General features: G+C 35.5%; 1 protein-coding gene across 1 annotated transcript; it reads right to left on the bottom strand.

Moving 5' to 3' along the window:
* Positions 1-36,533: 36,533 nt before the first annotated feature.
* On the bottom strand, positions 36,534-37,502 carry Cpxcr1 (CPX chromosome region candidate 1). The gene has a single exon (XM_052745833.1). The coding sequence runs from the start codon at positions 37,500-37,502 to the stop codon at positions 36,534-36,536; it is 969 nt and encodes a 322-aa protein (XP_052601793.1).
* Positions 37,503-72,089: the final 34,587 nt, after the last annotated feature.

Genomic DNA, 72,089 nt, shown 5'->3' with positions numbered 1-72,089 from the left:
CTTCCTAATAAATCTGGAAACAATGAAATTGGAGGAGGGACCATACTACATGAATTCAATACATACCACAAACCTGAGTCAACTAAATAATGTGATAGCTGGCATAAGCAGACTCATAGGCTAGTGAAACAGAACAGACAATCTAGAAATTCATAGGCAACTTAAATTTTAGAAATGAGCCAAGAAATCACAATGAGGAGAGGATAGTACATTCGATAACTTTTGTCATTGCTGTGCCCAAAAAATGAAAACAAGAAATTAATGAAGCCATAGTCTACTGTGACTCAAAGTCTGAGCATATAATTCATTATAATCAGTAAGTAGTTGTGAAAAATGAAAGTTTGTCTGTGGTAACAGGAGCGTGGGGCACAACCTGAAAGAGAGATGAGATCTGGTATTCAGCTGACTTGCTTCTTGCTTCCCCTTTTATTTATTTTTTAATTTCAGATCATAGGATGGTGCCAACTCTATTCAGAATGGATCTTCCATTTTCAGTTAAATAACTCTGAAAACATTCTTATAGCTATTCCCAGATAAATTCACATATTCACCACCATAGCTAATAACTTCTGAAATATAAAATTAAACTCAAAATGGGTAAGTTACTTCACTTAATATAGTATTTTTTCTCTCTCATTGATTTTACTGAAGATTTAATAATTTCATTTTTTTCTTATGGTTGAATAAAATTCCAAAGTGTATGTATACTATAACTTCATTATCATTTATTTGTTGATAGATATGTTGACTTATTTCTTCCTCTGTTTATTATGAAAAGAATTACAATAATCACATGTATGCGATGATCTCTTTAATAGGATGTAGTATTTTGGAGAAATATCTCTCAGAGTGTTATATCTGGGTCATATTGTAGTAGTTACGCACTTATACATGAGAGTATAAGTATAAAATTCCAGTGATGACACCCTTATGGATGTTTTATTTCATGATATGCCATAAATGGAGTTGTATCCCTAGACGGTTATACTGGTGCTTAAAAATTTACATAGGATCTCTTAAAACATTTCATTATGAATTTATGGTGATACTGGTATAAATCAATGTATTGCTGTACAAGTTATTAAAATGTTTAGACCATGTAATCGCATGAAGTTTATAAATTTGAAATATATTGATAGTAAATGACTATTTCACAGTTGGCTATATTTGCAACATAATAATCTGTCATTATTTTAATTAATTAACTTATTTATTTATTTGTGTGTGTGTATGGGAACATATTTTATAGAACATGTGGCAATCAGAGATGAATTTTGTGGAGTTGGTTCTCTACTTCCACCTCTGTGTAAATTCTTGAAATCTAAATCAGTTACCAGGCTTGCGCAGCAGATGCCTTTACCCACTTAGCCATTATAATCATCTTAGTTATTGTTATTTTAATCTAGTAGTATTCCTAGATGAAATAAGTCTTAGATTCAGTAAATCCTGATACTTATTGAAAAATGTTTACCATAAAACAATATACTATATTACCTTGGCTCCAGCCTTGTTATATTCTGTTAACTTGTTTCATTATTTTAAAAGATTCTCTTGCACTGGATTGAACCTCATTATTTTTGTTCATCAAGGCCCTAGAAGAGATGATATACAGGTAGATGATAGATGGCAGATGAATATAGAGACAATAGATAGACAGACAGACATACAGATAGGCTACAGTTAGAAATGATATGCTACATAAATTTGTATGTTTGTCCAACAAGAAAATTTCTCAACTTATTTTTCAGGATGCATTCTCATAATTCAGTGATACATAACCAAAAGACAAGAAAAATAACTGAGTAGTTAACAATAGGACATTGATCTGGGCAATGATTTTTATTTTATGTGACAGAAAAAATAGAGACAACAGAAACAAACAATAAACAAATACAACCATATTAAACTAATTTTTTTGGCAAAGGAACCAAAAACATTATGAAAAGACATCTAAATAATGAAATTAAACATTTTCTCATTTTCTAACCATATATTTAATAAAGGTTACTATCTATATTCTCAGTTTTCCATCACTTCAATAAAATATCAAATGTAATAAACTTATGAGGAAGAATAACTTATTTTGGATGATGGTTTCATAGTTTAAGTCCATGTCACTTTGTCACATTTCTTTGAGCCTACTGCAAGGCCAAGCATCATAGTGGGGAGTGCATGGTAGAGCAAGGCTAATCACACCATGATAGCCAAAAGGTAAAACAGACAGAGAAATAAATATTGACCAAAGCAGCAAAACCTTCTAGGCTGTGCCCTCAGTGGTCTACTTCTTTCTATTAGGCCCCACCTCCTACAAAATCCATCATCTTCCAATTAAATCATCAGTTGGAAAACAAGTTATATAAGCTTTTGGGATTTATTTATGATCTATATACCATAGCATGTCTTCCCTGTGTAACAAAGGCACAAGTCCATCACACAATACAAATTGAATTCAGTTCATTTCAAAGATTTCCAAGCATGTTAGCAATATTGCTCAGAGTTCCATGACTAAAAGTGTTCTCCAAGTTGTTTAATCATACATTTTTTTCTTAATGTCAACAAAAACAGGTATGAATTTACAAAGTATGGTGGCACAGGGCTAACTTTCTCATTTAAAAAACAGAAGATGGGAAGTAAACAGCAAGGAAACTTGGAAAAAATGAAGATTGAAGACTAGCAGGGCAGAAATTCAAATTACTCTATGTTAATCATCAAGGCTATGGTGTGAGTTCTAAAGTGCTTGTGAACTCCCCATGTATGATCAGCAGACACACAAGGCCATTCTTTGGCTGTCTCTGCTCACTTCTTGCTACTTCTTTTGGCTTAGAAATCATTTTTATCATTACCAAATTCTTGAGGTCACCCATAAATCTTCAGCCTAACTCTCACAACCTCATATATTTATACTTTCAGTGGATGCTTACAGAGACTTAGAATTTGCCATTTTCAAGATGACCTCTAGCCTTTCCTTTTAAATATCACTGGAAGTCTTTATGTCTGTATAATTCCTGCATTCTGTATGTTTAGAAACCCAACACTACATTGGTGATTTCACATCCTTGGACCATGACTGCAATGGTTTTTTCAATGACTGTTTGGATGTATTTCAGGAAGAGAATCCCAATGAAATAACTCCATAGATAGTTTTTAGGAAGTCAAGTAATTTAAGGCCTTCCCCTCAGACAAGATTATGCTTTCAAACAACTTTATGATTCAATATCCTTGAGTCTATGGCAGATGCCATCCATCTAGTTCCAAAAATGCCCTGAAATCATATTTGTTATTGTCCTGATGAATACTACTGGACTTCATTTTAACTGCTCCAATCACAACCTTCTTAGTTTCTATTTTAAATGTATTCTCTTTTCTGGAAAACTGTCAAATTTTTGTCTCCCTCTCCATCCTGTTTCTTGTTATTAATACGGTATATTGGACTAAAAACTAAAAAGAGCATACTGTGCTTTATTGATATTTCCTAGATAAAGTATTCTATCACTTTTCTTCTGAGCTTTCCACAGATCTTAAAGAATGGGAGCAATGAAGACAAATCCCTTGTCATAGTGTAACACACATTTCTACTAATAGTCTAAATACATCTAAAACCTCATGAGCACAGCCTTCTATGTCTATACTTATCCCAACACTTACCATCTGCTCTCCAATAAAAATCACTGTCTGCTATAATTTCAGGACTCCAGGATTATGCTTTCCTGCACCTCAGTCTTATCCAAATCCTTCCAATAAATCAACTAGAAATGCTTCTGAACCACATTATCAGTTGTAGTCACAGGTATGACTCCTATTTTGGTATCAGTTTTCTTAGCTTTCTATTTCTGGGGCTGCCTCAGTCATTGTTCTATTGCTGCAAAGAGACACCATGACCAGGGCAACTTTTATAGAAGAAAGCATTTCATTGGGGTTTGCTTATAGTTTCAGAGATTTAGTCCATTATCATCATGGCATGGGTCATGGTAGCAGATATGGTGTTGGAGAAATAGCTGAAAGTTCTTCAACCTGATCCAAAGGCAGCAGGCATAGAGAGCTACAATGTCTGGCATGGACTTTTGAAACCTTGGAGCACACCCTCACTGACACACTTCCTCCGAAAAGACCACATATACTTCCTAATCCTTCTAATCTTTTCAAAGAGTTCTACTCCCTGAAGACTATGTATTCAAATATGTGAGTCTATGGATGCCATTCTTATTTAAACAACCACAGGGACATTTTAAATAAAAAAAAACCATATTGTTCAAAGAATATAAGTGGCTCAAACAGCTTAACACTGAGTAAACAATCCCCATTCAATTAAAAATATTAAATGAGCCCAATCAAAAATTTCATCAGAAATAATATGCAAATGAGCACATAAGATATGGAAAATATTCAAAGCAAATAGAAAGAAAATGCAAATTAAAACATGGTGAAATGACTTCTCACTTCAGTTAGAATGGCTGTTATTAAAATAGACCTAAGGCAAAACATAAGAAACAATAGTGTAAATTTGCATTCTTGACTATTTTTGATAGTGCTATATATAGTAGCAAAGCTATGAAAAGAAACAGAGAATTTCCTCAAAAATTAGGTACAAAAGGGCTACATCATTGAGCAATCCTACTACTGTGCATCCAGAGGAAATAAATTTAATATGTCGGACAAATATCTTTGCCCCTATGATTATTATTGTATCCTTATCCACAATACTAAAGATATGGTGTTTACCTAAGTGTACATCAATGGATGACTCGCTAAAGAAATTGTGATTCATTTACAAAATGAAGTGTTAATTCATAAAAATGACGAATTTCTATTATTTGAAGTTTTAAAACTGGAGCCTTTTATTTTTATCTGTCTCCTTAGACAAGAATTAACAATTAACATTTACGTAAATATATGTTTAATCTACATAAATGCTGGATAACAGCCACAGTGCACTACGTTTGAAGCAGAGGCAAAATATACAGCCTGATTTAGCAATCTTTAAATGGATTTTTATGTTCCCATGGGGACTGTTAGTAAAACATTCCATTGCACAATTTAATAGACTTGACCAGATAACTTCAGGATATTATGATTAGAATACTTAAACTATTGTAGGCATATTATTATTCAACAATGTATTTAAAATGCTTTAAATTGTGTTTACAAATGATGTCAGAAATAATTAATGAAAATATCTCAACATATATCAATGAGTTCATTAAAAGAATTACTCTGAAGAATAACATTGTAAAGTAACTATATCAATTCATCATGTGTTCTTCAAAATGTTCATAATAATTCACTTCTTCACTGAATTTTATTTCTCTAATATACTTGGCAACTAGAATACCAAGAATACATCAGCTAATTTCTCTTATTAATGAGATCTGAAACTCACTTTAGTAGACAATATTTCGTGATTCTTTAATTAAAAGAAGTAAGACTTTCATGGCACAGTCACTGACCAGATGCTAAAACATTATATTCAAATTATAGCCAGGGATGTATGAATTTAGCTCATTGTCATTTTGACCTCTTTAAGGATATTTCATTCTTTTTTAAATTAGATATTATAATGCTCACAGAATAAGAAAAAGAAAAACTGCTTTGTGAACAGCCTAAGGATGCAATGCAGTAACATATTAGGGGATGAAGGCCTACTTGAATCTTCAATAATGATTCTTACTGTCACTAGCCAGTCATGAATGTATAGTGTGTGTGTGTGTGTGTGTGTGTGTGTGTGTGTGTGTGTGTGTGTGTATGTGTGTGTGTGTGTGTATGTGTATGTGTGTGTTTAGCAATGAACAATTGACAGCCATTTACTCTCATCACGTGACCAATTAGGAGTCTGTGCATTGACTACTGTTCACCGCATATACATCCTTCTCTGACAAAGGCTAAGAGCACTGCCAGTCAATAGATATAAAGACCAATCTTTCGGTAGTATTTTGGCATCGTGTCCATGTAAGAAAAAAAAAGATAAAAAGTGGGGGTGGTAGATTTTCCCTCATGGAATATGACATCCCTAGCCATAGATTTTAGAATTTTATTCAGTTTTGCTGTACAAAGCACAAATCCCTCCCATCAATTGGGCCTAAAATCAAAGCAGAAAGAAGTTATCCCTTTAACCATCATGCTACAATAGTTCCAGGGAACACATTTGTCTAGTAAGCTGGCTTTGCAGCTCATACAATTCACTGCTTGGTAAGACTGTTGATTATTTATTCCTTTCAACAGCCTGCATACTATTTTCTGGCATTATGAAAGCTGGGCAGCTAGGAAGAAGTTTTCAGGTTAGTTCTAGTTTGATTTTTCTATGTTCTACATTCAAATGCATTGTATCTTCATCAATTAGGTCTCATTATTTATTTCTTGAGAGTTACTGAAAAAAACAAAAGGCAAGAATCTTTACAGTTTATGGGGCCTAGAGGGCATACCTAACAGCTCCTAAGGAGCATCTCACATCTGGCTATGAGATTTTTATTTAATAATTATTTCTTATGTGAGCAGCAATATCTACTCAAGTATGGGGTTCCAGTATTCACACATTTAAAATGTGGTCATTGATCTTGAACAAATGACTCAATTCCTCTATCTGTCTTCAAATCCTGACATTCTGTCCTTTACTGAGGAGGCTTCCCATGATTTTATTTGAGTTTTCATGTTGTTTCTATAATTATTTGTTTGGTTTTTCATCCATATATCCATATTTCCATTCTATTCTCTTCATCCAATAATATTTTTATACCTTTTATTGACTTCCTTAGAAGTTTAGTTGTTTATTTTTCTCTTTTGTAACTCAGTTAGTTAATTCATATCTTCATTGAACTGTTGAACATATTTTTGATCATTATTTTGATTTTGATTTCTTTGTTTAGAATTTCCTTTAAGCCATTCTTATCAGGAGTAGCTATGAATCTAAAATTTTTTGGAGAAGACATGTTATCAAGTTTTTAAGTTATTTGCGGTTTTTCATGGAGAACTGTCCAGCAATGATTAAATTGCTGGTATAAGCTTTTTCTGTTTTTTTTTTAATTGATTCTTTGGGAATTCCACATCACGCACCCCAGTCCCACTCATCTCCCAATCCCTCCATATCCACTGCTCAACCTTGCAGTACCCGACAAAGAAAACTAAAAAAGAAATAATAAAAATAAGGATTTAAAAAGAAAATAAAAATAAATACAATAAAAATATAAGAATATCAGTATAATTAAAAAACAAATAATCCAAAAAAAAGCATTTCACTCCTCCATCTTAGCTGCTTCTCTATCACCCCTTCAATCAGCTTAGTGGCATTGGGAGATTCAGTGTATCATGCAGTATACCCTTTTGTTCAAACAGCTTTACTTGCAAATGTTCATCACTTAATATGTTGTTGGTCAGGATCAAGGTCTCTGGCTTCTGTTATACCATCAATACTGGACCCTCATGGAAACTCCTTTGCTAGGGATGTCATTCTGTATACTGTGAATATGTGTGTTGCTCTGATTGGTTGATGAATAAAATGCTGATTGGTTAGTAGCCAACTAGGAATTATAGGTGAGATAAGCAGACAAGGAGAATTCTGGGAAGATGAAGGCTGAGTCAGGAGTCACCAGCCAGACACAGAGGATGCAAGCTGAATAGGCAGAACTGAGAAAAGTTACCAAGTCACATGGCTAAATATAGACAAGAATTATGGGTTAATTTAAGTATAAGAGCTAGTCAGTAATAAGCGTGAGCTAATGGCCATACAGTTCGTAATTAATATAAGCCTCTGTGTATTTATTTGGGTCTGAGTGACTGTGGACCAGGCATGACAAAGGAAAACTTCCAACTATACCCCTTGGCTATCCTGTTGTTGCTGTATCATAGACAACATGTGCTATATGGTTCCAAAGACCAGTCCCTTAACACACTCCAGCAAGTCATATGTGGGGTCTATGTTGTGGTGTGCAATCTCAAAGCCTTGGATCTGTACATGGGCAGCTGCTGAGTTGGTCAGTCTGGGCAGCTGGGACCACTCCCCTTAGCTGAGGGTTGGGGTTGGGGCCAGCTATCTCAGACCCATGGTGCAGGGTGAGGTCAAATGGAGAAGAATTTCATCACAAAGGTGTAGAAAATATTATCAATGAAAAAAAAAATCCCAAATAGAAAGAGCTGCTCATTTTAATACAAGAGGCACACAGAAAACCAACTAAACAGAAAGAGAGAAGAATATTTTCATTATCACTTGACAGTTAAAAACTAAAATATACAAAACAAAGAGTATTGTAAGCTACAAGAGGGACAGTCCAAGTCACATATAGAGATGGCTTCACAAAATAACAGCTGATTTTTCAAAGGAAACATCAAAGAGAAAAGTTGTTTGGAACATGGCCTTCATATTGTGAAAGATTTTAACCACCAACCCTGAAAAAACTGCCTGTCATAATTAGAGGAAAAAGGAAAAAAATGATGATACAATCCAGCTTAAAAAATTTTTTGTCACTAAACCAGCTCTACAGTGAATATTGAAATGCTGAAGTCTGAAGTGAAAAATAAACACATGAGTTTAAAATAAAAAACTAAATTAATTTCTATTATTTACAATTTTATGAACAAGAACACCTTGTTAAATCAACACTCATATGTGAAAAAGAAAAGTAATAAAGAGTTTTGTGAAAGTTTCCAGGGAATTGAGATGTATATTAAAGAGGATAGCGGAACTGTTTATACAGACTTTCTTTTAGAAGGAAGACGTTCAATAAATCTATTGTTTAACATGCTGACAACTTTTTGTTTGTGTGTTTGTTTTTTAGATAAGGTCTCACTATTAACCTTGGCTTACCTAAATGTATATAGGCCAGGCTGGCTTTGAATTAATAAAGATCTCTTGTCTGTTCCTGAGGGCTGGGGTGAATACATTTTATAGTATATTGGATTGTTTAAACATTTTGAGAAACTGGATGTAATGTTAAAACAAAAATGATAATGGTGAAGTAATATACATGCTAATTATTGATATTCACTTATTCCACAATATTAGCATTTTATTTTATAATTCTTATTTGATTCTTCCTTATGCTATCTTTCCATTAAAGAACTCAAAATAAATAGTCATTTTATTGTAGTTTATGTATATAGGTATTTTGCCTGCATGTATATCTGTGCAATACATGTGTTCCTGGTGCCCTTGCAGGTCAGTAGAGGACCTCTGATCCTGTGGTACTGGAGTTACTGAGATTTGTGAGTCACCATGTGAATGCTGGGAATCAATCCTTTGGAAGAAAAGTCTCTGCTCTTAAAAGCTGAGCTGCAGCCCCAAATTCTTTAATACATACTTAATTTTTTCCACATATAAATCAATATATGGACCATAGTCATTTTTAATTCTATATTTGATACTATCTATATTGTATATTTTTATTTATTTGAAACTTAAAGACTTTCTTAATTATGATTTTTTTATGTATGTTTCAAATATCATTAGTTTCAGTAATGTATGCTGAGCTTTAACAATAAAAATTGAAATTATTTTTGGTAAGGTATTATTATGATTAAAATATTATTGCCAAGGTAATGATATAATTTACTCATAATGAATACCAGAGATATTTATTTTCAAAGTAAAAGCAGACATGTGTCACATTTTTCTTGAATATTATTATACCTCCTTTTTTGGAGATTTGATGGATCTTTGAGAGCAATTTACCTAGATTTTGTTTTTTCTTTCTTTGATTAGTTTGGTATATCATAATCTTCAAGTTTATATGGTGACAATTTGTGTTTAAGGAAAAGACAGTGGTGTAAGAGTGTTTAATTCTTTTTTACACTTCCATTAATGTTATGCCTTTGCCTAGAGTATCCTTCAATAATACATCATATTTAGGCTGTTGTTGGTTATTGAAAGTAATTCATTTTTTTTTTATTTCTAGGGCTTCAGAAATGGTCCAGTGAAGCTTAATAGAAAGTAGATTATTTTGCTAACCAAATGTGGTGAAAGTTATTTTTTACTGTGTTATTTATCACTTTCCTCAAATTCAAGGAGACAGAAGAATGGTTTAATCATCAAAATCAGGTTATTGATAAGTTAGAAAAATAATATCAATTGGATATAAAATATGTTCAACAATTTTATGTGTATAAGTTTGAGGTTTTATAAAATACAAACACACATGCATATATACATTATTTAAGTTTAAATCTCAAATTGAGAAAAACAGATTAAAAGTATTTAAACATCATTTGGAAGGAGGTATAATTCTACTCTAGTAAATACACTGCTCTAATTCTGTATGTTTGCTAATGTCTCCAACTGCTGGACATCTGCATATCAATTTATGGAGTGCAAGGAGATGTCTTGTTTTCAAATAAACATTAATTTCCTGATATTGTAGTGAAATTTATAAAATGACTAAGAATGAAATGTTGATTTAGAGAGAACATTATATAATTTCTAGTATTACTTGGTTATGATGCAGCAAACTGATATCATTTATATATTAGATAAGAAATTGTGAATTAGTGCTTTATACTAGAAAAATCACTTAAATTGTGGCTGGAATATGAATACTTTAAATGGGGTACCAAAATCATTAAACCAAGTCTCATTGGATTACATAAAAAAGAATTGACTTGCTAATGAAAATAATGATTTCTCAAAATTATCATAATGGGCTATTCAATTTCTTCAGTGAAAAAGATTTAGCAGAAGATAAAAGACTTAATGTGAACCTAAGATGTTTTTTTTTCTTCCTTACCAAGCAAGTTGCTTTGAAGTACTTATTTTGTAAGTACATATGTTATCTCTATGATTTTAGGTACATCACATAATTTCTCAGAGCCCTTGTCTTTATTTGTAAAATAAAGTAAATGATACTATCCCTCTAGGTTTGTTGAATGAATTAAATGAGACATTTAATATTAAATATGCTGTAAACTATAAATCAATAAAAACTATATTCAAATGAAATAATTTGACTAATTGAAAAAATCCTCAATTCTTTGGTTTTTATGTATCTTAGAAACAAATTACATACATAAAATAATTTAACTTAAGTGATTCCTGTGGTAGTTTGATTGTAATTGATCTTCATAAGCTCTTAGAGAGTGGCATTATTAGGAGGTTTGGCTTTGGTGAAGTAGGTGTGGTCTTGATGGAGGAAGTGTGTCTCTTGCAGGGGCTGGCTTTGAGGTCTCAAGAGTCATTCAGTGTGACAGTCAGGTCATGTCCTGTTGCCTTCTGATCAAGATGTAGTCAGCACCATGACTGCCTACATGTTGCCATGCTTCACTCTATGATGATAATGTATTGAACTTCTGAAAATGTAAGTGAACCACCCCAATTGAATGTTTTCTTTCACAAGAGTTGCCATGAGCCGGGCGGTGGTGGCATAGGCCTTTAATCTCAGCACTCGGGAGACAGAGGCAGGTGGATCTCTGTGAGTTCGAGGCCAGCCTGGGCTACAGAGTGAGTTCAAGGAAAGGCACAAAGCTACACAGAGAAACCCTGTCTCGAAAAACAAACAAACAAAAAAAGAAAAAAAAAGAGTTGCCATGGTTACTATATCTCTTCACAGCAATAGAAACCCTAGCTAAGACAATTCCTTTCTATTTGTGAATAGCTTTTTAATGAACATTTATTTACCTAGTTTCACACATATACACACGTACACATATACATGCACACACATACATATATCATAGAAATTGTTTGTATTTAAATAAAGGTCCAATAAATTGATTTTCTACTGTGACTTCCTACTTTAGCAAGACTTTACTTTTTTCTGAAACTAAATAATAATGCATGCATTATATATGCACAATGTGTCCTGCAGAATAAGGCTTTCTCTATAATGAATTTGCAGTGTTAGTATGCATGGGACCTAATTGCCCATTTTTTCACTCATTTCATCAAGCTGCTGGGAATTCCTGGAGGATATCTTACAACTATGTGGGTTGGTACCTCTATAATTATCTCCAAACTCAGCTAATTATCCCCCTGCTCCATTTCCCACAGTGACTATTATATCCACCTCCCTCAACTTCATAAGGTAAACCTTTCAATCATCACATACCAGGCTTCCTACCTTCATAGAAAATAGAAGCAATCAAGGAATTCCTCTGATTTCCTTTCCCCTTATCTTCAATATTATTTTCATCTACTTCCAAAATTAACTGTTTCCTTTCAGTTTCTCCCAATTAACTTGCTGGTTTCCCATACAGTTTATTCTTCCAGCAGTTATTGGAAAATATATACAGCATTTTACTCTTTTTGGTTTTGTAGCCATTTCTTTTGTTGATTGAAATGAACACTTGCATACACATATGGTAAACATGAAAGCCATCTTCAATTTTAGCACATAGAAAGCACCACCCTTAAAAATTGATGATTTCCTCTTCCATTACTTATGGTAAAGGGATGTGTTTTCATATTAAAAATTATATTTACAAGTGTCTTGCTCTTTTGGTTAACATCTTCACTGGAGCAATTTCCTGTTGTATAGTCGTCTACACTAGAATAATGCACTTTTTGCTTTCCATCAAATGATGTTTGCAGAGAATAATTTCTCCTGTATTTCCCATTATTTATTCTTTTAAAAACTATTTTGCCTAGCATCCTTCCCAGTAAAACTGTGGACTTCCAGGAGTGCTAATAGTTTTTCTTTGACTTTCCATAGGACATGAGAGACTTTCACCCACCACTTTGTTCACTCTCTCTCTGTGCCTCTCTCTCTGTGTGTCTCTCTCTCTGTGTCTCTGTCTCTGTCTCTGTCTCTCTCTCTCTCAACTTCCTGCTGCCTTCTGATCAAAACATAGCCAGCACCATGTCTGCCTGCATTTTTCCATGCTCCCCAACATGATGATAAACAAATTAATTTTTTAAATTAATTAATTAATTAAAAAAAGAAATTGTGAACAAGTGGGTCTTTTAAGTTGAATAAAGGAGATGACAGGATCTAATGGAACACTAATACCTCTCTCTCTTCCTCTCTCTTTTTTGTTTTTTGGTTATTGAGACACAGTTTCTCTGTGTAACTGCCTTGACTGTACTGGAACTCACTCTGTAGACCAGACTGGCCTTGAACTCATAGAGATCCACCTGTCTCTATCTCCCAAGTGCTGGGATAAAAGGCACATGCACCATCACCCAGCAGTCCTGTTATCTTTAAACAATTTCTTGCACTTTCAAACTTATTTTTCTTCTTCTTAGACCAATGTTTCCTCAGCATCAAAATAGAACCCATCATAAAAAGATTGCTAGTGCAAATCTAGGTCCTACTTAAATTACTGCTACAAATCTTCCTTTAACAAATGAGCATTAATTGTTTATTTCTACACTGAATGGAGCTAATGTAAGATGTTCAGCCTTGTATTAGAATGTCCATACTTGTGTTTATTTAGATCCTCTCATTCTATGAATTCTTGAACATATTTTTCTTTCTCAATTTAAAATGCTACTTTTTCACAATTTCTTTTGATTAATAAATTTATTTATTCATTTATTTGTCCCCCCCTCTTCTCCTCATAGTCCCTCTACCATATGCTCCCCTGTGGTGGTCTTTTGTGTATGCTCTAACAAATAAAGGTTGCCTGAAGATCAGAGAGCATAGCAAGCCATTAGTTAGCCATAGAGGCCAGGCGGTGGTGGCACACACCTTTAATCCCAGCACTTGGGATCTCATGCCTTTGCTCCCAGTGCTTGAGAGGCACACATGCCTTTAATAACAGCACCAGGGATGTTGAGAAAAGAAGTGATATGGTTTTGCAGAGAAAAGTAATTTAAGGTGGGAAGAGATAGGAGCTCAGTCCTTTAGGCTGAGGAACTGGTAAGGTGAGAGGTGACTATGGCTTTTTCTTTTGTCTCTCCAATCTTTCAGCATTTACCATGATATCCAGCTCTGGATTTTTATTAAGACCAATTAGGATTCCTGCTACATCTGGTATCCAACTTTTGGGGCACAAATTCACAAAAAAGCAGCTTGCCCGTGGCTTCTCAGTCATGGGCACAGGCAGGAGCTACACACAACCAGAGTCACTATCCTGATGGTTAAGGTTGTCCTTTCTTTTCACTAAGCCTCTTAGTGGGTCTGGGATTTTTTAGTTGCAGCCTATCTGCAGAAAACTCCTCAAGATTTGGGCTCAAAACACCAAAGGAGTAGGCCGCTTTTACATGTTCCCCCATGCAGAAGGCTGACTCTTTGGATTTTCCACTCCTGGTAGGTTGTGCACTCTCCTAGGACCCCCTCCTCCAGCTGCTATCATACTAGGTAGCTGCCTTGTGGAATCTGCTTCAGCTTCTATTGTTCTATGCCGAAGCAGTCAACCTCACATCTGAATCGTCATCATCGGCAGATTTAGTGAGAAAATTGGGAGTTCTTGAAGGGAGAAATTAGTTAAAAGATAGTTTTTTCCCACACTAAAAAATGAGAAACATTATAATGATGGAGAGAGAGTTCTCTGTGTGATTACATGAGACACGGTTTGAAAATGGAGCAATTAGATGAGAGGATAATTAATTCAGATGGGATTTATGTAATGTCAATTATAAATATTATGTGTTTGATCATTTAAAAGGTGGGTTAATATGATTGCCAAGATAAAAGATTTAAAAAAAAACTTGTTAAAACATATAGAGATATTCAGATCCAGACAGAGGAATTTAAAGGAGAACCAATCTCAGCATTGTGTTATAAGGTTACAGAGAAACAGCCTAAGACTTTCAAACAGCCAACCTTAATTTATCCTGTAACCCAACAGGAACTACCAAATGATACATATCCCCCAGACTGTGTAAGAGCTGAATGGACTCCTATGCAAATGTTAGATTTGAGGAGATTCAAGGAAGTGATAAGCTCATATGGTATGCATTCACCTTTTGTAAAGCATACAGTAAACTTGTGGTCAACTTCTGATAGATTTATCCCTCAAGACTGGAGAGACTTGGTTACAGCAGTGTTGGATGTTGGTACTCAATTACAGTAGAAGATCTGGTGGAAAGATGAGGCTAAGATCATTGAACAGTGAAGTAGGGCTAGAGGTATCAAAATCTCCAAAGACCAACTTCTTGGAGAGGAAGATTATACTAACATAGAAAGGCAATCTCTATATGATAACCATGTCCTAGCTTTACGCTGCATTGCAGCCTTTAATGCTTGGGACAGAATTGAAGAAGTATGAAAGAAAATTCAATCATTTACTAAAGTTATACAGGACCCAAAAGAAACCTTCACTAATTTCTCATGAAGATTGACTTCAGCAGTAAATAGAATGAAACCAAATTCAGAAGTTAAACAAATAATTTAATCTCTGACTTTTGAAGATTCTAGTGCACAATGCAATAGGGTAATTAAGCCATTAAAGGTAATTTCAGTACCCTTAGAGGAATGAATCTGAGATACGATCAATATTGAATCTCATAACCATGATGATGCTTGGATAGGAGAGGTGATTTCCAGAGGTTTGAAGAAGAATAGAAATTTCAAGTGTTTCAATTGCATCAAACAAGGTCAACTAAGAAAGGAATTGTAAACAGGGCATTCCTAGAAACAATGTTTTTTCTAAGAATAATCCTAACAGAATGTCCCTCCCTTCTGGAATATGGAGAAGGTATGACAAAGGCAGATATTGGACTAATGAATGTAGACCAACAAGGGACAGACAAGGTAACCCTTTTAGATCAGGAATCATCTTGAGGGTGCTCTCACAGGTCCCCATGTCAAATTTGATTCAGTTGTTTCCTGTCACAGTGTGGGAAAGTCTTTCCCAGAGCAACTAAATGACATAATGCGATCTCTGAGGGCTCCAAAAAGATGATGTGTTCCCATAACAATGGTTTCACATGGACTATGATAATGCCACTAAGCTGACAAACACCACCCCAAGATTGGGTTTGGACTACAAACTGCTTAGGACAATTTCAAGGTGGCTAGCTGAGATGATTCAGCCTCACAGACTATTTTAGCCAGGACTTGAGACAAGTCTTGCACTTTCACATTATGCAGAGACTAGAGAACAAATAATACAGCTACCTTGCCCAGGACTTGACAATTAACTGAAATTTTTCTTTTCAGGTTCCCCTAAAGATGTGGTCATCCCCAAACAACAGGAAGTAAACTTAAGAACACAATGTCCGCATTGCAAAGCGGTATGGTGTGTGGTTTTTGGTCTTTCAGGGGTTTATAGTTATTTGTCATTGTTTAGGGGGGGTTGTTTACAAGTTGTTATTGGTAATGGTCAGGAAAAAAGCTGAACAAAGGAGACTAGACTCAACATTCTTGTTTTGAAAAGAAAAAGAGGATATAGTTATAATAGGATTAAAGGGTATATTATTGAATATACTTTTAAAAAGCAACTACTTGTTTTAAATATTTTACATTGATATGCATCTTTGTATATTGATAAAAAGTTGAGATTATTTTGTTAGAACATACTGTACATACATTTCTAATCTTGTTCAAGGTATTGTACCTATACAGCTCATTTTAAAATAAAATGCTAATTTATAGTCCTTGAAAGTTACTACAAATTAATTGGGATATAAAGAAATGAAGGTTAGTAGTTAGTCATTACAATCAAACTTGTAGTCATGTTAGGTATGTGTTCAAGTCATGTTAGGTATATATTTCAAACAGAGATATATTTTAGATAGGCAGGTTGTCTTCAAATTCTTCAGAGATCTACAGAGTATGGCATTCATGATGTTTTAATAATATAGTTTCTTTTTTATGACAATGAGAAATGTCTGCTCCTGCCAGTACCAATCTACTTCAAAGAAGATGACGGGCATCCAAGAAACTCCATAAGGAGTTTACTTTCTTTATGACAGAAGTTATCCACTGGGCAAGAAGATAGCCTTGCCTCAACTGCTGGCAGTATGCTGTCCAAATGGCACAGGTAGGACACAAAAGAAAGGACTGCTGAACTTTGCCAAGACAAGGTAGGAAAGCCCTTCAGAAAGTCCTGCTTCATAGAACAGTGTGTCAGATATGCTAGGCAGGTAGACCAAAGATGGATGCCCCAAATTACAGAGGAAGCTTGGTTGACTCTCCAGGCAGCTAGCTGTTTCTGTCATGTCTCACAATTTTTTGAAATCACTTGCTTGCTCTTCCTGCTTACTCAGTTAATATTATTTCCTTCTTGGGTCTCTGGACTTTAAGACTAGATAGTTATAGTAACAAATTCAGAATAGAAACTCACTAAAGTGGCATAAATTTTGAGAGTCATCAACAGATAGTTTTCAGTTGATAATATAAGTTAGGATAGAAAGTGAATTAGGTACAACACTTAGATTCACCAAAATAGGATAAATAATGGAATGTTTTATCTGAATTTTTCAAGTGTCAATGGACTAAATTGATGCAATCATTGTCTGTATATATTGTATATAGCTATTGTACTTATTGTATATCATTTTTCTTATATTAATAGCTTTTTTAATTTTAGATAAAAAGCAGAAATGTGGTGATATTTTGTGTATACTCTAACAAATAGCTTGTGTGAAGATCAGAGGGCAAAGCCAGCCACTAGTTAGCCATAGAGGCCAGGCAGTGGTGGCACAAAACTTTAATCCTAAAACTTGGGATCTCATGCCTTTGCTCCCAGTACTTCGGAAGCAGACACACCTTAAATACCAACACTAGGGAGGTTGAGACAGGAAGTGATATGGCTGGGTAGAGAAAAGGAATATAAGGTTGAAGGAGATAGGAGCTCAGTCCTTTAGGCTGAGGAGTTGGTGAGGTGAGAAGTGTCTGTGGCTAGTTCTTTTGTCTCTTTGATTTTTCAGCATTTACCCTCATATAAGTCCAATTAGGATTTGTACTATACCCCTTCTGTTCTACTCCTCCTCCATTTGTGTTTAGGAAAGGGCATGTACCTCATGAGCATTAACAAAACATGGAATATCAAGTTTCAGTAAGACCAAATATCTCCCCATGTTTTAAGACTGGGCAAGGAGACCTAGTATGTGGAGTAGGATCCCAAAAGCCTGTAAAAGAGTAATTGCAGCTCCTGTTCCCACTGGTAGGAATCTCACAAGAGGACCAAGCTATACAACTGTATTACATATGCAAAGAGCCTAGGTCAATCCCATGCAGGCTCTCTGGTTGTTGGTTTAGTTTCTGTGAGCGCCTATGAGCCCAGGTTGGTTAACCATGTGCATTTTCTCATGATATCCTTGATCCCTCTGGCTACAATCCTTTCTACCAATTTTCTTCAGGATTCCCCTAACTATGCCTTATGTTTGGTTGTGAGTCTGCATCTATTTCCAGCAGTTGCTGGATGCTGCCTTTTTGGTGGCAATTTGGGCTAGGCACCAGTCTGGTCATAGGAGATAGCCAGTTCAGGTGATGTATACAGTATTGCTAAGAGTCTTAGCTGGGACAATCCTTATAGATTCCTGGAAGATTTCCTTATGCTATGTTTCTCCCTGACCCCACAATTCTCCACTTCCATTATACTCTTTTAATACTCTTCCCCTCTATCCCCCTCCCAACCCGATCCCTCATGTTCTCATCCCCACCCACCCTCAGTTTACTAATGAAATCTCTTCTATTTCCCTTTCTCAGGGAGATCTGAGTGTTCCCCCCCCCCCCCCCCCCCGTCATGAATCTTCTTTGTTACCTTGTCTCTCTGGGTCTATTTATTATACCCTAGTTATCCTTTATTTTACTGCTAATATCCTTTTGAGTGAGTACATACCATGCTTGTCTTTCACAGTCTAGGATACCTTTCTTGGGAAGATTTTTTTCTAATTCCATCCATTTACTTTTAAATTTCCTGGTGTCCTTGTTTTTAACAGATGTGTAATACCCCATTGTGTAAATGTACCATCATTTTTTTTTTATCCATTCCTGCATTGTGGAACACCTAGGTTGTTTCCAGATTCTGACTATTACAAATTTAGCTTCTATAAACATAGTTCAGCAAGTTTCTTGTGGTATGATTGATCATCCTTTGCCCAAGAGTGGTATAGCTGGGTATTGTGGTAGATGGAGTCCCAGTTTTCTGAGAAACTGTGACAGGGATGGTTGAATGGCTAAGAGTGTTGACTGCTCTTCTAGAAGGCCTGGGTTCAATTTATAATTTCTTTTTAAGGACTTTGGGTGGATTTTTCTTTTGGCTGCCAGTTAACAAAAAAAAATGACACAGACATTATTTATGAAAGCTTGGCTGTGTGTCTAACTGGCTCCTCTGACATAAATTGACCCATACCTTTTAAGCAACATTCTTTTACATAGCTCAGTTACCTTTATTTTGTGATGCTGATGCTGCTTCCTCTCTGTCTGTCTGATGACTCTGCATTTCTTCTTCCTAGAGCTCTCTCTGTCCCCAGAAATCCCACCTAACCTCTTTTCCTTCTCAGCTATTGGCTATTTGGCTCTATACTAAGCCATTTAGAAGGTACGTTGGCAAAGATGTATCTTCACAGTGTACAAAAAGCATTTTTTAACAATATTTTCCTTTTTGTCTAAATAAAAAGGAAAGGTTTTAACTCTAACATAATAAAATTATAAATAATAAAAATAATTATCACATAAGAGTTACATTTACAGTTTCCAGTCCATTTGTATTTGGCATATTTCATGAAAATATTGTATTATTTATTCAGTCTTGATGAGTCCAAATCTATGTACCTAATTTTTCTTCTATCATAATTAAGGAAAAGTATAACTATAATTATCTAGTGTTTAACTGCATCAAGACCCCAGAAGGATATAATACTACCTTAGTAAGTGGGAAGTTCAGTGCAAGCCACTTCCAAAACTAAAAGTAAGGACAGAAACAGCTGACAGCCTGGATGGTCACCCAATTTTCCTCTGCAACATTGGGGCATCCATATATACTAATCCTGATATTTTTTCCTTCAAAAAGAGATCTTTAAATCTAACTCCTTTGTTTAGCTTTTTTCTTGACTATTTACATGACCATTAACAACTTGTAATCAACCCCCCTCAATGATGACAAACATCTATAACTCATCGAATGACTAAAAGCCATTCATCACAACACTTGGGAATGTGGGCTTAATGTTCTCAAGACTGCTTCCTGTGGTGTTGGCGCACTGGCATCCTTAGGGGACCCTAGCAAAGTTGGAATAATAGTCAAGTCTTGGAAGAGTTAGCTGTATTATTTGTTGTCCAGTCTCTGTGCAATAGGAAAGTGCAGTGCTTATCTGAAATCCTGGCTGGAGTAATCACTGAGGCCGGAACATCTCAGCCAGTAATCTTGAAGTTGTTCTGGGGGAATAATTCTGAGGAAACTGCAACAAAGGCAGTCGGAGAGGCTGGATTAACTGGGCCAGCCATTTTCATTGATATCTGGTCTCCTTAATCTGAAAACACATAAACATTCAAAGGTAACATACATATCTGCATTAACAAATGTATGTAATGTATGGTGTGCAAAAGTCAGCTATAGATGAGTTTTTGTTTTATGTTTGAGTAAGTAAAAGGCATCTGTCAACTTTATATGTCCATTTGAACTGTATAGTCAAACTAATAGAAATCTCTATCCATGCTATATGAAAGGATGGCATATAATAATGTCATGAGGATAATGTAGGCAACAAGATTTATCATGTCTTATCTCATCTCGCAGCTGTTCCCATGTCAAGGGATCAGCTTACACATCACCTATTCTGTAGTCTTTTTTGGCTTCCTCTCCCAGGTCTGTAGCCAAGACACTCAGGAGGTCTTCCTTGGTCAAATCAGATTATTATTAATCTGGAAGGAATCCACAACCTTTTGTTTTTCTCTGGAAACAAAAGCATAACCTCTCCCCCGATGCAAGAGATTGTCTACTTCCATTTTGAAGTCAAGACATTTTTAAAGTATATAAGTTGGTTTAATTTAGTAAATTACATAATCCAATGTCTCTCAGCAGCTATTGTTTTTTGTAAGTTAGCATTTAAAAAAATCAAAGTTAACAAGACACCATATGGGATCCATACTCTCAGGGTATTTTCCATCCTTATATGGTTTAATTCTTTATCATTTTACTCTCTAAGATTTTATTATTTTTAAAATATTTTTTCTATGTCTGTCTATACCCATTTTTCCTTTAAACCTATACACATTGTTAAACATTCTGTAACATGTCTAGAGGTTTTTTTTTTCCATCTGAACTCGCTTTATTGCATATATGTATCCTTTTCTGTCTACATGAACAAAACCTTAAACCTGACATATGGTTTTGCTCATGGTACACTAGTGGCTTGAACATACAGGAACCTGCATTTTGCCTCAGTTTTGTATGTTTAGAATTTTTTAAAAGTTTTCTCAGGTCTTATGTTGATATGCCTGGTGGACATTGGGCATCATTTGTAGCAAGTCTTATTTGTCCTTCATGCCACCTCCCAAATAATCATATGGAGACTTCTTATTAATTATAAAAACTTGTACAATAGCTTAGGCTTATTTTTAACTAGATCTTATAACAAATTAACCCATATCTTTAAATCTACATTCTTTTATAGGGCTCAGTTACCTTTACTGTGTAATGGCCATGATGCTTCCTTTCTGTCTGTCTGGCAACTCCACCTTCCTTCTTCCCAGAGCTCTCTCTGTCCCCAGAAGTTTGGCCTAACCTCTCTTCCTGCCTAGTTACTGGCCATTCAGCTTTTTATTAAACTAATCAAAAGAAGCTTTGCTGAAGACACATCTTCACAGAGTACAAAAAGATTACTCTACAACAAAGGACAGCAAAACACTGCGAAATGACTTTAAAACAAACTTTATGAAGTTGATAGAGGTTCTTAAAGAGGAAACGAAAAAAAATCCTTAAATAAATTAAGAAAAACAAACAAACAAACAAATGGAATAAATCAATAAATCTCTTAACAAATGCCAAGACAGAAAAGAAAGAACAAACAAACATGTGAAGGAAACAGTTCAAGAACTTAAAATGGAAATAGAAACAATAAAGAAAACACAGACTGAGGGAATCCTGGAAATGGAAAATCTGGGTAAGTGAACAGGAACTACAGATGCAAACATCACCAACAGAATACAAGAGATGGAAGAGATAATCTCAGGCATATAAGATACTATAGAAGAAACATTCATCAGTCAAAAAAATGTTGTATCTAAAAAATTCCTAACAATATACATCCAAGACATCTGGAACATTATGAAAAGACCAAATGTAAGAATAATAGTAATAGAAGACAGAGAAGAATCCTAGGTCAAAGGCCCAGAAAATATATTCAACAAAATCATAGAAGAAAAATTTCCCAACCAAAAGAAGGATGTACCTATAAAGGCACAAGAAGCTTTTAAGAACCTCAAAGAGATTGGGCAAGAAAAAAAAAAAACAGTGCCATTGCCATATAATAATCAAAACACTAAATATACAGAATAAAGAAAGAATATTAAAAACTGCAAATAAATAAGACCTAGTAACATATAAAGGCAGACATATTAGAATCACACCCAACTTCTCATCAGAGACTCTAAATGCCAGAAAGGCCCTATCTTAATTAGGGTTTCTATTGCTGTGAGAGACACCAGGACCATGGAAACTCTTATAAAGGAAAACATTAATTGAACTAACAGCTTACAGTTCAGAGATTTTGTCCATTATCATCATGGCAGGAAGTATGAAGGCTGGGAGTAGGGTTGCCTGTAGGCAGTCATGGTGCTGGAGAACTCTACATCTTGATCCAAAGGCAATAGGAAGGGAACTGAGACACTGGGTATGGCTTGAGTATATAAGAGACCTCAAAGCCCACCTCCACAGGGACACACTGCCACTACTTTTGGGGGCCATTTCATTCCAAATTACCACATTCCACTCCCTGGCCCCCAAAGGCTTGTAGTCATATCATAATGCAAACAATGCATTCAGTCCAACTTCAAAAGTTTCCATAGTATTTCACAGTTCCAACAATGTTTAAAAGTTCAAAGTTCAAAGTCTCTTCTGAGATTCTTGCAATCTCTTAACTGTAGCCTGTGGTTGAAATATTGTGCACCCCAATAAACTTATATAGGGGTCAGAGAACAGAACAGCCACTATATCGGTCATTTGAGTTACAGATATTGTAATTGTTTACGATGGTTGGTTAAAGTTGTTAATTGAAAATGGTCGAAAGATTCCCAGAGAGGACTGCCCCAAGTCCCATGCCTGGGCACCAGCCATTCCGGGAAAGAACTGCCCAACTTGGCCCCAGGTTCTGGCCATCAGGCAGGATGCCCCCCACCCCCACCAGGAAGGTTTCCCTTCTCTAAGACCCCTGGCAGGCCCTGCAATCTCCATGCCCTGCCCCCACGCCCATCCGCCAAAGACCCCAGCCACTTCCTGACACTTACAGACCATCCCCCAGCTCCCATCCTGCCCAGACCTCCCATCTGGACAAGAGAGACCCCAGCCACTTCCTGAGACTTAGAGACCAGCCCCCACTCTCATCCGGCCCCGGAGCTCCCATCTGGACAAGAGAGCTTCCATTTGGACCAGAGAGAGGCCTCCTGAATCTGTCAGCTCTGTCTGGACCAAGAGCGCTGATAAGACCAAGAATGAATCCACAAGGAGATGGGCAGACGTCAAGGCAGAAGTACACACAGCAAAATGAAGAGCAATACAGCATTACCAGAACCTAGCCCTCCTCCAACAGCTAGAACTGAACATCACAAAATGGAAGAAGCAGAAGAAAGTAACCTTGTGAATAACATCATGAAAAGGCTAGAGCCTTATATAGAAGAAATCAACAATGAAATTGAGGAAAAGGCAAACAAAAATGGGAAGAATGCAATAAAAAACTAGAGGAAAGGTCAAATAAAGCAGAAGAAAACAATAAAGCCCTGAAAGAAAATCATGAAAAAGCAATGAAACAGATGAAGGAAACAGTCCAAGACCTGAAAAGGGAAATAGAAAAAATGAAGAAGACACAAACAGAGGGAATGCTGGAAATAGAAAATCTGAGTAAACGAACGGGAACTTCAGATGCAAGCATAACCAACAGAATGCAAGAGATGCCTGGAATGAAGCCTACTTGATCATGGTGGATAATTGTTTTGATGTGTTCTTGGAGTCTGTTTGCCAGGATTTTATTGAGTATTTGTGCATCAATGTTCATGAGGGAGATCGGACTGTAGCTCTCTTTCTTTGTTGTATCCTTGTTTGGTTTAGGAATCAGGGTAATTGTAGCCTCATAGAAGGAGTTTGGTAATGTTCCTTCTGTTTCTATTGTGTGGAACAATTTAGAGAGGATTGGTACTAACTCTTCTTTGAAGATCTGGTAGAATTCTGTGCTGAAACCATCTGGTCCTGGGCTTTTATTGGTTGGGAGACTTTTAATGACTGTTTCTATTTCCTTAGGGGTTATTGGACTATTTAAATAGTTTATCTGGTCTTGATTTAACTTAGGAATGTGGTATGTGGTATCTATCCAGAAAGTTATCCATTTCTTTTAGGTTTGATGGAAGAGAGAATCTCTGGCATTGAAGATACAGTAGGAGAAATAGATTCATCAATCAAAGAAAACACTAAAGCCAAAAAAGTCATGACCCAAAATGTCCAAGAAATTTGAGACACCATGAAAAGACCAAACCTATGAATAATAGGGATAGAAGAAGGAGAAGAATACCAACTCAAAGGCACAGAAAATATATTCAACAAGATCATAGAAGAAAAATTTGCCAACTTAAAGAAGGAAATGCCTATGAAGATACAAGAAGCCTATTGAATACCAAACAGACTAGACCCCCCAAAAAGTCCCCTCGTCACATAATAATTAAACAATGAAATATACAGAATAAAGAAAGAATATTAAAAGCAGCAAAGGAAAAAAGCCAAGTGACTTATATAGGCAAACCCATCAGAATAACACCCGATTTCTCAATGGGGACTCTGAAAGCCAGAAGGAAATGGACAGATGTAATGCAGACACTAAGAGACCACAGATGCCAGCCTAAACTAATATACCCAGCAAAACTTTCAATCATCATAGACAGAGTGAACAAGACATTCCAAGACAAAGCCAGATTTAAACAATACTTATTCACAAACCCAGCCCTACAGAAAGCACTAGAAGGAAAATTCCAATCTAAGGAAGTCAGATACACCCCCAAAACACAGGCAATAGATAATGCCATAGTGGTAAAACCTAAAGAAAAGAAGTACATACACACTACCACGAAAAAATAACAGGAATGAACAATCACTGGTCATTAATATCCCTTAATATCAATGGACTTAATTCACCTATAAAAAGACACAGCCTTACATAATGGATACAAAAGCAGGACCCATCTTTCTGCTGCATACAAGAAACACACTTCAAATTCAAATGTAGACACTACCTAAGAATAAAAGGTTGGGAAAAGACTTTCCAATCAAATGGTCTTAAGAAGCAAGCTGGTGTAGCCCTCCTAATACCCAGCAAAATAGCCTTCAAACTAAAATCAATCAAGAGAGATCAAGAAGGGCATTACATACTCATCACAGGAAAGATCCACCAAGATGAAGTTTCAACATTACTAAAGCTTAAACCACACATAAAACCCCACACATTAATAGTGGGAGACTTCAACACCCTACTTTCACCACTGGACAGATCTGCCAAATCGAACCTTAACAGAGATATAAAGGACTTAACTGATGTTATGACTCAAATGGACTTAATCAATATCTACAGAACATTCCATCCTAACAAAAAAGAATATACCTTCTTCTCAGCACCCCATGGAACTTTCTCTAAAGTCAACCACATACTTGACCACAAACAAATCTCAATAGATACAAAACAATTGGAAAAACCTCCTGTGTTCTATCAGATCACCATGGTTTAAAGTTAGATTTCAACAACAACAAAAACTACAGAAAACCTATACTCTCATGGAAACTAAATAATGCTCAACTGAATCACCAGTGGGTTAAGGAAGAAATAAGAAAGAAATTAAAGACTTCCTAGAGATCAACAAAAATGAAGACACCACATACCCAAACTTATGGGACACTATGAAAGCAGTGCTAAGAGGGAAATTCATAGCACTAAATGCTCACATAAAGAAGTTGGAGAAATCTCACACTATGACTTAATAGCACACCTGAAAACTCTAGAACAAGAACAAGCAAAGTCTCCCAGGAAAAATAGACACCAGGAAATTATCAAATTGAGAGTTGAAATCAATAAAATAGAAACAAAGAGAACAATACAAAAAATTAATGAAACAAAGAGTTGGTTCTTTGAGAAAATCAACAAGATAGACAAGCCCTTATCCAAAATAACCAAAAGACAGAGAGAGAGCATCCAAATTAACAAAATCAGAAATGAAAAGGGGGACATAACAACAGACAGTGAGGAAATCCAGAGAAGTCATACTTCAAAAATCTCTACTCCACAAAACTGGAAAATCTAAAAGAATTGGATAATTTTCTGGATAGGTACCGCATACCTAAGTTAAATCAAGACCAGATAAACTATTTAAATAGTCCAATAACCCCTAAGGAAATAGAAACAGTCATTAAAAGTCTCCCAACCAAAAAAAAGCCCAGGAACAGATGGTTTCAGTGCAGAATTCTACCAGATCTTCAAAGAAGAGTTAATACCAATACTCTCTAACTTGTTCCACACAATAGAAACAGAAGGAACATTACCAAACCCCTTCTATGAGGCTACAATTACCCTGATTCTTAAACCAAACAAGGATACAACAAAGAAAGACAACTACAGACCGATCTCCCTCATGAACATTGATGCAAAAATACTCAATAAAATACTGGCAAACAGACTCCATGAACACATCAAAACAATTATCCACCATGATCAAGTAGGATTCATCCCAGGGATGCAAGGGTGGTTCAACATACGAAAGTCTATCAATGTAATACACAATATAAACAAACTCAAAGAAAAAAACCACATGATCATCTCACTGGATGCAGAAAAGACATTTGACAAAATCCAACACCCCTGCATGATAAAGGTCTTGGAGCGATCAGGAATACAGGGAACCTACCTAAACATAATAAAGGCAATTTACAGCAAGTCAACAGACAACATCAAATTAAAGGGAGAGAAACTCAAAGCGATTCCACTAAAATCAGGAATGAGGCAAGGCTGTCTGCTCTCCCCAAACTTATTCAGTACAGTACTTGAAGTTCTAGCCAGAGCAATAAGACAACATAAGGAGATTAAGGGGATACAAATGGGAAAGGAAGAAGTCAAGTTTTCCCTATTTGCAGATGACATGATAGTATACTTAAGTGACCCCAAAGATTCAACCAAGGAACTGATACAGCTTATAAACATCTTCAGCAACATAGCAGGATAGAAGATCAACTCAAAAAAATCAGTAGCCCTCCCATATACAATTGAAAAACAGGCTGAGAAGGAAATCAGAGATACATCACCCTTTACAATAGCCACAAATGATATAAAATACCTTGGGGTAACACTAACCACACAAGTGAAGGACCTATATGACAAGAACTTTAAATCCCTGAAATAAGAAATTGAAGAAGATGTCAGAAAATCGAACGATCTCCCATGCTCATGGATAGGCAGGACTAACATAGTAAAAATGGCAATCTTACCAAAAGTAATCTACAGATTCAATGCAATCCCCATCAAAATCCCAACATAATTCTTCACAGACCTGGAAAGAATAATACTCAACTTCATATGGAAAAACAAAAAACCCAGGATAGCTAAAAGAATCCTGTACAATGACACAACCTCTGGAGGCATCACGATCCCTGACTTCAAGCTCTACTATAGAGCTACAGTAATAAAAACAGCTTGGTACTGGCATAAAAACCAGCATGTGGACCAATGGAATCAAATTGAAGACCCTGATATTAATCCGCACACCTATGAACATATAATTTTTGACAAAGAAGCCAAAACTGTACAATGGAAAAAAGAAAGCATCTTCAACAAATGGTGCTGACACAACTGGATATCAACATGTAGAAGGCTGCAAATAGATCCATATCTGTCAACATGCACAAACCTTAAGTACAAGTGGATCAAAGACCTCAACATAAATCCAGGTACTCTGAACTTGATAGAAGAGAAAGTAGGAAGTAGTCTTGAACACATTGGCATAGGGGATCACTTCCTAAATATAACACCAGTAGCACAGACACTGAGAGAAACAACCAATCAATGGGACCTCTTAAAACTGAGAACCTTTTGTAGAGCAAAGGATACGGTCAACAAGGCAAAGTGACAGCCTACAGAATGAGAAATATCTTCACCATCCCCACATCTGACAGAGGACTGATATCCAGAATATATAAAGAACTCAAGAAATTAGACATCAAAATGCCCAACAGTCCAATTAAGAAATGGGCTATAGAACTAAACAGAGAATTCTCAACAGAGGAAGCTCAAATTGCTGAAAGACATCTAAGGAATTGCTCAACATCACTAGTCATCAGGGAAATGCAAATCAGAACGTCTCTGAGATACCACCTTACACCTGTCAGAATGGCTAAGATCAAAAACACTGAAGACAGCTTATGCTAGAGAGCTAGGGGAACTCTCCTCCACTGCTGGTGGGAATGCAAGCTTGTACAACCACTTTGGAAATCAATATGGTGCTTTCTTAGAAAACTGGGAATCAATCTCCCCCAAGACCCAGCTATACCACTCTTGGGCATATACCCAAGGAATGCTCAATCATACCACATGGGCACTTGCTCAGATATGTTCATATCAGCACTGTTTGTCATAGCCAGAACCTGGAAACAACCTAGATGCTCTTCAACTGAAGAATGGATAAATAAAATATGGTACATATACACAATGGAATACTACTCAGGAGAGAAATCAATGACATCATGAGGTTTGCAGGCAAATGGATGGATCTAGAAAAAATCATCCTGAGTGAGGAAACCCAGACTCAAAAAGACAAACATGGTATGTACTCACTCATAGGAGGATGCTAGATGTGGAACAAGGATGACTGGACTGCTACTCACATCACCAGGGAGGCTACCTAGAAAACAGGACCCCAAGAAAGACACAGGGATCACCCAGTGACAGAGAAATGGATGAGATCTACATGAACAACCTGGATGTGAGTGGGGGTAATGAAGGGCGAGGGTGGAGGGAAAGAGAGCTTAGGGGAGCGGGAGATCCCTGCTGGATCAAGAACAGAGAGGGAGAACAAGGAATAAGAGATCATGATAAATGAAGACCACATGGGAAAAGGAAAAAACAAAGTGCTAGAGAGGGCCACAGAAATCCATAACCATACCTCCAGCATAGACTACTGGCAATGGTCGAGAGAAAGCCCAAACTGACTTACGCTGGTGATAGGATGGCCAAACACCCTAATTGTCGTGCTAGAAACCTCATCTAATAACCTAGGGAACTGGATGCAGAGATCCATGGCCAGGCCCCAGGTGGAGCTCCAGGAGTCCAATTGGCAAGAAAGAGGAGGGTTTGTATGAGCAAGAATTGTTGAGACCAAGATTGGAAAAAGCACAGGGACAAATAACGAAACAAATAGAAACACATGAACTATCAACCAGTTGCTGAGGAGCCCCCAACTGGATCAGGCCCTCTGGATAAGTGAGACAGTTGATTAGCTTGATCTGTTTGGGAGGCATCCAGGCACTGGGACCGAGACCTGTCCTCAGTGCATGAGCTGGCTCTTTGGAACCTCGGGCTTATACAGGGACACTTGGCTCAGCCTGGGAGGAGGGGACTAGACCTGCCTGGACTGAATCTACCAGGTTGAACTCAATCCTTGGGGGAGTCTTCGCCCTTGAGGAGATGGGAATGTGGGGTGCGCATGGGGGAAGGTGGGGAAAGGGGGGCTGGAGGGGGGAGAACAAGGGAATCCGTGGCTGATATGTAAAATTAAATTAAATTATAAATTTTAAAAGGAGAAAAAAAAGAAAATGGTCAAAAATAAGAAAAAGGAAAAAGAAGATATAGATAAGAGGTAGATTATTGAATCTACTCTGAAAAAAAGATAGAAATAATAGAATAATAGGGTAGATTATTGAATATACTCTGAAAAGAAAAAATGGGAATATATAGAAATAATAAGATAATAGGTAGATTTTTAAAAAAGATATAAAAGTAAAAGGATAAAACAATAGATTTTTGAATCTACTCAGAAAAGGAAAAAGAGAATGTGGATATGATAAGTTAAAAGGTAGATTATTGAATCTACTTTTTTAAAAGAAACTACTTGTTTTAATTAGGATAAGAAATGAATTTTTTTTGTCCGAATTTTTCAAATTTTAATATACTGGACATTGTTATTCTAAATAATGGAGTTTTTTGTCTGAATATGTCAAATGTGAATGGACTAGATATTGTTAATGTGATTCTTGCCTGTATGTATTGTATATACTTATTGTATATACTTTTTCTTATATTTTTATAACTTTTTTATCTTAAACAAAAAAGGTGAAATATATCTATATCTATATCTATATCTATATCTATCTATCTATCTATCTATCTATCTATCTATCTATCTATCTATCTATCTATATATCATGCACCCCAGTAAACTTATCTGGCAGTCAGAGAACAGAGCAGTCACTATGTTAAACATAGGTTTAGGCAGTGGTAGCACACACCTTTAATTCTAGCATTCAGGAGGCAGAGATCCATCTGGATATCTGTGAGTTCAAAGCCACACTAGAATCAGCCAGGTATAGTAACACATGCCTTTAATCCCAGGAAGTGATGGCAGGAAGTAGAAAGGTATATAAGGCATGAGGATCAGGAACTAGAGCCATTTTAAGCTTTAGCTTTTGAGCAGCAGTTCAGCTGAGATCCACTCGGATGAGGAAACAGAGGTTTCCAGTCTGAGGAAACAGGATCATCTGAGGAATTTGGTGATGTGAGATTGGCTGGCTTGTTCTGTTTCTCTGATCTGTCAGCGTTCACCCCAATACCTGGCTCCGGATTTGTTTATATTAAGAAGACCTTTTAAGAGTCATGCTACAGTAGCCCCCTATAAAAATAAGAAAAAATCACATACTTCCAACATATAATGGCACAGGATATAGATTGCCATTTCAAAACATAAGGAAGGGAGCATAATGATGAAATACTAGACAAAGAAAGACCAAAAACCAGCTGGGTAAACTCCAAATTCTACTTTTGAATTTTGAATTGCTAGATGAGGTTTTACTAGAAATTTTAAATCTAAACTATTTGAATAATGAAGAGAATGGAATTTTCTGAATTGGCTATTAAGCTAAGCAAAGAAGCATTTATTTATGAGTTTTGGTACAAGCTAGGAAAAGCAAATATAATGTATATATAAAACCAATTATGTTATAATGGATTATACTTCCACAACTGCATATATTTCTACACAATCAGGTGATGCATGGGTTTGTAAATGTGTTTTATTCATAAAGGAAGTGCTACAAATTACATAAATAAAAACAAGATACTCAATATGTAATAGCCTTTAGTGATGTCTAGATTAGCCTGCTATATGTTTGGAAACAAAGTGAACTACTAACAAACATTTTACCTTCTACATTGACTTTCAAAGTTCAAGATTATCCATTCTCCTCTTCTGTTTCATGCATCACAGATTTCCCAGATGGTTTACTCTTATTAAAACACCTGTCTATGCCTCTGAATCACATTTTAGCTAATGATTTTGACTTTAGGCTGCACTGTCTCTTTTTGTCTCTATTAAATGTCTGTGCCTCCATTATTTGTTAAGAATGTTCTTAGATTAAGTTCCCAGATTTTTGCCCAGGATGGTGTGACAAAAGGAATGTGTCACTGAAAATGTCCCTAGTGAGAGAAAGAGAAAGGAGCATTAACTACTTAGAGGTATGGTTTGAATCTAAAACAGTTAAGACTGTAAAATTTCAAGGAAGCCCTATAAGTTGGAAGGCACTTCAGAGATGACACAAAGTGTGCTCAGGGACCATGTTCTCTATCCCCTAATCACTGAGTAATTGGAGATATGTCGTCTCTGGGAAGAGATATTAACCCTGTGAGTGGCAGCACACCTTTATTGAAGGAAACTGACAGTGAGACACTCTGTTATGTGTGATCAGCCATCAGCAATCCTGTGTTTAGGCAATGAAGGTCGCAGTCTAAGCTTAGACACTGACTAAAGAACCACATTTTAATTTTCTTTTTTTTTTTTTGGTTTTTCGAGACAGGGTTTCTCTGTGTAGCTTTGCGCCTTTCCTGGGACTCGCTTGGTAGCCCAGGCTGGCCTCGAACTCACAGAGATCCGCCTGGCTCTGCCTCCCAAGTGCTGGGATTAAAGGCGTGCGCCACCACCGCCCGGCTACAAGTTTTTTTTTTTTTTTTTTTTTTGTTTTGTTTTTTTGGTTTAATTTTCTTAATATCACCAGATTTAACAGAGAACAATACAAATCAAATACATATTCTTAGTTGTATATTTCATATATATATATAAAAACATAGTTAAGTTACATATTATTTATAGATTGTATGTGATGTGAACATATCTTAGTGAATTTTTATGGGAAAATGTAAATCTATAGTGAATATTAGGTAACTTGTATAATTCAAGAAAACAACTACCTATATGGATTACAGTGAAAGTATTCATTTGTTATTACCCCACACAAATTTTGGATATAGTTATCTTTTCAAAAGAAATGTTAAAATGTTTGTATAGCTGTACCTTATAAGTATCACTTCATATTTTCAAGCACTACATATTATTTTATTTGTACAATATCTTTAAGCAGTATGATTACTGAAAAATTAAAAATAAAACATCATGAATAATGAACAAATATTTTTCTGAAAAAGTAACATAGAGCAATGATTACTAAACAGTTGAAAAATATCATAAAATGATATTGAAAGATTTGGGGTAACTTATGTACCAATCTATAACCTTTAATTTTCTTTTATGTTTATTAAAATGTAGCCTAGTTACCCTCAGTTAAACAATATAAATCCATAATTTTTTTTTCTGGAGCTCTCCAATTTGGCTAATCTAGCTGGGCAACAAGTTCCCCAGATCCTCCTGTGGCCTCACACTATTCAAGCTTTGCAATAAAAATCATGTAAAAGTATTATTAGTTATATTCTTATTTCTGGTGAACTAGTGAATTTCTAGTTGTGTAGTTTTTATTCTTTGTAATCATAATCCAGAAATGTACTCTACTTTGGGCTCCATATTTATTATATCAATTCATATTTAACAATATTATACACATTGATGTTAAAACATTTTCCCACTTGTTCACAAACTTTGTCAAGTATTTACTTTGTCTTGAAATTGGCAAATTTTCCCACTGTTTTGTTGAAACAAATGACTTGTTGGAGACCCTGGACTCTGTTCCCCTGGATTCTGTTCCCAGGGACCCTTCCTTACACCAGTGGATCCCCAGCTCCTTGCCATGTGTGCTGCTGGGCCCTGCCTCCAATCTCAAAAGACTCCAGCCACTCGGACAGGTAATACCATTCATAGCTGGCACGAGCCACACCAATTTGCTCAGATTTCAGCTGCTCAGGTGCAGGCCAAGCTAACACACAGAAAGAAGGACAACTCCCAGCTTGAACAGAGATTCCCAAATAGACCAGAGGTCATGCCAGCTGCCAGAAAGCCATGGCAGAAAGTCCAGAAAATCAAAGAGGAAATAGAAATCAAGGAATAAAGTACTCATTAAACAAAGAGAAACTCAGAAATCAGAGACTACAACTAATCATCCCAAACCCAGACGCCTAAAGACCAGTGTAAGAGCACAATCAACAACAGCCAGGGCAATATGGCAGAGCCCATCAATACCAAGACCTGGATATTCCAAGCCATCCAAAGCACAAGAAAATGACCTTAAAACCAACTTTATGACTATGACAGAGGTCCTTAAAGAGGAAATGAAAAAATTCCCTTAAAGAAATTGAGGAAAAGACAATCAAAAAATTAGAGGAAATCAACAAATCCCTTAAACAATGCCAATAAAAAATAAACAGAAGAAGGAAACTATGCATGACATGAAAATCAAAATAGAAGCAAGAAAAATACTAGCCAAAGTCCCCCCAAAAAAATTCTAAGAAAACACCAGAAGATAGGTTTTTGTTGTTTTTCCTTTTGACATTATTTTGATTTTATGACTGCCAAATTGTTATATATGTGAGTATTTATGCATACATGTAATACATGTAATTGAAAAAGTTAAAGTTTCATCAAACTGCATTTTCACATTCAAGTACAAAAATGTTTTTGCAAGGCTGAAAAAAGTGTGCAGATGTAACACATATTATAAATACAGGTTTCTGCAAAAACTGTGTAATGATTTCAATGTACAGATTTAATTAGCTATTTCAAAATGTTTATATTTAAGACCATCACTATAGACTACAAATTTATTTTAGTGTATTTAAAAATTTCATACTTAAACATGGAATACAATTGAAATTTTTGTTACTGAATATACATAATACTAACTTCCATATATAAATCCATAATTTGTATACTTTCCTCTCCCAGGCAGATAGGACAATTCAAAAATCACAAAGCAGAAACACTTAGACACTATCAACTGTTTCATTTATACTAACTCACATGAATTGTTTATTTCTATTTTTGTTAAACTAATCATATCAGACACAATCTGGATCAATTAGGAGTAATAAAATCAAATTTTGGTAATTCATTTTTAATGTGATTTTAAGAAACTCATGGAATTTTTCCTTCATTCAAGTGATTTTTAATATATACTAAATAAAATCAAATGGGATCATTCACATACATATGAATGAATCTGATTGATTTTTGAACATTTGTTTTAAGTGTATATAAAATATAATTTAAAAAGGAGTCTAGCCAAGAAGCATATTTCCTATAACAATTGAACAAAATAAATCAAGCTCATAGAAAATGTGATCACCAAATAAACTTTTTTTTTTGTTTTTTGTTTTTTTGAGACAGGGTTTCTCTGTAGCTTTGTAGCCTGTCCTGGATTAGCTCTGTAGACCAGGCTGGCCTTGAACTCACAGAGATTCATCTGCCTCTGCCTCCCGAGTGCTGGGATTACAGGTGTGTGCCACCACCGCCTGGCGAAATAAACTTTTAAAACAAAATAAAGTTTGAAATTCTAATAAATTTTGAAAACATTAAAAAGAAAAAAGTTGCCAAGTTCAGTATTCTATATGCTTATTTCTTCTGTAAATGTATGTTATTCTGTGCTTAGTATATTAATTGTTCTGGTTTATATTTATTGTAATCTATGTAGATGTTAGTATGTAGCTAGAGTTTTCCTGCCTGGCCCACAGTCAGGACAAATGTCTATCACCTGCCAGTCCCACAGCCCCTCAGACCAGACCAAGTAAACACAGAGACTTATATTGGTTACAAACTGTATGGCCGTGGCAGGCTTCTTGCTAACTGTTCTTACAGCTTAAATTAATCCATTTCCATTAATCTATACCTTGCCACATGGCTCGTGGCTTACTGGCATCTTCACATGCTGTTTGTCATCATGGCGGCTGGTAGTGTCTCTCTGACTCAGCCTCCCACTTCCCAGCTTTATTCTCCTCCTTGTCCTGCCTACACTTCCTGCCTAGCCAATGGACAATCAGTGTTTTATTTATTGACCAATCAGCAACACATTTGACATACAGACCATCCCACAGCATTAGTAACTCTACAAAGTGAACATTAGTTTGTGCTCACATTTTTAAAATTCCAGGAAATGATTCTCAAAATTATTTACTCAACTATGAAGTGGTAAAGTATAATATAGAATATAAATACACAAATATAATAGTATATCAGATAATGTGCTGTATATTTATAAGTTCTTTTTTTAGCCCTATGTGAATATATTTCCATATAGATTGTATATTAGATGTAATATGTATTTAGAACCAAATAGTTATAATTTAATCCTTATAAGTTTAGATAAAAGGAAAGAAAAGACACAGATATTGAGCTATAAGTAGAAAGATAAGAGAATCTGTAAACATTTGGAATGTTACAAGTATAAAATTTGGATGCTGGTTGTGGCCTTCAGTGAAGGAGATAATCAAGACCAGAAATAGTTCATAGTTTTGTGTTGTATAAGTTTAGTACTTAATAGTTTTCACTTATATCACAAGCCATTTCACTTCAATTAGAAGGTCATACGTTATGTATTACTTATCTATTGGACTGTCACTAATGTATAGATATGTTGTATTTGCAATAATGTGTTTCTCATGGCATTTATTCATATCTAGCTACAAAAACTGCAGTAACATTTTCAATGTCATTATTATGATTTTATTGAATTTTGAAGGGAACCAAATATTTCATTGAGCAGAATCTCTAGAAGTCCCTGGTATGACTTTGTCTATTTCTCTGTTGCTATCTCCACCAGGATATTGTTTAATTTGTGGCCAGTAGCAATACTTCTATCAGCAGAAATAGATGTCAAGGGAGTTGCAAACATCATCTTGGTTCACTTGCTGACTCAGTGTAAATAAACAGCTTCATATTCCAATGATAAATATGAAGGTTAATTCTCTTCTCCGAAATGTTTACTGTAGCACATAGCTTGTATTCAGTTTTGCAGTGTAATGGAACCATACTAAATTTACAGATCACAAGATATTGTTTCAGATGAATATTAACATTACTAAATTTTAGAGCTGAAAATTTAAAAAAGAGAGTGATAATCCTACTTTAATTTCCAGAAAAGTTACAGAAATGATGTTTAAAATCTTGAAAGTTGTCGAAAGTACACCCACAAATGGGACAAAGATATTTCCAATTGTTCTTGTACGTTATGATTACTAGTTTCAGTTTGTGACTAGGTCTCCAAATACTTTTAAAATATTTTCTATGGACAATGTTCTGGGTTGGGAACTGTGGCAGGTAGAATCTTGGCCTCACAGGAGGGTGGTTTCCATTGTTGTTTTGATAGGACTTACTAGTTTTTCTTTGAGTCAATCTTTCAATAAGTGGGTGGTAGTAGTACACTCTCAAAGGCCTTCCAAAGACAATATTCCTTTCAATGTTGTTGAGAATATTTGGGTCAGAAAGAATGGCGACATATTTATGGTTTAACCAAGTGTTATGTAGACAACGTTCAGGTGGAGAGAAATTTCTCCTGCACAATAGGTAAATAATCATCCTATTTATCTCATCAAAATGAATTAATGGGACCCGCTGTTGCAGGGAATGAGAATGTACTATTTTGTCACATGTGGAATTAGGAAAATAATCACTTATTTTCATCTCCATCCTTCCTGGGTAGAACATTGTTTTATCAGATAAGGGCTTGTTTTCATGAATTTGTGGTTGTGGGATAGAGAGATAGATAATGCTAAACAATCTTAACCTAGGAAATATCAGCTTTCTTGGAATAGGTATCTGTAGTAGAGGAACGTCTTCTGTTAATTCTTCATTTGGTGGATCATTTTGAGTCTTCTCTGCTTCAGACTGGCTATTTTCTGTTGCTTGGGGACACATATCTTCTTGGGAGATTGATGAATTTAGCTCCCTGCTTGATTCATTGGTTTCCACCTGAGAAATTATGTTGGTATCAGCAAGTAGAAGTTCTTTCTCTGTCTTGCAGGCATTTGGTTGTTCAATTTCAGCATTTTTGAGAGCATTTTCAGCTGTATCATTTCCTTGGTCAGGAGAAGACATGCTAGATACTACTGAGAGAGAGGGAGATAAAGCTTTATTAAATAGAGGAATGTTTCACTTCCTAATAAGACAGCATTTTAGTCTTTCAGAAAGCATGTAGATGTGTCATTTCTGTGCTTCTTCATAACTCTAAACATATTAGAGACCTCACTCCCGACAAAAATTGACTGTCTCTCTGCCCAACAGCAGCAATAAACTTTCTTGGTATCAAAAGGTATTACAAGTTGGTAGAGAAGAAAAACTATCAACACTCCTACTCTGTTGTCAACCAGAGGAGCCAAAGTAACAACCAGTGTGACAAAATATACCTATTGATACATTGGCGGTATGATTGCTATGGAGTTAATCAGCAACTTTCTGATTGGAACTCTTACTCAGTATTATTTTGCTAATCAGATTTAGCAAAAAGTTACTTTCTAAAGGCTTTATATTTTTATTTTATACCCATAGATTACTGCAGCTCTCATCCTTAATTAGGAAATTTTCTTATTCCCTTACACAGTGGTTAACAGAGAATCATTAGTAGTCAGAGTATAAAGGGTAAGTAACTATAGTCTACTCATCCCCAAGTGAGAAATCTCTATCAGCTTCTCCAGATCAGGTTCAGTGACCTTCCTGGAAGAGGTGGTGGAAAAATGGCAAGAGCCAGAGTTTGGGGAGGAATTCTTTGGAAAAGTGGCCTCTGTCCATTATACTCATGAGCTCACAGCAGCTCCAGCTAGCTGTATAAAATGTTCACAAGATCAGTAAGCCAATCAAAATTCATCTAGAAGCCTTCACCCCAGCCCAGAAGTTTTGATTTGTTTTTGATAAAAAACAGTGATGGGGAAAAGAAAAATATAAATACTCTGATATCAATTATGTATAAATTTAGGGAATTAGCATGGCTTGCATTTCTTCTCATGTCTACCTTTCATGAACTACTCTAGAAGTTATGGATAGGCAAGCTGTACTTTATGAACCATTGTCTAATAAAGGAGACCTGAGGAAACTTTATATCTTGAATTCACCTCTACTAATAAATTTCTTTCCTCTAACTATTCAACAGGCATTTTGTGTATTAATAGACTTGAGTTTGTATTGCATGCTCATCTTTTCCTTCAACTTAAGACTTAATTTAATGTTTATGAATGTTTGATATTAAGGAAAGAATGAATGTTTTTTTCCTATCAAAAGGATTTCACATTATTTTGCAGTAAATGAGTGTAATTATATTTAATTTCATAGTCTTCACTACATAGTGCTATTTTAAGACCATAAACAAACTATCTATTAATTTTCTGCAATATTTAAGCAATTTACAAATTTATTTCTGTTCAATATAATAGTTTGTTATGATTTTACTTCTTTCATGCTAATTTCTTTCTTCCTTATTTATTTATTATTGTGTAATAGTGCATGATGGATATGAATGAATTTGAACAGCAAGCACCTTTACCTACTGAGCTTATTTTGCCACTCAGCATCTTAATTGCATTATGTCTTTTCTAGTTCCTACTCAGGCATTCTACCTGAAGAGTTCACTCCTAATTCTCTAAACTACTTTTTAAAAAATCTATTCTCCAGAGTTTTCTTTTTTTTCCATTTCCACAGGCATATGTATGGTACCCTGATAAAACTTTTTGAGTTTTTGTCCTTTCACATATAGAATTTAAAGAAAAATCTCTACCAAAATACATTTACATACACAATTGCAATTATAATTAAGATAAAGTAATAAATAGAACCTATGTTTTAGGAAAACTTTGAAATAATTAAACTTACTAGTTTGATGGCAATAAGACTGGAAGCTTTTTAATAAGGATGAGATTCAGCAACTGGGTGAGAAGTGCAGCTTTGTGGTTATCTATAGATCTTGTTGGATAGATCCTTAAATCAAATAAAAAATATTTTCAGAAAATCGAAGAAAAGTGAAATTCTACACCTTCCTTCCATAAGATAATGCATGAGCTGATTTGTTTTGGGGTAGGACCTTGTTCTTATATTCAAGGGTAACTTTTAGAAACATTGCTCCATTTTAACTTCTGAAGTGGTATTTATATAAGAATATACATGTTAATTGTTTATATATTGAGAATTATGTCACAAATATTTATACTACTATATGACAGTAAGATAATTATCAAGAGAAGATATGTTATATAAAAAGACTGTCTTACGTAAAGAAGTCACATCAAATATCATGTACTTAGAGGATAATGATGTTAATAAAAACAGATATCTTGGGCCCCAATAATTCTTATTCCACCTCAGCCATTCCTCCCAGGATATCTCCATTCCTTTTTTGACTCCCTGCCAACTGCAGGCTGAAGACCCACTCTCTTCTAGAAATCCCATAATCACCAAACTTGGCAGGGACCCAGGCAAGCTACATGTACTCTACTTCATCATCGAAGACTTCCTAGGATACTACTATACCCACCACTACTGCCTCCCTTATCCCATCTTTCCAGCCTACAATCATACTCTTTGGATTCACTATGACATGTAGTATGAAAACAGGGTCCCCATAATTCTCCATTTACCAACCTACTCAGCCATTTAAGCTAGTTCGTCTCCCATCTTTTGGAATTTTTCCTTTACCCTAGACCCTCTTCCAGGAATCCCGTAAGTACCATACTTGGCAGGTACCCCGGTAAGCTACCTGTGCTAAAAGAAAGATCTTCCAGACAAAAATTAAACAGAGAAATCCTAGAGTTAAATAACATTATAAAACAAATGGACTTAACAGATATATGCAGAACATTCTATACAAATCCTAAAGTACATAATTTCTTTTTAGCAGCCCCCTAGAACTTTCTTCATAATTGATGATATATTAGTTCAAATACAAATTAACAAATATAGGACACTTTAAATAGCACCTGGCATTCTGCCTTATCATCATGAATTAAAGCAAAACATCAATAATAATAGAAACATTAGGGAGTACATAAAATCAGGAAAGCTAAATAAATCAGCACTGAATGAAAACTAGGTCAACAAAAAAATTAAGATGAAAATTTAAAACCATTTTAAAAATAGAATAAAAATCAAAACACAACGTTCTAAAATGTGTAGGTCACAATGACGGTAGTTCTAAGAGGAAAGTTCATAGCATGAACTGTCCACATCAAAAACAAGTAGATATCACTTAATAATAACTTAATGATATAATTAAATGCTTTAAAATAGGAATAAATAATACCTCCAAAGACTAACTCTCAGGTTTAAAATTATTGATGTAGACATATAAAGAATAAGTGAAAAGAAGAGTTGGTTGTAGACAAATTTCTAAATGGTCTTAATAAATAAAAAACATGGAGCAAGGAATTTGGGTTAAAGCCTGAGAAAAAGAACAGAGGAATAGGACAAACCACAGGCTAACCTCACCTCACCAACTCTGCAGCTTCCAAAGAGAGCATTTTCCTATAAACTCACATTTATATGCCTTTTCTATTCTGTTCTCTCATTGACTCTCTTATGATAGCTACATCATTTCCTCTTCCTACACAGCTCTGTCACTTTCTGTCTGTCTGTACAGACCTCCAGACCTCTATGGTTGCTATTGGGATTAAAGGCGTGTGTCACCACACTTGGCTCTGTTCTCTAGTGTGGCCTTGAACACACAGGGATCCTGCCTGTCAAGTGATAGGATTAAGGGCATGTGCTACCACTCCCTGACTTCTTTGTTTACTTATAATGGCTGGCCTTTTTCCTCTGATCTACAGGCAAGCTTTATTTATTAAAGCTCAAATAAAATATCACCACATTTCAGCACAAATAAAATATCACCACATTTCCCCTTTTTTGTCTAATAAAAAAATTATAACTAATATAAGAAAAACTGTATACAATAAGTACGATAACTATATGCAATATATAGAAGTAATAAGTGCATCAAAATGTCTAGTGCATTTGCATTTGACAAATTCAGAGAAAATATTCCATTATCTATCCTATTTTGGTTAGTCCAAAATGTACCTAATTCATTTTCTATTCTAACTTATATTACCAACAGAAACCTATCTTATGATGTCTTTCTAACTTATACACTTAACACCTCTTAGTGAGTTTCTCTTCTGAAGTTCTTAACAAGAAAAACTATAAATCTAACTATCTAATCTTCAACTCCCTCAGAGACCAGAAAAGGAAATATTATCTAGTAAAACAGGAAGTGCAAACAAGTGACTTCCAAAAAAATGAGATATGACAGAAACAGCCAGCTTCCTGGACAGTCACCTGAGGTTTCTCTGAACATTGGGGCATCATCTTCAGCCTACAGGCCTACAGGATTAGCATGTCTGAAAGACTCATTTGTGAAACAGGATGTACACAAGGCCTACAGCTCAACCTCACATTCAGTCAGTGTGAATATTCCATGTTCCAGATAAACTTGAATTTCACCAGTGTTCTGTCATGATTCAGGATTTTAAATTCTAGAAAGTGCTGATGTTCTTGAAATTCAGCTTTCCATTATTCTCGGCTTGTGGGTGGCTTCATCTCCCTTATTAAATGCCAGTCTACCATTGTGAGGTTAGACTTTGTCTGCCTAGTTACTCCTTCAAGAATAGCTGTTTCAGCTGCTGTTTCACTGCACACCAGAAGCCATCAGTCCATTGCCTGTTCAGCTGCCTTCGAAGAAAGGGACACTGTACCTTTTCCAGATTGCAAAACCACTTCAGTGATGGTGCCATGGCCTGGCCTCAGGTTGCCAAAGCTTCAACCACATTTGTCTTGGCAAGGATCGGTAGTCCTCTGTTTTGTGCCCTGTTTGTCCATTTTGGATAGCATTCTGTCAGTAGTCAATGCAAGGGCACTTTCTTGCCCAGTGGCTAACTTTTGCCACAGTGAAAGTTAACTCCATGTGGAGGTTCTTCAATGCCCTTAACTTCTCTGAAGTAGATTGGTGCTGCCAGGAGAAGACATGTTTCATAGTCATAAAAATAGAAAAAAAAATCTATGTTATTTAAACATTTTAAAGGCCATATTCTGTAGATCTCTGAAGGGTTTGAAGATGACCTGTTTAAAATATATCACTGCTTGACCTTGAAAATGTACCTAATGTGACTACAAGTTCAATTTTAATGACTAACTACTAACTTTCATTTATTTGTATCTTAACAGTTGGTAATAATAACATTAAAGGTTAGCAAATTGCATTATGTTGTTAAATGAACAGTATAGGTACAATATCCTGAACAAGATTAGAATTATAATACAGTATTTTCTAATAAAATCAATCTCAAATTTGTATCAATATACATAATTTGTATACAATATACAAAAATCTAATCCAATGTAAAATATTTTAAACTAGTAGTTGCCTTTTAAAAGTAGATTCAATAATCTACCTTTTTACCGATATCATGTATATATCCTCTCTTTTTTTCTTTTCAAGTAGATTTAATAATCTACCTTTCATTCTATCATTTCTATATTTTTTTCAGAGTAGAGAAATAATCTACCACTTATCTATATCCTTTTTTCTTTTCTTTTTTTTCAAACAAGAACCTTAAATCTAATCTCCTTTGTTTAGCCTCTTTCCTGACCATTAACAATAACAATTTGTAACCTGCCATCCTAAACAATGACAGTTATCCAAAACCCAAAACCCACAGAAAGACCAAAAACCACCCACCCCACCCTACCTCTTGGGAATGTGGGCATTGTGTTCTTAAAATTGCCTCCTACATTTATGGGCAAAGGCATCTTTAGGGGATCCTGAAAAGAAAATTTTTGGGTTAATTTTCAAGTCCTAGGAGAGGTTGCTGAATCATTTGTTGACCGGTCTCTGAATAATGCAAAAGAACAGGGATTATCTCAAGTCCTTGCTCAAATAGTCTGTGAGGCTGGATCACATCAGCTAGCCATCTCAAAATTGTCCTCAGCAGTTTGTATTCCAAAGGTGGTTTTTGAGTGATATGTATCAGCTTAGTGGTATTATTATTTTCCTTGTGGAATCGTCCTTGTAGGGCCCCACCATCTTTCTGGAGACTTCAAATTCGCTGATAGGCCTGGTCTGATTCCCTGCAGAAAACTGATACAGACTCCAACACAAAAACATGTATAGACAGCTAAATGAAGCCCTTTATTTCTAGAATTGGTTAGTACTCTCTTAGACCATTAATATCATAACCAAAGCTATATATATATATATATATATATATATATATATATATATAATCTTATAAATTTTCATATTAAATTCATACCTTAATGCTGTGGGATGTTCTGTATGGCAAATGTGTTGCTCTGATTGGTTAATAAATAAAACAATGATTGGCCAGTAGCCAGGCAGGAAGTATAAGGGGGGACTAACAGAGAGGAGAATTGAGGGAACAGGAAGGCAGAGAGAGAGGCACTGCCAGCCACCGCCATGACAAATGAGATGTAAGGTACCAGTAAGCCACGAGCCATGTGGCCACTTATAGATTAATAGAAATGAGTTAATTTAAGATAAAAAAGTAGATAACAAGAAGCCTGCCATGGCCATACAGTTTGTAAGTAGTATAAGCGTCTGAGTGATTATTTTATACTTGGGTTGTAAGACTGTGGAGGCTTGGTGGGACATGGAGAGAAGCTCTCCAGCTACACCTTAAGAAAAGTTTACAGAATCAAAATGAAACCAAAGAATTGAGATTAGTGGCAATGGAATAGTCCCTTAATTTTGGTTTTCTTCTGTCCCATATCAAATGTCTCTTTCTTCTGACATGATACAGAGATTTTGCACTTTCCTTTTAACAAACATGCTTGGTTTAGAGAAGGAGAGAGCCATTCTCCAACTCCAAAGCCAATTTTAGTTTTTAATTGAACTGGGACTACATAAAGACCATTTGTTTTAAGTGTCTGTAGAGAAGAGCAGAAACAAACACTTCGGAAGACTTATGAACTTTTATATGTGATATACCAATAGGCCAATTTACTTTTTTACTTGGGACATTTTTTTTTTCTGAACAATGTGTCCTTTTTCTTCAGATGTCTCATTTGTCCAGTGTTCTTCAGATTCCTTAGCTTTCCTTCTCCTGAAAGACAAATACAAAATCCCTTCCCCAAGCCTAACTTTTGGAGGTTCCCTTTTGGCGAGTTATATCTGATTAAAAGAAAAGCATTTGTTAATGATATAAGTTAGTTTAAATTGGATAGTCATGCTGGTCAATGAACTATCACCTCTTCTAAGTAAGAAATCTCTCTTGTTCAAATTGAACCTTTATCAATTTTGATGGTATCCATAACTTTTTTCTCCTGTGGAAACAAAAACAAAGCTTCATCCCCAATGTAACACATATCCTGGTTTCCATTCTGAGGTCAGCACATCCTTAAAGTTTATAAGCTGATTTAATTCTGTAGTTTTTTTTCTATTATCCAATGTCTTTCCACAGCTCTTGTTACTTTCTCATTAGCATTGAGAAAATTCAAAGTTAATGAAGCATTATGTAATCTATTTCTGGTTTTTTTTGTTACTGCTTTCTGTTTATTTATCATATCCTTTAGAGATCAATTTGATCTTTCTATGACTGCTTGGCCTGCAGGATTATGTGTTATATCTGTAGTATGTTTTATATTGTAAAAAAGCAAAAAAAACTGTTCCATTTTATTAGAAACATATGCTGGAGCATTGTCAGTTTTAATTTGTGCAGGTATACCCGTGATGGCCATAACTTCTAGCAAATGTGTGATTACAGAATCAGCCTTTTCAGAACTCAGAGCAGTCGCCAATTGAAATCCTAAGTAAGTACCAATGGTGTGGTGTACATATTTCAGTTTTCCAAATTCTGAAAAGTGAAACACATCCTTCTACCAGATTTCATTCCTCTGAGTACCCTTTAGGTTACATCCTGCTGGTAGTAGAGTCTGATTGTGAAAAGAACAAGTAGGACATTTCCTTGGCTTTGTGCTAGGATATGGAAAAATCCATTTTTAAAACTTTACTATTAACATGATGTTTTTATGTAATTTTGAGGCCTCTAGCACACTTGCAATCAATAATTTATAGTCTTATCATTATCTTGTGCTAGAGGGCCTGGACTCATATTGTATCAGATGTGAGTTATGTATAAAAGATGCTTCCTATTTCTGATTATAACTTGTAACTGAATAAATAACAAAGTTAATTCTGACTCATCAGAGATAAATTCTGCAGTCTTAATATGTAATACCACCCTTTCAGCATACTGAGAGTCAGTAACTATGTTGAAGGGTTCAGAAAAATCCATTAATACCAACAGAATAGCATACAATTCTGATTTATGAACTGAATTATAAGAACTTTGAACTACTTTACTTAAATTTTCTGATTTGTAACCTGCCTTTCCTTGTTTGATTGCATCTGTATAAAATGTATGGGCTCCAGATATGGGTGTTTCCTTAACAATTCAAGGCAGAATCCAATGAGTTCTCTTTATAAGGTGAATTCTATCAGTTTTGGGATATTTGGTATTAATGTCTCCAAAAGAATTACTGCAAGCTCTTTGCCAAGGTTCACTTTCTACCCATAACTTGTCAACTTCATCCTTAGTTAAAGGTACTACAATTTCTTCTGGGTCTATTCCTGCTAATTGACAAAGTCTCAATTTTCCTTTTAGAATCAAGTCAGAGATCTTTTCCATAATTATTTTTCACTCGGTTTATTTGGTAGAAATATCCATTCCAATATAATATCTTACCTCTGTACTAAAATTCCTGTAGGAGAATGCTTAGAGGGTAAAATAACCAAAATGTAATCAAACTTTGCATCTACATAATAAACATGTCCTTCCTGTACTTTCTTCTCCAACAAGGCCAATTCTCTCTCAGCTTCAGCTGATAATTCTCTTGGACTATTTAAGTCCTTGTCACCTTCTAAGGTTTTGAACAAATTACTCAGTTCATCATTTTTCCCCAACAACAGTTCGTAGATGAGAAATGTCTCTAAATAATCTTTTAAAATCATTAAGTGTCTGTAATTGATCTCTCCTAATTAGCACCTTTTGGGGTCTAATTTTTTGTAGCTCTATTTTATATCCTAAATAATTAATAGAATCTCCTCTTTGTATCTTCCAGGAGCAATTTGTAATTCCAAACAAGGCAAAACTTTCTCTACTTCTTCAAACATTCTTTCTAAAGTATCTGCATTTGAATCAGCTAGTAAAATATCATACAAGTAATGATAAATTATAGATTTAGGAAATTGTTTGCATATTACTTCCAATGACTGTTGTACAAAATATTGGCACAGGGTTAGGCTATATAACATTCCCTGTGGGAGAACCCTCTATTGATGTCTTTTGACCGGCTGACAATTACTCTAAGTAGGCATCATGAAGGCAAATCTTTCTCTATCTTTTTTTTGTAAGGGTATTGAAAAGAAATAGTCTTCTAAATCGATAACTATAAGAGGCCATCCTTTAGGTAACAATGTAGGCAAAGGAATTACAAATTTTAGAGAGCCAATTGGCTGAATTACCTTGTTGATTGCTCTTAGGTCTGTTACCATTCTCCATTTACCAGATTTCTTTTCAATAGCAAATACAGGAGAATTCCAAGGGCTGGTTGATTCTTCAATATGCTGTACATATAACTGTTCTTGTACGAGCTCTTCCAAAGTCTGAAGTTTCTCTTTTACTAAATGCCATTGCTGAACCCATACCAGTTGGTCTGTTAACCATTTTAAAGGTAGGTCTGTTGGTGTCTTTGAAAGATCAGCAGTTGTTGTGCCCTGTTCTTGTACAATCTGGATGGCTGGTGACCACTCTTTATAATACCTCCTAATATTTCTCTCAGAAATATGTGTTAGTTTATGGTTTGTTTCTGAGTTTGGAGGAATGTTGATCCGAGTATTTCATTGTAATAGATCATGGCCCCATAAATTCAGAGCTATATTAACTACATATAGCTTTAATTTTTCTCTCTGTCCTTCTGGCCTTATACATTTGAGCCATCTTGTGCTCAGTTTCACTTGAGATAATGTTCCAAGCCCTAGCAGCTGAACATTTACCTCCTGAAGAGGCCAATTTGGATGCCAAAATTCTTGTGCAATTATTGTAAAATCCACACCAATGTCTACCAAACCTTCCAAGAGAACATCATTTATTTGTATTTTTAATTTTGGTCTTTATTCTTTTAGAGAAGTTTGCCAAAAAAATTTGCTTTATGATTTGTAGCTGGAGAATTTCTCTCTAGCTCCCACCAAGTCCTGCCAGTCCCGGAGCCCACTTATAAAATAAATACACAGACTCTTACATTATTTAAACTACTTGGCCATTAGCTCAGGCCTATCATTGTCTAGCTCTTACTCTTATATTTAGCCCATTTCTATTAATCTATACTTTGCCACGTGGCTCATGGCTTATCGGTACCTTACAACTTCCTTGTCCTGGTGGTGGCTCCAGGCAATCTCTCCCTTCCCTTCCTGTTTCCTCAATTTTCCTGTCTGTTAGTCTCGCCTATACTTCCTGTCTGGCTATTGGCCAATCAGTGTTTATTTATACAGAGCGATATCCACAGCAATGATTTCTCCTGAATTCCCTGTTCTCTCTGCTACAGTTCTTCCATTATTCTAAGCAGCCTGATTTATTCCAATAGGCATTTGGTTATTTAATTGCTCTGAGAAGTGGTATCTTCTATCATGGCAGGAAAAGTCTGAATTGATTTTGCCATGGGGTCCTGCGTGAGGCCCCCTGGGAGTTTCCTGACAGCAGAGGCAAAGGATTACATTCTCTGTCCTTTGTTGACTTACATTCATTGATCCAAAATTTACCCTTACCATACCTTCTCCATAAAACAGAAGGGAGGGGCATTCTGTTATCATTTTTTTCTTGAATAACCCTTGTTTCTAGGAATGCCCTGTTTATAGTCCCTTTTCAAATGACCTTGCTTTCTGCAACTAAAACATCTGACATTATTATTTTTCCTCAAAGCTTTTGACATCACCTCTCCTATCCACCTATCATCATAGTCATGAGACTCAATATTAATTGTATCCTTGATCCAATCCTCCAGGGGTGCTGGTCTGCCCTTTAATGGCTTGATTATTCTTTTGCATGCTGCATTCATGTTCTCAAAAGCCAAAGATTCAATTATTATCTGTCTAGCTTCTGAAGACAGCCTTTGTAAGAAAACCTTGTATGACTTTTGTAATGACTCAATTATTTTTCCTGCTTCCTCAATTGTGTCCCATGCATTCATGGCTGCTGTGTGGCATAGAATTAAGATTTGGTTATCATATAAACATTGTCTTTGTATATCAGTGTAATCGCCCTCTCCAAGAAGCTGATCCTGGGAAATTTCCACACCTCTAGTCCTACATTGTTGTTCTATTGTTTTAGCTTCCTCTTTAAACCAAGTTCTTCATTGTAATTGTGATCCAGCCTCTAGGACAGCTGTAATTAATTCTTTCCAGTCCTGAGGGATAACTCTATTATAAGTTGACCATGAGTTTAACATCGGCTTTACAAATAGAGTATGCATGCCATATGCTACTATAGCTTCTTTAAATCTCCTTAAATCTAACTTTTCCACTGGAGTCATTTAGCTTGTACGTGCCCTTGGGCAGGTAGTTCCTGTAAAGTTGCTGGATAGGTTAACTTTGGTTTTTGAGAACAGGCAGTCTCTCTGTAAACATATAATTTAGTCCTGAAATAATTTCACCTTTAAATTTTCTGTCTGGGTCTGAACTTTTCTATAATTGATTGTAACAGGTTTTTCTAAAGTCAATCCTGAATTAGGTTTACTTTTAAATTCTTCTGTCTGGGTCTGAATTTCTCTATGTTTCATTTTAATAGGTTTTTCTCAAGGTTTTATCTTGTCACTTAAATTGACCAACCTTTTTAATGCTAAATAAAAATTATCAGACAAATAATATTCATAATTGATGTTATGTACATCCCATCAACATTAACTATCCCCCCATTTAATTGCTCCATTTTCAGACTGCCTAATGTGTTATCAAACATAGACCAAATTCCTTCTTTGGTAAAATTGTTTCCCATTTTTTTAAGGTGGGAAAATAATTCTCTTTCAACTAGTTTCACCCTTGTAGATGTCTTAATTGACTTACCAAGTCTGTCGACTGCATAGAACAGTAGAAGTCTGAGGGAATTTCAGTGCAGCTACCTAATGTGGTTGCAGTCTGAAATGGGAATCCAGAGTGAGCCCACCTCCACCAGGAGTGAGAAAGCCAAAGTCCCAGCCTGAGCCATGCAACTGAGCCTGAGCCAGGGGCCCTGTAGGCCCACAAGTGTTTTTTTTTGTTGTTGTTGTTGTTGTTGTTTTTTAATGAATTCTTGCCATGTTCATTGGGCACCAATGTAGACAAATTTCTAAATTGTTTTAATTAATAAAAAGCACTGAGCCAGAAATTTGGGTTACAGCCTGAGAGAAATATCAAGCTAACCTCACTTCACTCAAAAGTGATAGAATTCAACTACAGAACAAAAAAGGCATATAAACATGAGTATACAGGAAGAAGCTATCTTTGGAAGCTACAGAGTTGCTGAGGTGAGTTTAGCTCATGGTTTGACCTATTTCTCTGATCTTCCTTCCAGGCTTTCACCCCTATATTTGACTCCATGTTTTTGTCTATTAAGACTGTTTAGAGATTTGTCTGCAGCTTGTTCTTAGAAAAAAATCAAGACTGACAAATCTTTAGTCAAATAAAGCTAAAGATGAAGAGACAAAATCTAAACTAATAAAATTAGATATGAAAGGGGAAACATTACAACAGACACCCAAGTGATTGAATTATAAGAATATAAGAATAAAAATTATAAGAAATATAAAATTTATAGAGTACATATAAGAATATGTAGATTAAAAGTTTGCATTCCAGCAAACTGGAAAGCATAAAAGAAGTGCATTGATTTCTTGATATTTACATAAATTACCTATCAAAGTTAAATCAAGATAAATAATTTAAGCAGATCCACAACACCTAATGAAGTAGAAGCAGTAATTTAAAGTCTCTTAACAACAAGAAGAACAAAACAAAACAAAACGAATAAATGCATGCAAAAAATACCCAAGGCCAGCCTGATAGACTCATCGTGGAACATTAATGAAGAACAAACTGTAATCTTTCTTGATTTACTCTACAAATTAGGAACTTAAGTAAGACTATAAAATTCTTTTCATTATGTAGATCCCAAAACTACACTGACTCAATAAAAAAGAAAGAGAATTATAGATCAATATCCCTTATGAACATAGATGGAAAATTTTTCAGTATAATGCTTGCAAACCAAATTCAAGAATATATCAAAAAGATTATCAATTTCGATCAAATTGTTTTAACCCCAGAACTGCACAAATGGTTCAGCAAATAAATGTCAATAAATGTAATATACAACATAAAGAGATGAGAAGACAGATACCACATGATCACCTAATTAAATAAAAAAAATGCCTGTGATAAAATCCAACATTGTTTTGTGATGAAAGCCATGGGGAGACTATGGATATGAGAGACATAACTTAATAAAGGCAATTTACAGCAAGTACACAGTCAACCTCATTCTAAATGGAGAAAAACTCAAACCCTCTCCATTGAAATCAGAAATAAGACAAGGATGTCTACCCTCTTTATACCTATTCAATATGGTATTTGAAGTCTTAGAGCAATAAGACAGCTGAAGGAGATCAAGGGGATATAAATAGGAAAGGAAGGAGTCAGAGAATTTTTATTTGCAGATGATAAAGATTCCACCTGGAAACTGCTACAGCTGACAAATATTTTCAGTAAAATAGCAGGATACAATATTAACATAAAAAGGAGTGTCCTTCCTATACTTAAATGACAAGCATAACTGAAAAAGAAATCAGGTCAACAATACTTTTCACAATAGCCTCAATGAAAAAAAGAATTCTTATAATAATGCTAACCAAGCAAGTGAAAGACTTACATAGTAAATTCTTTAAGGTATTGAAGAAAGAAACTAAAAAAGGCATAAGAAAACAGACTTCCCATGACATTTATCAGGAGGATTAAATATGAATACACAAAGTGTGATAGGATACACAAACCTAATACAAGTTCAGACAAATGCCAGCAGGGTGAAGGGGAAGTGTGCACAAGGGCATACCCACCCATGAAACCATTTGAAACTGATAGCTTTGGGAGAGGGAAAATCATTTTTTTTCCAAAGGTTTGACTCTGGATATCAAGCATATCCTAGAGTAGGTCTCATACTCAGAAGTAGTTAGCCAACAATTGGACTCTACAATTTTGTGTGTGTGTGTGTGTGTGTGTGTGTGTGTGTGTGTGTGTTGTTTATGTTTATTTTTAAGAAACAAACAACTCGAATTTGGGTGCATGGAGTGGGTAGATCTGGGAGGAGATGGGAAAGGGTAAAGAAGCTAAACTATTTGCAATTCACAGTTTATTGTAGAATTTGTATTTTAAGGGAATATTTTAATAGTAAATATCCTCTTCCTTATCTTATTTTCTTTCTTTTTTATGGATTTATTTATTTATTACTGACACAGTGTTCTGCCTGCATATATGTCTGCAGGTCAGAAGAAGGTACCAGATCTCATTATAGATGCTTGTGAGCCACCATGTGATTGCTGGAAATTGTACTCAAGACTTCTGGAAGAGCATCCAGTGCTCTTAACCACTGAGCCATCCTTCTAGCCCTGTTTATCTTTTTATAATAACTTAGACAATCAATGTTGGCTTAGTTGAAAAATACATTCTGCCATTACTATTCTCCCATTTTGTGTACTGATATTTTTATTTGGTGTTCCCAAATAACTTACTTTTTTTTTACAAATTTTTATTGCATATATATATATATATATATATATATATATATATATAAATTATATATCTTGACATATTTCAGTAAAATAATTTATAGTATAAATTATATATGTATTTCATTTTCAATAAAATGTTAAACTTTTTATGCTTGACAAAGAAAAATGTTGATGTGTTCCATTACTTACAATATAATATGTAACATGGAATTGTAATACATACTTGTAATCTCTGAACTTGGACGGCTGACGCAAGAGGATAAAGATAACTCCAGATTCAAGGCCAGCCTAATCTACATAGTGAATACCAAGCTGGCCAGAGATACAGAGTGAGATCCTTTCTCTCTCTTTTTCTTTCTCTCTATTTCTCTCTCACTCACACATACACATATACACACAAGTATAATATTCAAAATGATTAAATTAAAACTCTTGACTTGATAATTAGTTTGCTAAGATACATTACATATTGCTTTTTCAGGTGATTATTTTTAAAACAGTAATCAAAACATAAAAATTAATATAAATTCTGATTTATATATATATATATATTTTTTTTGGTTTTTCGAGACAGGGTTTCTCTGTGCAGATTTGTGCCTTTCCTGGGACTCGCTTGGTAGCCCAGGCTGGCCTCGAACTCACAGAGATCCACCTGGCTCTGCCTCCCGAGTGCTGGGATTAAAGGTGTGCGCCACCACCACCCGGCCCTGATTTATATTTTTACTCAGAAGTCCTACTTAGTTTTGTAAGACATGTGGAATTTGTAATGTAGTCAAATTTTTATTACTTATAGATAACATTATTAATATTATGAAAGCCCAAAAAAACTTACAAGAAACTGTTTAAAATAATTGAACTCAATAAAATTATGAAATATAAAATCAATGTATAGAAATCTATAGTGTTGCTACATAGTAATAAAAACTGAAAAGAAAAAATATCCTATGTGAGACAGCTTTAAAAATATATAAAATTAAAAATGTTTAAATACAAGCATATAACCCTAGTACTCAGAAGGTAGAACAAGGAAAATCAGGAGTTCATGTCCAGCCGTGGCTAGACAGTAAGCTAGAGGACAATGTGGGCGGGCTAAATAATATCATGTCACTTAATACATGCACACACACACACACACACACACACACACACACTCACCATATATATATATATATATATATATATATATATATATATATATATATGGAAAAATAAGCAAAGAGTTGAAATATTTCTCCAATGAAAACTAGAGACAGTTATAAAAGGCATTAAATGAAACACAAAATAAAGCAGAAAGACCTCCCAGTTTCATAGTTAAGAGAAAAATAGTATTAATAAAATGTCCCCATCACCCAAAGCAATATAATATATACATATTATATATATATATTATTTTCTATGAAAATATCATTATATCCTTTACTGATTTAGAATATGCTATTTGAATATCAAATTAAATTATCAAGAAAATCCTAAGCAGACAAAGCCATTATGAACAAAAGAAACAACACAATAGTTATCCACCTTATTACTTGGCTTCAAAATATACTTAAAAGAAGGACTATCAAAACAACATATACTTGATGCAAATACAAACAGAAAGTGTGGATTATCTTAATTTTCAACTTTATTGGATATGGAATCATCTAACAGTCATACCTTTGGGCAGCTCTGTGAGGGAATTTCCAGGAAGCATTAAATCATGACTGCAGACCCTAACCTAAGTGGGGAGAAATTTTGTCGGTAAAGCCAGCCATAAAGCAGTCCAAGAAAAAAAAAATAGTGCTGTTTGTTAGTTTGCTTTTCTTTGTACTGGTAAGTACAGCAAATGATCCTGCCCCACCCACCAGTTCCTGAATAACCATTCAGAGCCTTAATATTACTCATAAAACTTGACCATTAGCTCAGGCATTTTATTAACTAACTCTTACACTTAAATTAACCTACTATTCTTATCTACGTTTAGCCACTTGGCTTGGTACCTTTTCTTAGTACCACATTCTCATCTTGCTTCCTCTGCATCTGGTATGGTGTCTCCTGACTCTACCCTTCTCCTTTCCAGGATTCTCAGTTTGGCTTTCCTGCCTAACTTCCTGCACAGCTACCGGCCTGCCAACTTTCTATTAACTAATGAGAATAATACATATTCTTAGTATAAAAATGGATTATAGCATAGCAGGTGAGTGTTTATGTCCTACTGTTACTACTCTTTTCATTATCCTCCACTATGGTCAGAATCCAGTTTTTTGGCCTTCCAACATGAACTGAAGACTAATGATTGTCAAGGAACCTTTCAGGCCTTCAAGGACAAATTGGTAGTGATGAGGTATCAAGACTTGTAGACTGAGCAGCTTCTCGGCCTCTCAAGTGTACAGACAGTTGGATATCTAGACCATATTATGAGAGAATCTTGATGAATGGATCATGGAACATGAGTGATTCTAGTGAATTTGAATTTTTCTAGTGGGTTTGGTGGTTTCTGTAGCTGGCTCTACAATTCTACAAAAATTAATGTATAGAACTTCCTTTAAAAATGTTTCCTAGTAGTACTAGGAAATAATCCATAATGTGGACCATATAGAGATAGATCTATGCAATCAATGCATTTGATATTCCTTATTTAGTGTCTATGAGGATCAAGGATATCAGTGAATATAGATATAAAAATCTTAGATGTATCTGGAAAAGAAAGGCATATAAAGATGCTGGCTTATTCCTTCTAGTATCCCTGGATTAAGTAACAAAGGAAAGGACTGAACTCAGAGATGAAATTTTTCATCTCAAGCTTTGGATAAATAAATCAAATACTTATTGTCCTTAGCCAAAGCGAAAATACAAACTTCTGCTCCCACCTTATGATTTGCTGACTTACATAGCATGTTCAAGTCCTGTTTTAATTTAATTTCTGGGCTGTGATAAACGCCCTGACAAAAACCAACCTGGGGGAGAAGGAGTTTTATTTCCACACTCTGGTTCATTCTAGGGAAGTCATTATAGGAACTGCAATAGTTAATCACATTATATCCACAGTAAAGAGAAGAGAAAAATGAATGCATATATGTTCAATTCACTACTTCTGTGTACTCACCTCAATTTCTCCACTTTCACAGTTAGGATCCTCTGCTTAGGAAATGGTGCCACACACAAAAGGCTCCATCTTCCCACACCAATTAGTTAATCTACCACAGATATTTACACAACACAATCCAATGAAGAAAATCCCTCACTGAAACACTTTATTGGTGATTCTAGATTGTTTGCCATTGATAAAGCTAACCATTATATGCCCATCTGCTAAATATGTCTGTAGCTAAAGTGAAGACATGGATATAGCTGGACCCACCAAACTTTCACATTGCAATGTATTAATTTTGTCTGAAGCAGTCTCCTAGATTCAGTGCTAGACATATGACTTCCTAATGTATTCACTACTCTTCTCTTAGACCTTGCCAGACGGAATTATCTGTGCAACTGACAGATGACTATTTCTGAAGGAGATGCTAAGCATGGCATATCTATGTACACTTCAAGGAACACTTTTCAGTATCCAACTTTTCCTGTAGAGTATAACCAGATGCATGTCAGGTCTCAGCAGTTCTCTAGGGATGAGATTCACAGTGGAAACCATGAGGTTATATGCTACACTATTTAGGAAATTCATGAATTTTCTCATTCATGCATGCAGAGATCTCAGGAAAATATGTGCGAATGGATTTTAAGAATGTGGTATAGCTGTGGAAGGAAGATAAAACCAGATCAAGCTAAATATTTTTAAGTAGAACCATTGACTGCATGATAAAAACAGAAAATTAAGGGGTCAGGGAAAGAAAAAACAGAAGCCTTTGGCTTAGAATTTTGCTTTCCTTTCCTGCTGATAAAGTCACAGAGCCAGGAGACTTCAGACACAACTAATAGGGAAAATTGCCTGTAGAAATAGTGTACTTCTTCCTAAAGCTATCTGTGAGTATTTAGAGCTAAAGTAACATGGAACATCAAATTTTAACGCTCCTCTCAGATTCCTAAAGTTATCTGTGCCTATCTTGATGCAAAATGACACTACCTGTAATTTTGCCACTTTTCTCTCCCTCACTAATTTATACTGCACCCTCAATCATTGTCTGCAAAAGAAAACAGATCTTTTAATTTTGTTGTAGACTACACTCTTTGAACAATGATTTTTAAGGCTTCTTAGCAACTTTTGGAAATGTAACTTGAAAACTATCTAAATTCTATATAAATATTGAACACACCAAAGGGAGGCTCTCTTTTGAGAAGCTTATACCCAAATGAGTATATCTCATTTTTCCTAACACTTAACTTTCTTATCTTGTATGCATAAAATCTACATTGCAATCTCATACTAAACTCCATAACTTCCTTATACTGGTTATTCTTAGAATAGTTTTTTGTATCAAAGCCAATATTTCAAGGTATTTCTCTTTTGGGAATGCTAACATCTCATGCTGCAAGGCAACAGTGTAGAGCAATGATTCCGGCACTGCCAACTTTGACATATTGAACAGAGATTCTAGATTTAACATTGCACTTCTTGGAAATAAAAAAGAAAGTGCCATAATTTTATTAGACTTACAGGATGAGCCATAGATAAAATCTTGCCAACTGTGAATGATATGAAGATGGTTTAGTGTTGATTAAGGGATTTATGGCTCAAAGGAATTGAAATACTAGAGTTGGTTCACCATGTTAAACCAATTCACTCAAATGAGGGACCAAGAAGAAACTATTAGAAACCAATTTGTGAGAAGTGCAGAAGTATATTTAAGAGCTCTGTCATCACTCTTTTCTGTGTACCAGACTTTACAGTGAGAGTCACAGCTCCTAAATGGCACCAAAATACCATGGGCCTAATTGGATCCTGGAGTAGCAGAAGCCAAGTGGCAACCCTGAGTTGCCAACGACATGAGAAGCTTACATATTGTAATGAACATAATAGGACAAGAAATGATTCCAATAGTCTGGTTCATGTAGATGATGACAAAGCCCAGTTAACAATGATGTTCCCAGAAGTGAAATAAATGAGAAGCCTTCTAAGTTCTTGCTTGATATTTATAAGTAGAAACATTACAGAGCAAATGAATGAAAGCCTGCTTTGATTCATCCCAACAGAAATTCATGGATTCTCAACCAATTCCCTAACCTATGTAAAGAACCAGAATCTCTTGAATAAACTGGAAACGCTTGAGGAAGAACTTTTCTATAATATTACAAAATTTCCTTGTTATCTTTATCCCCTCTTCCAATATTTCCAGGATAACTCTAAATTGGGAAAAATGAAATAATCAGATGATAATTGGGTCAAGGAAGAAAGAAAAAAATTGAAATCCCATAAAATTAAACAAAAATGAAAACACGAATACAACATAACAAAATCTATGGGACACACTGAAGGCAGTCAACAGAGAAAAGTTTATAGCACTCAATGCCTAAATCAAAAGACAATTAAGAGATCACAACTTACTTACTTAGTGAAACACTTGAAGGCCTTGGAAAAATAAGAACAAATAATAACACTAAACAGACTGGAAGAGATAATCAAAATTAGGGCCAAAATTAATAAAATAGAAATGAAAAGAGAACATAAAAGAGACAACAGAACTTGATTTGAAGTTATTAACAAATGTTTTTCAATTAACCAAAGCAAAGTGAATGAAGACCTAAATTAATAAGATTAGAAATGAAAACGGAGATATTACAATAGACACTGAGGAAATTTAGAGAATCATGAGGGCATATTTAAAATATTTTATGTATTGATTCCTGCTTAAGTGTAGGCCAATCCAGCCAGAAGAACAGGTAGTCTGCCTGTAAAAACTTCCCTACCCCTTTAATTTCCACAGACATGGTCTTCTACCATTGTTCCACTGCCCACCCCCTGTTGCTGTGTCTGTGAACCCAAATTAGACAGATATGCCCTGCTCAAGTACAGGCCATATCAGCCAGAAGAACAGATAGGTAAAATCAATCAGAGACTCTCTGCTAAACCAAAGGGTACTTTGGCCACCAGACCACAAGACAGGACACATGCTCACAGACCTCCTCAACTCCCTTGGTGCCTCCTCTAGTACATACTATATCCAATCTCCCTCCTCTCCTCATTGCTGTGCCCCAGAGCCTGATGGCAGAGACCCCTTCCTCAAACAAAGGCCACCAGAACTCCTGGTAGGATGTTCATTCAAGGACCTCTCCCTCTCCTACTCCTCCATCCCCAATTCCCCCTTCCTCCTTGGAGCCTTGTCCCAGACCCCACTCAGGCAAAGAACTTGCTAGACCAGAGGGTATGACTGCTGTCAGAACTCCAGGTAGGACACCTGCCTGTGAACTTCTTCCACCTCTCTCAGTGACCCCCACACTGCACCAATCCTCACTTTCTTCCTTCTCACCAGGTCCCAGCACCTAATTCAGGTGAAGGCCTCCTCCTTAACAAGAGGCCACAATTCTCAGAAGTCTAGCCTTCAACTTGGGCAGAGAACCCCTGCTCAACCACAGGCAACACAGGCCAGAAGAAGAGAGAGGAAACAAACTGAGAAACAAAACATCCATCCAACAAAGACAAATTCAGAATTAGGTACCTAGACCTATAATCACCCTGACCCCTAATGCCCCAAAACCAGAATAAGAATACAATAAACAACAGCCAGGGCAATATGTCACCATCAGAGCCTAGCTATTCTACTACAGAAAGCCCTGAATATTCCAACATAAATGACACACATGAAAAACACCTTAAAGCTAACTTTACGAAGACAATAGAGATCCTTAAAAGAGAAAACAATAAATCCCATAAGGAAATCATGGAAAAGACAATTTAAAACAAAAGAGGAAATGAATAAATCCCTTAAAGAAAACCAACAAAAAACAGAAGCCACTGAAGGAAATAAATAAAACTGTTCAAGAACTGAAAATGTAAATAGAAGCAATAAAAAAAAGCACAAAGTGAAGGAATTCTAGAAACGGAAAATCTATGTAAGTGAACAGGAACTATAGATGCAAGAATCACCAACAGAATACAAGAGATGGAAGAGAGAATCTCAGGTATTGAAGATACAATAGAAGAGATACAAACAACAGTCAAAGAAAGTGTTTCAATTCTTATCATCTATGCCCCAAACACAAGGTCTGCAACTTCTGTAAAAGAAACATTACAAAAGCTTAATTCACACATGTACCCTCACACATTGATAGTGGAAGACTTCAATACCCTAGTCTCACCAATATATACAGATAATCCAGACAAAAATTACACAGAGAAACACTGGAGCTAACAGACTGTATGAACCAAATGTACCTAACAGATGTGTACAGAACATGTCACTTCTGCACCTCCTAGAGCATTCTCCAAAATTATCCATATATCTTTCACAAAGCAAGTCTAAACAGATAAAATAAAACTGAAATAACCCTGTAGCTGAAGTTTTCCTGTGTCCCACCTGACCTATGGTCAGGACAAATCTTTCTCACCTGCCAGTCCTGTAGCTGCTTGGACCCAAGTAAATACACAGAGGTTTATATTAATTAAAACTGCTTGGCCATTAGCTCAGGCTAACCAGTGACTAGCTCTTACATTTAAATTAATCTGTAATTCTTATTTATGTTTAGACACGTGGCTTGGTATCTTTTCTCAGTTCTTCCTTCACATCTTGCTTCCACTGTGTCTGGCTGGTGACTCTGGTCTCAGCCTTCCTCTTCTCAGAATTCTCCTCTCTGCTTATCCTACCTATACTATACTTTCTGCCTGGCTATTGGCCAATCAGCATTTTATTTATCAACCAAATCAGAGCAACACGCATTCACAGCACACAGAATGACATTCCCATAATTTTCACTCTTCTTTCTATTTAAAAGGAAGATTTTAACTTCAACATAATAAAATTATATATAACAAAACAGTTAGCAAGAAAGAATTAGTTATAATATCTAGTCTATTTATATTTGACAAACTTAAACAAAATATCCTATCTATCTATATTTGTGAATCTAAGGTTTCATATCTATCTTATCTCTTATCATAAACAAAGAAAATTATAACTATCTAGACTTCAACTACATTAAAGACCTCAGAAGGATATAATATTACCTAAGTAAGCAGGAAGTGCATTATAAGCAACTTTCAAAAATCTAGAATGACAGAGACAGCTGGCAGCCTGGACAGTCATCCAAAGTTCCTCTGAAAGTTGGGGCATCTGTCTTCAGCCCATAGGCCTAGAGTCTCTTAGTCACTTTTCTCTGTGTCCGGTAGACTGTCTGGCAGTTTCTTTTGTGAAGCAGGAACTTGAAGGACCATTTTGTCTTGCAAATTTCAGTGGTTACCTTCCTATGGGTCCTGCATGTCCAGTCGATGCAACATTTTGTCAAGCAGTCCAGGCAAGAACAATTTCTTGCCCAAATGGCTATTTTTGTCAAGAAGAAGATAAACTCCATATAGAGTGTTCTTTAATGCCCATCCTCTTCTCTGAAGTAAATCAGTGCCACCAGGAGCAGACATGTCTTGCTGTCCAGAAAGTCTAAATTTTTAAAACATTTTAAATGCCATATTCTGTAGGTTTTTGAAGTGTTTGAAGATTGCCTACCTAATTGACTTACATCTAAGTATACCTAGAAAACTTAACATGACTATATGTTTTACTATTATAGAAGACTATTAATCTGTATTTTTAATTATCCATTATAGCCTAAATGAGTTACATAAACATAATACAGTTTAGTAGAAATATATACATACATATATATATATATATATATATATATATATATATATATATATATATATATATATACAGTATAACAAAATTAAGTTTAAACTTGTATCAATAAACTAAAATCCATAGCAATGTAAACATTTCTAAACAAGTTGTTGCTCTTTAAAAGTAGGTTCATTAATCTACCATTTCATCCTACTATATTTATACTGTTTCTTTTTCTTCTTTAGAAAGAGATTGCATTTATAATCAACCTGCTTTAAATGAAAATATTGGCTTTCCTCTGTCCCACACCAGAGGGCTCTTCTGTTATGGGGCTGAAGAATCTCTCAAGGTTTTCTTTTAGCAAAATGCTTGGTTTAGAGAAGGAGTGAGCCAATTCCATCTCCCAAAGCCAGCTTGGTGTATTTGGGAATTTAGGCATAGATTCTTATACTACTTCCTGCTGGATGAGGGTGCTGCGTTCTTATGAGGATACAAAGAATATTGTAGGATTGTGGTGTAGTTTGTGAGGCTGTATTCTCTTGCCTTGAAACCATTCTGGATGTTGGATGATCTGAGCCATGTTGTCATTGGAGACCTTTCAGGGAGTCTTGGCTGGTCAAACCTGTTGTATCTTAATTTGGAACAAATCCATAGCCTTTTGCTTTCTGTGGAAACAAAAGCAGAGTCTCCTTTCCAAAGCAACATATCCTTAGATCCAAATTTTGAAGTCAAGATACCTTTAAAATATACATATTGATTTAACTGAGCAGCCTTTAGAATCAAATTTATGCAGTTAAAAATATCAAAGACAACACAATACAGATTGTAATTGTAATATCCATCTTTATATGGCTTATTTTTTATATTACTTTTACTTTCTCTTTAAAGACTTCATTTTTTAAAACTATTTCTTTGCATAACTGTCTATATTCATTTTCTTCTTTCTTTCAAGCCTACATACATTTTTACACACATTGTAAACCATTTAAAGTCTTGTTCCATCTGGATCTGCCTTATTGTGTAACTATTGCTTTAAATTGCATTGGCTAGTACTGAAGCAGAACTACTCAGCTTTCCAACATGGTGGAACTGTGTTTACCACCAAGCTTACTGCAGACTCTGGGAAGCAGTGGGTCCATGTATCCATGTAGCAGTGTGTAGCCCAGAAACCTCTTTTTTTTGTCTGTACTAGCAAGGGTTAAATCCACCAGGCAACACACTGTGTAGCTTGGAGACACCTCTGAGTACTGTGGCAGGAATCCACAGCCATTCTGTAGGTCAAGCCCACACATCATGAACCCGCCATAATATAGTTCAAGCCCACATGCTGTAGCGTCTCACTGCCCGCATGAAGAAGGAACCTGTTTTGGGCTTCATTTATAATTGTTTGTTAAATATTTTAGGTTATTTAAATATTGTTTCAAGTGGAAACTCCAGGTGTTGGGTACCATTTGTAGCTGAAGTTTTCCTGTGTCCCACCTGGCCCATGGTCAGGACAAATCTCTCTCACCTGCCAGTCCTGCAGCTGCTTGGACCCAAGTAAACACACAGAGGCTTATATTAATTAAAACTGCTTGGCCATTAGCTCAAGCTAACTATTGACTAGCTGTTATACTTAAATTAGCCCATAATTTTTTATTTATGTTTAGCCATGTGGCTTGGTACCTTTTCTCAGTTCTGCCTTCATGTCTTGCTTCCTCTGTGTATGGCTGGTGACTCCTGACTCAGCCTTCCTGTTCCCAGAATTCTCTTCTCTGCTTATCCCATCTATACTATACTTCCTGCCTGGATATTGACAAATTAGCATTTTATTTATCAACCAAATCACCACAACTCACAATCACAGCATACAGAATGACATTCCCATCATAACCCTATGAATCCTATCAGACCACAATGAATTAAAGTTGAATTTCATCAACCAGAGAAACAACTTTAAGCTTACAAACTTATGGAAACTGAACAACTCTCTGAGGAATGACTACTGGGAAAAGGGAAACAAAAGAAATAAATTAAAGACTTCCTAGAATACAATGAAAATGAACGCACAACATGTCTAAACTTATGGATCACTATGAAAGCACTGCTAAGATGAAAGTTCATAGCACTAAGTGCCTACATAAAGAAATTGGAGAGATACCACACAAGTGATTTAATATCACACCTGAATGTTCTGGAAGGAAAAGAAGCAAACATACCCAAGAGGAATAGAAGGCAAGGAATAATCAAACTCAGGGCTAAAATTAATAAAATTGAAACAAAGAGAACAATACAAAGAATCAATGAAACCAAGAGTTCATTCTTTGAGAAAATCAAGAAGATAGACAAACCCTTATCCAAACTACCTAAAAGATACAGAGAATATCCAAATAAGCAAAATCAGAAACAAAAAAAGGGGACATAAAACCAGACACTGAGGAAATCTAAAGGATCATGAGGTCATACTTTTAAAACCTATACTCCTACCAAATGGAAAAATCTAAAAGAAATGGATAAATTTTCTTCATAGATATCATTTATCAAAGTTAAATCTAGTTAAGATAAACAATTTAAATAGTCTTATAACTTCTGGTGAAATAGAAGCAGTCATTAAAACTCTTCCAATGTAAAAAAAAAACCAGTGCCAGACAGTTATAATGCAGAATTCTATCAGACATTGAAAGAATTAATACCAAAGTATCATAATTTATCCCACAAAATACAAACGGAAGGTACCTTGCCAAATTCATTTGTGACAATAGTCACCCTGATACACAAACCACAGAGAAAATTCACAAAGAAAGAGAATTTCAGACCAATTTCACTTATGAACATAAGGTGTATTTGTACATTCCCATATGAACATATATGCATAAATTCTCAATGAAATACTTGCAAACTGAATCCAAGAACACATCAAAAAAAGTATCTACCCTGACCAGGTAGACTTCATTCCAGAGATGTAAGGATGGTTCAACATATGAAAATTTGTCAATGTAACCCACCATATAAACAAACTAAAAGCAAAAAAACATGGTCATCTTATTAGATGATTAAAAAAAAGACTTTGACATAATCTAACACCTCTTCATAATAAAAGTCCAGGAGAGATTAGGAATACAACGTACCTACCTAACTATAATAAAAGCTATTTACTACAAGTCTATAGCCAACATCAAAATAAATGTAGAGAAATTCAAACCAATTCCACTAAAACCAGTAATAAGACAACACTGTCCATTCTCTCCATATCTATTCAATATAGTACTTGAAATTCTAATAAGACAGCTGAAAGAGATCAAGAGAATAAATATTGGAAAGGAAGAATTTAAAATACCATTATTCATAGACAATATGATAGTAAAAATAAACAACCCCAGAAATTCTACCAGGGAACTCCAACAGTTGATAAACTCCTTGAGCAAAGTGATTGGTTACAAGATTCACTCAAAAAATCAGTAGCCCTCCTAAATAGAAAATGAAAAATGGACTGAGTAAGAAATCATTGAAAAAAAGCAATAGCCACAAATAATATTAAAATACTTCAGGGTAACTCTGTCTGAGGAAGTGAAAGACTTGTATGGCAAAATCTGAAAGACTTTCAAGAAAGAAATTGAAGAAGATATCAGAAGATGGAAATATCTCCCATGCTCATGGATAATTAGGATCAACATAGTAAAAATGACCATTTTACCAAACACAATCTATGATTCAATGCAATTACCATCAAAATTCAAGCATCATTTCTCACAGACCTTGAAAAGACAGTACTCAACTTCACACGGAACATATATATATATATATATGACAACTAAAACAATCCTGTATGATAAAAGAACTTCCTGAGGTATCACCATCCATGATTTCAAGTCACACTACAGAGCAATAGGAATTAAAAACAAATTTTATTAACATAAACATAGACATATTGACTAATGGAATTGAATCAAAGACACAGACATAAATCCACACACATATGGACACCTTAGTTTTGATGAAGAATCCAGAAATACACAATGAAAAAAGAAATTATCTTCAACAAATGGTGCTTGTCTAACTGGAGGCCTGCATGTATAAGAATACAAATAGGTCCATATCTGTAGATGTAACCAACGGTCTTATTAAATAAGAAACACAGAGCCAATTCAGAGAAGAAAGCCAAGAGGTCAGAGCTAAGAGCCTCACCCTTCCTGATTCAGGGATCCTCTTCAGCCAAGAGAGCTCTCCGAAAAAGGACCTACTTCCTGTGTGTCTGACTTTATAGTCTTTCTGTTCTGCCTTCTCATTGGTTGTAAACCCAAACATGTGACTGCCTCGTCACTGCCTGTATGTACCACCCTCCAGGTCCTTAAAGGCGTGCGCCACCGCCGCCACGTACTTGCTATGGCTCTAATAGCTCTGACCCCCAGACAACTTTATTTATTAACATACAATTAAAATCACATTTCAGTACAAGTAAAATACCACCACATTTCCCCTTTTCTAATTTAATAAAAAGGAAAAAAATGGGTTTTCTGTGTTCATTGGAAGAAAATTGGGCTTTGTTTGCAATTTTAGACAGTCTGACAATGGAACAGCTATATGAGAAGATTAATGTTGATCAAATTATGCATTTTATTACTATGCTTATTCTCATTTTACTATTTAAAAAGATAGTCAATTTAAGTGCCAGGGTGACAGCTTTAGAAAAACTTGATACACCTGTAAAAACTCAGACAGAAGAAACTAACAGTGAAGTTGCTTCAAGATTGGATCATAGGGTTACAGAAAGAAAGCCTGTTTTCACACAGTCACCCTTAGTTTGTCCAGTAATCAAATAACTCAAGATAAAACCAGAAACACTGAACCTAAAAGAAGAGAAATTGGGGAATAACTTTGAACTCTTTGGCACAGTAGACAGCTTGTTGAACAGAATACCAATAGCACAGGCACTAAAACCAACAATAAATAAATGAGACCTCATGAACCTGTAAAGCTTCTGTAAGGCAAACAACACTGTCAATAGGACTAAATAGTGGCTTACAGAATGGAAAAATACCTTCACCAACTCCACATCTGACAGAGGGTCAATTTCCAAAATATATAAAGAACTTAAGAAACTAGACATGAACAAACCAAATAATCCAATTTAAATTGGGGTATAGATTAAAAACAAGAATTATCAACACAGGAACCTCAAATGGATGAGAAACACTTAAGGAAAGGTTCAACATCCTTAAGCTTCAAGGGAATGCTAATCAAAGCTACTTTGAGATTCCATCATACACCGGTCAGAATGACTAATATTGAAAACACAAGTGACAGTTCATGCTGGAGAGGATGTGGAGCAAGGGGAACACTCTCCTATTGCTGGTGGAAATAAACTCTTCTATAGCCACTATGAAATTCAATATGATGGTTTCTGGGCTACATGCTGCTTTGATAGAGGCATAGACCCACTGCATCCCAGAGTCAGCAGACAGCATGGCTCCCAGAATTATCCCCACCATATTGAAAAGTTGAGATGGGCAGAGTCATCAGTGAAGGCTGCTGTTTCAGTACTAACCACTGCAGTGTAAAACAATAGGTTCACAATAAGGCAGATTCATATGTAATAAGACTTTAAAAGGTTTACAATGTGTGTAAAAATGTATGTAGGCTTAAAAGAGAGAAGAAAATGAATATAGACAGTCATATAAAGGAATACTTTTTAAAAATGAAGTCTTAAAAATGGACAGACAGGACATGAAACAAAGGACTACTGATTCTTGCCAAAACGAGTGTGGTTATGGCTTTATCAAAAGGCATCTTCTGAGGCCAGGACAATATGGCACCATCCCTGAAGTGGCCTTCGCAATTTGGAAAAGGTACAGTGCCCTTTTCTTCGAAGGCAGCTGAATAGGCAGTGGGCCGATGGCTTCTGATGTGCAATGGAACAGCAGCTGAAACAGTTATTCTTGAAGAGTAACTAAGCTCACGCCTCGCAATAGTAAACTGGCATTTGACAGAGGGATGTGGAGAAGAACGGGATGTTAAGATGAAGCCATATATACACAGCCAAGAATGGACAGCTGAATTAAAAAATCAACAACAATTTCCAGAATTTAAAATCCTGAATCATGACATGACACTAGTGGAATTCAGGTGTTTCTGGTACATGGACTGCTCTCACCCAATGTGAGGTTGAACTGTCGACCTTGTGTACATCCTACTTCACAAATGAGTCTGTCAGATATGCTAAGCCTATAGGCTGAAGATGATGCCCCAACACTGTGGAGAAACCTCAGGTGACTGTCCAGGCAGCTGGCTGTTTCTGTCAACTCACAAATTTTTTGGAAGTTGCTTGCATGCACTTTCTGTTTTTATTTTTGTTAGCTAATATTATTTCCTTCTTGGGTCTCTGAGGGAGTTGAAGATTAGTTAGTTATAGTTGAAGGTTAGTTAGTTATAGTTGAAGATTAATTAGGATAGAAAGTGAATTAGATACATTTTGGACTTAACAAAATAGGATAGATAATGAAATTATTTTCTCTGAATTTGTCAAACACAAATGGACTAGACATTGTTTAGACATTTATTACTTGTATATATTGTATATAGTCATTGTACTTTTGTATATAGTTTTTCTTTTGTTAGTTATAACCTTTTTCTTTTTTTTCCTTTTTATTAAAATAGAAAAGGGGAAAAAAAAAAAAAAAAAAAAGAAACAACACAAATGGGGGGGGGCGTTGGGGGGAAGGTGAGGGGGACGGGAGGGGGGAGAACAAGGGAATCCGTGACCAATATGTAGAACTGAATTGTATTGCAAAATAAATTAAAATAAATTAAAAAAAAAAAAAAAAAAAAAAAAAAAAAAAAAAAAAAAAAAAAAAAAAAAAAAAAAAATGAAGTCTTAGCTAGGTGGTGGTGGCAAATGCCTTTAATCCCAGCACTCAGGAGGCAAAGCCAGGCAGATCTGTGTGAGTTTGAGTCCAGCATGGTCTACAGAGTGAGATCCAGTATAGGCACCAAAACTACACAGAGAAACCTTGTCTCAAAAACCCAAAATAAACAAACAAATAAGTAAATAAAATAAAGTCTTTAAAGAGACAATAAAGGTAATATAAAAAATAAGCCACATAAAGACGGATATCACACAGAGAGTCTGGACTATATTGTCTTTGGTATTTTTAACTGCAGAGAGACATTTGCTTGTAAAAGCTGCTGAGTTAAATCAATATGTATATTTTAAAGGTATCTTGATTTCAAAATCTATGTCTAAGGATACGTTGTTTTGGAAAAGAGGTTCTGCTTTTGTTTCCACAGAAGATGAGAACCTGTGGCTTGCTTCTAGGCTCATATGGATCGTCTGGAGACCTCTCAGGCGATCTTCCTTGATTAAACCATATTTCCCCCATCATTTCACCTTTTTTTGTCTAAACAAAAGGAAGGTTTTAATTTTAACCTATTAAAATTACATATAACAAAACAGTTATCAAGCAAGAATTACAGTTACAGTGGTTTCTCAGAAAAGTGGCAATCAATCTACCTCAAGACCCAGCTCTTTCACTCTTGAGAACATAGCCAAAAATGCTCAATCATACCACGAGGACACTTGCTGAACTATGTTCATAGCAGCTGTATTCTTCAGAGCCAGAAACTGGAAACAACCTAGATGTTACTCAACAGAAAAATGGATAAAGAAATGTGTACATTTATGCTATGGAGTATTACTCAGCTGTTACAAAAAAAAATGACATCCTAAAATTTACAGGCAAATGGATGGAAGTAGAAAAAAATCATCCTAAGTAGGTAACTCAGACCCATAAAGACAAATGTGGTATGTACTCACTTATAAAAGGATATTAGCTATAAAGTAAAGTATAATCATGCTACAATCCACAAACCCAGACAGGCTAAGTAACAAAGAAGGCTTAAGATGGGACGCATGGTTCTCCCTGGGAAGGGTACTTAGAATAGATTTTGTGGGTGGACTGAAAGTGGGTAGGGATGTGAACAGGAAGGATCAAGTGAGCTTGTATTAAGGAGAGAATACTGGGAGGACAAAATGGTGTAATTATATAATTTCAAAAATTAAAGTTTTGGTCATCCTCAGATATTAGAAAAAAATTGTAAATTAAAACTACTTGGCTATTTAATCTTAGCCCAGTTAGAAAGGCAAGCATTAAGAAACCAAAAGAAAACAAAGTTGGCAAGGATGTGAAAAACAAGGAACCCTCAACGTATTTTAGGTGGGGTAAAAATTAGTGCAGTCACTATGGAAATAAGTGTACCAATTTCTTTTTTTTTCTTGGTGTATTGTTTTTACATTTTTTAATTTTATAATTTAATTTAATTTTACATATCAGCCATGGATTCCTTTGTTCTCCCCCCCCCCGCCTTCTCTCCAGCCCACCCCTCATTCCCATCTCCTCCAGGGCAAAGACTCCCCCAAGGATTGAGTTCAATCTGGTAGATTCAGTCCAGGCAGGTCCAGTGCTCTCTTCTCAGGCTGAGCCAGGTGTCCCTGCATAAGCCCCAGGTTCCAAACAGCCAGCTCCTGCACTGAGGACAGGTCCTGGTCCTACTACCTGGATGCTTCCCAAACAACTGTCTCACTTATCCAGAGGGCCTGATCCAGTTGGGGGCTCCTCAGCTATTGGTTCATAGTTCATGTGTTTCCATTTGTTTGGTTATTTGTCCCTGTGCTTTTTCCAAACTTGGTCTCAACAATTCTCGCTCATACAAACCCTCCTCTTTCTCACCAATTGAGATCCTGGAGCTCCACCTGGGGCCTGGCCATGGATCTCTGCATCTGGCTCCCTCAGTCATTGGATGAGGTTTTTAGCACAACAATTAGGGTGTTTGGCCATCCTATCACTAGTGTAGGTCAGTTGGGGGCTTTCTCTCGACCATTGCCAGTAGTCTATTGTAGAGGTATCTTTGTGGATTTCTGTTGACCTCTCTGGCACTTTGCTTCTTCCTATTTTCATGTGGTCTTCATTTATCATGGTCTCTTATTCCTTGTTCTCCCTCTCTGTTCTTGATCCAGCTGGGATCTCCCGCTCCCCTAAGCTCTCTTTCCCTTGACCCTTGCCCTTCATTACCCCCACTCACGTCCAGGTTGTTCATAATTTCATTTCTCTCATCCATTTCTCTGTCACTGGGTGATCCCTGTGTCTTTCTTGGGGTCCTGTTTTCTAGGTAGCCTCCCTGGAGTTGTGAGTAGCAGTCAAGTCATCTTTGTTTTATATCTACTCACTCATAAGTGTACCAATTTCTTGGAAAACTATAAATAGACATACTATCTGAATCAAATTTATCAATTCTGAAACCTTTACTCTAAGGAATCTACTTCTTAGTACAGGTTACATGTTATACATGTTTATAGTTACTCTATTTACATGATGGATACGATAAATAGATAATTAAAATATAATATTGATAACCATTGGATTTTGGTGAGGGAGTCATTTTTCTTTCTTTCTTTCATTTTTTGATTGAATATAGATTCTTCTCTCGTGCAATATATCCTGACCACAGTTTCACCTCCCTCCATTCCTTCCTGCTCCCTCTCCACTTCTCTTCCCAAGATCTATTCCTCCTCCATTTCCATTCAGAAAGGAGCAAGTATCCATGAGAAAATAAGATACAATAAAATAAAACTAAAACCCTCATAGTGAGACAGGACTAGGCAACCTATTACTTCTCTTTAAGAATGTCTCCTTATAGGTCAACTATGTTCTTGTGAATGGCCCCACATCCATAAGTATATGAGTAGCACAAATTAGAATCAATGTATTATTAAAATCTAAAAAGTAAATGTATACAGGTAAAAACCACTATTTTTGAAAAAATGCTAAGAACATTGTTGGAGAAATAATATAGTATTTTCAATAAACGATATTGGGAAAATTGAATGTTCACATGCAAAATAATTAACTAGGTATCCTGTCTCCCATGCTTCAATAATTAAATCAGGAATGGTAAGATGGCTTAATAAGTAAAAATATTTGACAACAAGCCTGACTATTTGACTTCCATTCTCATAGATAATCCATGGTGGAAGGAAAGATTTAACTCCTGCAAGTTGACCTGACTTCTACACATATGCCATTATAAGTGCCATCCCTCTAACACACAGAATAAATAAACCAAAAATGTTAAAAAACACTTAAAAATAAACTCAAAATAAACTAAATACATAAACATAATACTAGAGCCCAAAATTACTTTAAATAAAAAACAGAAAAATATTCATTTTGAAATGGATTTTTGGACAATACTATATAAGTGCACAGGAAATTAAAGCAAGTGGTATTAAAGGTGATTAAAACAAAGTAAAAATTTTATCAGATAAAAAAAAATAAAATGAAGAATCACTGATAACACAGAGAAAATAATTTCAACTTATGCATAAAACAAATGGTAATATCTAAAATTTATCAAAAACAGCCATGGGGCCAAATTTTAGAACCAAAAGCTGAATAAAATACTGAGTACTAAACAGGTAGTTTGGGGAAGAATGAATATCAGCAAAGTACCTGAAAAACTGTTCAAAAGTGATATCCTTAGGGAAGTTCAGACAAATCCTACAAGATAACAGTTCACCTTTCTCCAAAATTGGAATTTAGAGAATATTAAATCTTACAGGTGCTAGATAGGATGATAAAAAAAGAAACACCTCAATAATGTTGTTGGGAATGCAAATTAGGCAAAATTAAAAGTAATGTTCCTCAAAACATAAGAGTATAACTACCTTATCTCCAGCTAGCCAACTGAAAACGAAATCGGGATAACAAAGAGATCAGGATGCCCTATTAATTGTCATACAATTCAAGTGATGGAAAATTTTTGAATGTGTGAAGAAAATGTGAAACATACACATACTGTATTAAGCTATAAAGGAATAATATCCTATTATTCATGACATGAATTAAAGTGAAGGTAATCATGTTAACTGAAATAAGACAGACCAAGATAAGCATGGCACAGTCTCACTTATATATGGAATCTAAAATTATTGGCTTCAGAAATTTTGAATGCAATGGTGATTAACAGAGGCTAGGAAGAATAACAAGGTAAAGAATGCTGAAAAGCTTGTCAATCAATACTGACGTACAGTAAAGTAGGTGAAAGTTTGGTTGTGCTATTGCATATTGAAGTACCAATAAGGTTCTTTGCATTTCTCCCAAATGAAAGGAAAGACTTTGAAAGATTGCTTCATGAATAAGTAATA

This window comes from Peromyscus californicus, unplaced genomic scaffold (genome assembly GCF_007827085.1).
Source record: "Peromyscus californicus insignis strain IS unplaced genomic scaffold, ASM782708v3 Scaffold_10__1_contigs__length_136768540, whole genome shotgun sequence".
NCBI classification, from domain to species: Eukaryota; Metazoa; Chordata; class Mammalia; order Rodentia; family Cricetidae; genus Peromyscus; species Peromyscus californicus.
This window is presented reverse-complemented; position numbering and strand designations above follow the sequence as displayed.

What these genes read in the sequence shown, in the direction of transcription:
- Cpxcr1 (XM_052745833.1), bottom strand. Translation starts at nt 37,502, where the DNA reads ATGTCTTCTCCTGACCAAGGAAATGATACAGCTGAAAATGCTCTCAAA.